Source organism: Onychomys torridus, chromosome 7 (assembly GCF_903995425.1).
Source record: "Onychomys torridus chromosome 7, mOncTor1.1, whole genome shotgun sequence".
NCBI classification, from domain to species: domain Eukaryota; kingdom Metazoa; phylum Chordata; class Mammalia; order Rodentia; family Cricetidae; genus Onychomys; species Onychomys torridus.
The window spans coordinates 99,636,855-99,708,943 of NC_050449.1; the positions used below are offsets into that span (position 1 = coordinate 99,636,855).

At 45.0% G+C, this 72,089-nt stretch overlaps 1 protein-coding gene across 1 annotated transcript; it reads right to left on the reverse strand.

Annotated features, from left to right (window-relative positions):
- Nucleotides 1-18,013: 18,013 nt before the first annotated feature.
- Rad54l2 (RAD54 like 2) lies at nucleotides 18,014-48,580 on the reverse strand. Its single transcript, XM_036193902.1, has 20 exons — nucleotides 48,387-48,580; nucleotides 45,393-45,532; nucleotides 44,630-44,746; nucleotides 43,938-44,164; nucleotides 42,844-43,026; nucleotides 42,419-42,552; nucleotides 40,461-40,657; nucleotides 37,750-38,092; nucleotides 36,879-37,056; nucleotides 35,253-35,504; nucleotides 34,952-35,070; nucleotides 33,235-33,353; nucleotides 30,913-31,012; nucleotides 29,735-29,940; nucleotides 29,181-29,353; nucleotides 28,090-28,286; nucleotides 26,299-26,498; nucleotides 24,589-24,678; nucleotides 21,771-21,863; nucleotides 18,014-19,542 (listed from the first exon to the last, which is right to left on the reverse strand). Exons 1-20 carry the CDS (start codon nucleotides 48,566-48,568, stop codon nucleotides 18,548-18,550), a joined length of 4,245 nt encoding a protein of 1,414 aa, XP_036049795.1. The 5' UTR covers nucleotides 48,569-48,580; the 3' UTR covers nucleotides 18,014-18,547.
- Nucleotides 48,581-72,089: the final 23,509 nt, after the last annotated feature.

Genomic DNA, 72,089 nt, shown 5'->3' on the forward strand with positions numbered 1-72,089 from the left:
GTCGGCTGAGCATGGTCTACCTTGGATGCTGGTGCCAGAGAGTCATGTCCTGAGAGCTCGGCCTTCGAGCTGGAAGTCCGGCTTCTGATCGTATCTTACTCCTTTTTCATGTGCGGTCTTAGGCATATCACAACTTTTCGGACCTAATGTTTTTTCCTCTGCAACATCCTGATAAAATACTTGCTTCATAGATAGGCTGTCAAGGATTCACTTAATGACATAAGGGAGGCATTCACCCCAGCACATGTTTCTCAACAGATGTTTAACAGAAGAGGGTGGTGAAACACTCATGATCATGAGCTGAGAGATCAGACTGACCTGGCAGTGGATGTCTGGTCAGCCTACAAGATGAATGAAGAGGCTAAAGTGACCACTCTGATTCTGCACTTCCCTAACTTGGAAACTTGGGTCACTCTGGAAAACACTCATGAGAGCAGAGTTACATCTTGGCATGCACTTAGGGTAGCACAGGGACAGTTGGGGCTCTGTCTGTGCACCTGAGCTAGACATTGTCTATCCAATGGTGATTGTAAAAGGTCTAGAGAATCATGAACTCCCAGGATTCAGGAGTTCACAGCCATCTGTCTAACCACTTGGTCTATACTCTGGCACTGTAATAGCAAGTATAGTAGGTGTGCAGTGGTATGGGGGGGGAGGAGACTAGGATGAAGATAGCCTGAATGAGGTACTAATCTTTTTTGTTTTAGTCAATACATAGTTGAGTCCTGGCTCTGTACCAGGCCTGTTCTTGACACTGGGGCACCATGGAGACAGTGAGATATAGTTTGCTGAGCACTTATGGTGCAGAGTCACATGGGCTGAGGGTTCAGGAACCTGAAGGTGCTGGAGATGAGACCCTGTTTCATTCCTTAGAAAAGCTGAGAACCCTAGTTTGCCACTTCCTAGTTGCCTCTGCCAGCAGTGGCCATCATGGATGTATATATAGGGAAAGAGGATATAGACCAGCCTCTGGGTGTCCCACCTCCAGTCTCCAGACACAGTACAGTAGGAGTCAGATGGACTTCTCTGTGATTGGCAGAAAGTGGCACTCTTTCAGACTCTAAGTAGAGCAGTGGGTAGCCAGCTTAGAGATTTGGCTTTAGTGATCGCCTACCTTGCTGTGGTATGAACCGACAGCTCTCTAGACATGACCATTCCTAGCCCAAGCTGTGCAAGAGGGAAGATGATTCCTGAGAAAGGCTTAGAGAAGCTCCACTCTTAGTGTGGGTCTAGAAAAATGGCAAAAGAAGAGACACCTCCCAGTCAGGACAGTAGCAATTGCTGTAAATTCTTTCATGTCGTGTGCTGCTGGAGTCCTGAGTGCTGGAGTCTTGGACGGGAGGAAACTAGGAGGTCTGAGCAGATGGTTTTTGTGAGGCAGGAAGAAGGATTACATTCTCTGACCCTGAAAGCCTTGACATAGTTGGGGTAAAGGGGTACAGGGAGGCTATGTGTGTCAGACAGTGGACAAGACCTGATATGGATTACAGGTGTTGTTCTCTCATCAATGGCCAACATTCATGAAGTACAGGCCATTTCCTCTTTAAGGTACCTCACGAGTAGGAGTGAGTTCCAGAGGTCACAGTCACAGACCTGCCCTACTTCACATATCTAATGGTTCATACTGCCTCTTGCTAGAGAAGGATCCTGGCTGGGGAAAAACTGTGCTGCTCTCAGCCCTCTTTCTACATTGGGTCCTGGAGAGATGAAAATTGACTTTAGCCTCTTCTGCTAGGATTAAAAATCCTCTAGGGATGCTTGGGGATTTAGCTCAGTGGTAGAGCGCTTGCCTAGCAAGCTCAAGGCCCTGGGTTCAATCCTCAGCTCAAAAAAAAAAAAAAAAAATCCTCTGGGGGCCTTCTGTGTTGGAAGGAAATTAACCGGGAGAACCCTGCATGCCTCACTTGGTCCTGACCACACTGGCCAGCAAATAGGCCCTTGTGGCTAGGTACTGTCACCATTCCTGTAGGTCTGCCCTGTCTACCACCTCCGTCATACCTTCCACATTTACTCCTCTGCTGTTTGGGGCTTATGCAACCTGCCTGTCTACCATTATGGTACCTGGGTGAGGCAAGAGGGTGTGGTAGCTAGTTGCATTTACCTGGCATAGGCAAATGGGATCTGCTGTTCACATCCACCGCCAAGCACTGTGCTTTTCCCAGGCATGGAATGGTAGAGGAACTGGTGGCATTCTGGACGTAAAGAATACTATGCCCCTCTCTTTCCATTAGTTCACTGAGAATCAAGGCCTAGAACACCAAGTCTGCATGACCTGAGAGTTTTAAGAGTTCTGACTTGGGTCTATACAGTGGGGTTTAGGGCTACCTTAAGGCATGTAGGTCAGATGGAGCCTGGGAAAGGATAAGGAGATAAAGTTTCCCAGGGCTGATCTCTTCAATGGGGTAGAAATATGGGCTGAGCTGCTGTTTCCTGAGGACCCAGGCTGTCCCTTCTCTGATTAACCTATGGATGTTTTCTGCCAGATGGAGCCAGACTATTGCTCTATAGTAAGTTAAGTGTAGGAAGAAAGGTCTCACAAAGTGAGCTCCTTGCTGCCCTTGGGAGGTTAAGTGAGAGGAGAGGACTCTGGATTCACCCTTCTAGTCTGAGTCAAGGCTTTAGTTGCTTCCTAGTGTGTGATTGTGTTGTGAGTCATTTGGCCTCCCAGTGAAGCTGTCTCATCTATCAAATGGAACGAAAGACTCCCTCCCGCCTCGGGTGATGAATATTGAACCCAGGGCCTTGTTCATGCTAAATGTATCCACCCCCATCCAAGGTTTTATTTTTGTGGCATCACATTGATGAGGCAAAGGCCCAGTGCCTGGCTCCTAATGGCACATTTGACACTATCCCTGGCTGTACGAGCCTTGTAGACCTTCAGGAACACCTGCTCCAAGTGTCCTGAATCTGAGGGGAGACAGTACAGGGGAAGGAAGGCTGTTGTATCTTCCTAGCTAGGGCTGAATTCTCAAATTCCCAGGTGACTGTGGGTTGCATGTTGCAGTTCCAGAGCTTGTCTGCTCAGGTTTGAACCTGACTCCCAACACTTGGTTGCTGTGTGACATTTGTTGAGTAACTTGGTATCCTGGGCCTCAGGAACAAGGTTGAGAATAGTAGTAACTGACCATGCAAGGCTATTTGGATTTGATGAACTTACTTGTGGAAAGCAGCAAGTGGTCAGGCCTTGTCAGGTGCCCGCTATCAGTGAGGTATGCTGGAGTAGGAGAGAAGGCTCCTAAGGAACTAAAGATAGCAATTCTCAGAAAGCTCCAGAACCTCTTTTAGAGTTAATATCCCAATGACTCCTTCCTTCCTTCCTTCTGAGCCTAAAGTATGGGTCCTGTCTCCTGGCCTAGTTGTTGGCATTGGCCCATATTCCAGCTGGTGACTACCCCATGTTCCTTCACATAACAGATAAGTTGATCACACATCTTGGTGTGTTGACTGTATTACCAGGTCTGGGTAAAGGAGGCCCAGTATACATCTGTAATTGGCAGATACTACTACATTTTAACTCTACAGAGCGAGATCCAGGACAGGCACCAAAACTACACAGAGAAACCCTGTCTGGGGGGAAAAATCCTATTTAAAATGTAAATGGGGGCTGGGGATTTAGCTCAGTGGTAGAGCGCTTGCCTAGCAAGCGCAAGGCCCTGGTTCGGCCCTCAGCTCCAAAAGGAAATGGTTTTAGAGCTGAGAAAGCAATGCCCTATAGAAAACTTAGCTACATGGGCTTGTTCCCCGAAAGTTCTAAGTGTAAGAAAAGCTAAAAATCTGTTTCTGGCATCAGTGAGCAGACAGAACTGGCCTTACATAGAAGCCAAGATTTCTGAACTCTGGTGCCAGGACCCTGAGGTGCCTCCCACTGGTCTCCTCATCCCTTCTGTACCCCTGCCTGTGAGCTTCATTATCTCTTCTGTTTGCACTCTCTGCCTTACTCATCCTGCCTCCAGCTTCATCCTTCTCTGATAATACGATAACAACTCTCGCACCCAGTACTTAATATATGCCAGACACCGACTCAATGTTGAAATCCAGCTACTTCACTAATCCTCCAAAGAATCCAATAAGGTGGGTGCACATCAGGAACCAAGTGGCTGGAGGTCAAGATGCCTGTCCAAGGTCACACAGGTATTACACAGAGCCACCTGGATCCAAACACAAATAGCCTGACTCCTGTCCATTGCCAGTTTTTCTCCCCTCTGGGTTCCAGAAAGGCTTTTCAACCATGTTGGACCTTGCTGATCCCAAGGCTTCTAGCTCTCAGCATCTAGGCCCCAACATCCTGCCTTGGGAGTGACAGACATTGCTACACACTTCTGTTGTAAGGGAACTTAGCTCCTAACCCTCTTCTTCCTCCCACTTCCCAAACTGCTCAGAATAGGGGGGATATATTTCTGCCCATGCCCACAGCTTTGGTCAGCCTAGGAAGGAGAAGCAAGGCAAATTTCCCCACACCCCATAGAGAAAGGGAAGGGCAGGGGATGAGGAGGAGGCTCACTCACCTAAAAAGCCAGGCTCACTTTTAGCAACTCATAGCATCCAGTACAGCAGGGCTCCAGTACTGCGGCTGGGGTTGCGGGGGGACGGGGAGAGAAAGGAATAGTCAACTCAGCCCTGGACACAGGCAGCGAGGAAAGCGGGACACCAGGCTCTGAGCAACCCCTTACCAGTGAAAGCCCACTGGACTGGACGTACACTCGCGAGCCGACCCCACCCTCCGACCCCGCGGGGAAATCAGGCCAAATCCAGCCTCACAACCTCAGATCTGGGATCTTCACCGGGCCCAACTACCACACTTGGAGTCAACGCAGTCCCTGCTGCTGACCTTGGGCAGTGCGTGCCCTCTCTTGGGCCTCAGTTTCCACTAACGTCAGAGTTCCGGGGCAGATGCCTTGCTTGGCCCCCAAGCGTCGGAGCTGTGGCTCGACGCAGGCTTCCCGAGGCCGCTCACGTGCGCTCTGCGGAGGGCCGGGCCCTTAAAGGGACCTGCGCCAGCAAACTTGGGTGCTAGGAGCCGGGGAGGGCGCCTCGGCTTCCAGCCCCGGCTCGCCTCGCGGCCTCGCGCACCTCTGCAACTTCTGAGACGCTATAAAGTTTGTAGTCGAGACGAGGCGCGCGGCCCCAGGAAGCGCAGCTGAAAGGTGAGCCCCGCCCGTTCCCCCCAGTGCCACGGACCCGGACCCGGAGCGTGCCCGCACCGGAGGCCGAGGCGGCGGGCCGCACCGAGAGGTCAGGACCGCCCCACCCTCGCTTTCAGGCCCAGGAACCAGGCCCTGCGGGCTGTGGGCCAGATGCGGTGCAGAGGGCGGCTCCGGCCGCGGGGCCCGGGCGGGAGGGGATGAAGGGAGCTTGGCCGACACCCCGACGGGAACGCCTCGATTCCGGCCCCGCCCTCACCTCAGCAGCGGCCCCGCGGACGCGGCCCCGCGCCGGAGCAGGCTAGGGTTCAGTCGCGGAGCTTGCGCGCGCTTGCCTCTCACGCTCGCTCCGCCCCTCCCGCGGCGGGACGTGGCCGTGGCTGTGGGCGCGTGCGCTCCAGACTCGGAGGGCGGAGGCCTGCCCCGCCCCGTCTCCTTGGTAACGTGCACGCCTCCTTTCCCACCCCTCCCTTACACACCTACCTGGCTGGGACAGCAGTGACCACAACGCACATTCCTACTTCCAATAAACCAGAACTCTTGAAGGTGACCAAGCAACAACCAGTACCCCAAGGTATCCGGGCTGACGGGGAAGGAGGGGAAGCGCAGCGGCGACCGCTGGCTCCAGGCACCGGCAAAAGTCAGCCAGTTTGCCTGCCCTAGAGGCCCAGGAAGCCGGGACAGGACCGGATAGTGTTTGTGCATTTTCGGGAGGATCAGCCCAGCAATGTCGGCCTCTTAGCAATTGTACCACTCTTCCCACCTTCTCTCACTGAGGCTTCATGAAAGGCCTGCGAACCCAGCAGGGTCGGGCCGGGCCGCTTGCTCAGGTTCTACATCTGAGGAAGCTGAATCCCAGCCTGACCTAAACAAAGAAGCTCTGCACAACCTCTGGAGAGTGCAAATATCAGTGTCTCCACTCACCTACCCATCAGCTCTTTGGTGAGCACATTTATTAAGTGCCATGTCCTATCAGGACCGCTTCGGGAGCTGAAAACAGCGAACCAAAGGAAAGCCCTGGCCTCCAGAAGTTCACTCCAGAGCTTCTACTTCAGTGGCCTGGATGTGGCAGTTGGGAGTGCAAGCTGCAGTGCAAGCTCCTTCAGGACAGGTTCAGTCTTGAGCTAGTATCTGATGACCTATAAACCTCAAAGCACTATGTGAAGGACTCCTCTTGAGATGCCCAGATTTATGGTGGAGGTGAGGAAGGTGACCACGCTTGTAAACATGGCTGGTCATAAATTTTGCTGCAAGTCAGGCTGGTCCAAGGACTATCCTGGTGCTTCTTACAAGGTTGTTATCTGGAAAGATGATCACCCCAAAGAGAAAGATGACTTTGGAAAAAGTCAGCAGCCACGTGGTAACATGTGAGCTTGAACCTCATCCACAAAGTCTGTCCCAGTGTGCTGGACAGTTTGGCAGAATGGGCAGCTGGCTACTGAAAAGTCTTCAGGGTAGGGCCAGCAAGAAGGTCCTTATTGCTGTTTTACCTGTAGACATCAAACATGGGTAACAACTGGCGGCTTTGGGCAGGTGGGCTATATACTAGATGTGGCTCTTGAGACACAAGAAGGACATACAGCCTTTGCCTTCTGGGCACGTGGTTAATTCTGTTTCTCGGAAGTTGATTAGGCTTTCAGGAAATCATTGTCAGGAGACACCCTTTCCTCATCTTGTTCTCTCTGCTCACTTCCTTTAGCCTGGTTGGGAGCTCCAGAACCTAGTGTGGGAGTTCCAGGTGTGCCTTAGGAGTCTCAGCACCATATTGTAGGAGAGTTGGCCTGCAACTGGGGATCTGCCCACCAGGCTTCTTCTCCTAGTGTTTCCAACACTGCGCAATATCCAGTGGCCACTGGGGGGCAGCAGACTCATTTGCAAGACCCTTTCTGCACTCCTAACAGGTCTGAGATCTACTCACCTTCTCCCAGTTGTCTCTCAATAGCACTTTTTCCATTATTGTAAGCCCAGGAATCACCAACTGAGGCTCTTTAGTTCTGTGTAAATTGCCAGAGAATGTCTCCCCAAGGATCCTTTTCTTAAAGTAATTAAACTTACGGGTTAGATGGAACTGTCCCTTTCCTCCCCACCTCTTCCATTCCAAAACCTGTTAGAGCCCCTCTAACTCGGCCAGAGGATATTCATGCAGTGTAAAATGCTTGCCACAACTGCCAACCCCACTGTCTGAGGGACAGAAGCTGGTTTAGTGCCCAGCCATTCAGCCTAGAAAGGGTTGCCTCTGCAGGATGTCCCCATAGCTGAGGACTAACTAGTTTCAGCAACTTCAAGTCAGCTTCATTGTTCTACCAAGAGCCAGGAAATGCAGCAAGAGCACTCAACCCTCTTTAGGTGTGTGTGTGTGTGGGGGGCCTACCCCCACCTTTTACAGGGTTTCTAAGAGGAGGAGAGAGGCAGAAGGAATTAGTAGGTAGAAAGATAGCAGAGATGAGACAGACAGAAACACGGGATGGCTTTGGGGGGACCCGGATCAAAATCCACCAGCCCCTTCTGTCTCTTCAAAAAGGCTTTTATAGGAATGCCAAGGGGCAGGGCAAAAGCTTTCCCCTTGCTAGATCAAAGCATGCCGCACATCCAAGTACAGACCCTTCCAAACACCTGGTAACCATGTACATGGTCAATCCATCCCCTTATGCAGCCCTGTTGGGTAAAGCAAGCTCAGATCTCACTAGGAAACCTCTGTGGGTTCCCACAGTTACCTCTTTTTAATATTTTAAAGAGCCCCTTAGGCCCCTCAGATAGACTGTGTCTGCCTTAGGTTGTCTTCTTCAGTTAGACAAACCTTACCCATCATGGAGATATACTTTCCATCAAGCATCCTCTTGTCTTAGGTTGGCAGCTAACAAGAACATTGCCTGTCCCCGACTACCAGCCTCTGGCAAGAGAGGATATAGAGTCTAACCCTGACTTAAGTCCCTACTAAGAGCTTGCAAGTAGTTTGCTGCATCCCCAGTAAAGGAGTAGAGGATGACCAAGATGGAATGTTCCTTTTTGAATGGGTCTAAAACAGCCTTAGCTGTGCCAAGCCCTTTTTAAAACCAATAAACACTTCATGCAAACCTCATCAAATAAACTGCCTCAAACTTAAAGATTCCCTTAGTTTCACCAAACCCTGGTTCATTAATATCAACATAATTCTAGTATGAACATTACATATTTACAACTAGCATAACTATTTACTATACATATTTACACTTCTTACAAACTTACATTCAAAAGCATACTCTATAGGATTACCTTGTAAACTTTAGCAAACATCTAAAACAGATCTTTTAACAGACTGTTTATATTTTCTTCCAAGACATGAATTGAGAATCACCACAGTTAAAAATTGCAGGTGAACTCAAAACTGCTTCATTTGTGAAGTTCGCAGTCAGTTTTGATAACATTCTTAAATGTGTGATGACTCATCCCTAGCAGGCTTCAGGCTCAGCCAAGTAAAAAAGATACTTTCTGAGAGCCAACCTAGGTCTGCCTAAGGGCCTTAGCAACAGCAGCTGAAACATGATCTGGAGATGACCTGGACCAATGAGAGACAGCCATGTCACACCAGCAGATGCATATTCATCAGACCTCCCCCCAGGGAAGGTTGGAGGGTCTATAAGGCTTGCCTCTAACTAAATAAACTGAGCTTGTTGTTTCAACATTCTCCTGGAGTTTGTGTCATTGACTCTGCACCTGCTTGGCCCTACTCCCCACAAAGGGAACAACAGCACAGGACCCTGATACATCTGGTGTTGAAATCCAGGAAATTTGGTACTTGAACAGGGTCTCTTTGTCTCCCTTTACTCATGTGCACTGGTTGAGCAGCCCCCTTGAGTGGTGTATTTTGGTGAGTAGGCCCCTCTATGTTATGTGAGTTTGGTCCCTTTAGCAGGTAAATGCTGGGACCCCCACTTTCTTTTTGTTTGTTTGTCTTGTCTGTGAGGCTGTACAGTAGGGTGGCACATGCTTTTGTTCAGGTTAGCCTGGTGTTTCCATATAAGGGCTGGACCCTCAGGAAACAGAGCTGCAGTCACTGTTGTTTATCCCACCTTCTAACACTATGGGAAATTTCCTCCCTCACCATAAAGAGGCCCCTACTGGAGCCCTTAGGTCCCTCCTAACCAGCCAGGGGCTCTGGGATACAACATCAGAACTAGAAAGGTTTTGGGTGGAAGCTGTGGAGCTTGCTCCATGGATCTCTTCAGAGAACATATGGGAACCTGATCTTTGGATGAGTGTTCTGTTCCTGGCCAGAAAACTAGGGAGTGGCCTCAGGAGTAACCCTCCAATTGTTTTTCATGCCCATTTTGGTGGCTGTAATCACTGGCTTAAAGTCCTCCTCTACTGAGGAGGTCATTAAGGCCCACAATAAGCACTGTCAGGAACAATGAAACACCAACTTATCTATTGCTTTCATTCCATCCATGACTGATATTTCCTCTGCCTCTGCTGACAAGGAGACGGATGGGAATAGGCATAAAGGAAAGGAAAAGGATGGAAAGAGAGAGGAAATTATTGCAGCAGCATCTAAGCCTATACTGGCAGCCACTCTCTCTGCTTCCCCCATGCCTCAAGCAGCTACCTACCCACCCCACTGCAGTATCCACAGAGTGATTTGCCTGGATGTCTGACTGCTGAGACAGCTGCTCCACATACCTCCCAGCTTATTCCACCTATGGTGCTGCACATGCCCACCATGGCATTTCCAGTTAATGTGGGCCCAGTGCAGCTAACCAGCCATGGATACCTACCCCTCTGGCAGACCTGTCTTTGGTCCATACGGCTGCTAATGAATCAGGTCCTGACTCACTATATTTTGAGCAAGTCCTACGGCAATGGGCAATGCATTTACAGACTTATTACGACTGGCACCATTTGATGAAGGCTGTGTTGGAGCCTGTCGTCTTCCTTAATTGGCAAGCTGCCTATGATGACCAGGCCAAAGCTCAGGCTCGTTTTTAATATATAGTGCAACATTGCTGTTTCTCTTGAGATGTTCACGGGCCAAGAACCATGTGTTAATCCTGTCACACAAGCCCACATTGGACAACACACTTATTTACTTGCCTTGGGAGACACCATTGCCCTTGGTGCATTGAAGGGATCCTATCACCCTTCAGTGGGAACACTCTGTTGCCCTATTAACCTGGGGGTGAGGGTATGCTTGCATTTTTCCCAAGAAAGAATACCACCACACTGATATAGATAACCTCCAGAGATGTGCATCTGGCAACAGACCAAGAGACTTTGGACAAAGAAGGAGCTTCAGAGGGGTAATGTATGATTTGCCCTGCTACTGTGGCATTAGTAAAGTTCATGTCATCACTGGCATGCAATCCTAGATATTAAACAATTGCCTCACCTCCTACAAGGTTAATTATGCATGACCAGAAGGACTTCGATTGGCACATTTCATATAAAAATGACTGGGGTCCCATCCATGTCACTGAGACTGAAATTTTTACTAATCCTTCTCTTGTTCAAATATCTTCTGCAATAGGTTCACCAACAGAAGGCAGCCACAAAGGTGACCCTGCAGGTTTTATTGGCTCTCAGACACCTAGATCAGAGTCCTCCTAGAGAGATAATGCACACAAGGCTCAATGAGATACAGAAGGCTACTGCCCAAAGCCCACCACCCAGACAGCTCTCCAGGACTGATGCTCTTCCAGGGCTGGTAGTCAATGACGGATACGAGCTTGTTTGACAAGCCAACCTAAAACAGGCACAGTCATTATGCTGAGCTCTCCTGAGGTGGGGTCAACAAGGTTAGGGCAATGGACCCTAGCTCTCACTGAGCATGTCCTATAAAATAATAAAAAGGGTGGATATGTGGGATGACTCATCCCTAGCAGGCTTCAGGCCCAGCCAAGTAAAAAAGATACTTTCTGAGAGCCAACCTGGGTCTGCCTAAGGGCCTTAGCAACAGCAGCTGAGACATGATCTGGAGATGACCTGGACCAATGAGAGACAGCCATGTCATACCAGCTGATGCATATTCATCAGACACCCCCCAGGGAAGGTTGGAGGGTATATAAGGCTTGCCTCTAACTAAATAAAATGAGCTTGTTGTTTCAACATTCGCCTGGAGTCTGTGTCATTGACTCTGCGCCTACTTGGCCCTACTCCCCACAAAGGGAACAACAGCTAGGACCCTGCTACACTTAAAGTTCCCCTGACAGTTGGAACAGAGCCTAATTTGTCAGTGGCTCTGGAGTCATTGTATCCAACTCCCTCGACCCTGGAATTTAGTGACTGTTGTTGCTAGTGGGCTGTAACACTTGGGGCGATGCCATTCCCCAAAGCCACCTTTCCAACAGCCCTTCCAGGTATTCCAGAACCAGCAGAAGTGCACACAGTGTGGACAGTTTCCAATTGGGAGCTACCCCTTTACCCAAACTCATTGCAGTTCTCCAGAGTGCCACAATTCAAACAAAGCACTGTTGAAACATCACTCCTAGCTACAGCAGCACTTTATGGCGGTCTTTCCTGAGAGCCTTGCCTCAGGGCCAGAGTGGAATTACCATGCTGAGCTGCCATACAGCTCTTAGAAAAAAATTCCTGCACAGCTATTAGGAACCATCTCTTAAAGGAGCCATGCATTCCTTTCAGCTTTTACTAAACATTGACAAAATCTTTGTCCCAAACTCATCAGCAGTCTGGGGGCCCCCTTAGTCTCCTGCTTTCCCCAGACTGCAGGATGGAACCTCAGTATCAGAAACACTGGTTCAGCTGCTCTCACTCCAGCTCCTCTGGAGAAGCGTCGTTGGAGCTGACATTCCTGTTTCCCACTCCTCACCAAACACTCAGACAGCCATCAAGCTTCTAAGGGTACAATTTCCCCCTTCTTAATTTTTTAAAGCTGCTTTAAAAAAAATACTAGTTTGAAGGGAAGACAGAACTAGCAGAGAAGGTTTGCCCTATTCCAAGAGGTTTTTTTGTTTTTTCTAGGGCAATTACAGGCAACTTTTCCAGTTGGATAGATTGCCCCCATCTGCTGGTGGGTCTAATTCTGCCCCTACAGAAGGAAGATGAGTACCCTTCTGGAAGGGAGAGACCTAAAAAGCTTTCAGGTTTTTAAAGAGAAATTACTAGATTTTTCCCAAGACTTCTGTTCCCTATTGGCTTTTGCCAAGAGGAAACTGAGTCCTATAGTACAATGTTATAAAAGTGTTCTCAGGCACTGCTGGCTGAGCGGAAGAGTTTGTCTCTTCTGTATCCGCCTCAGGGATGATGTTATAAAAGTGCTTTCAGGCACTTGGTGGAGCAGAGGGTTTTGTCTCTCCTGTATCCACCTCAGGGATGATGCTGTAAAAGTGTTCTCAGGCACTGCTGGTGGAGTGGAGGGTTTTGTCTCTCCTGCATCCATGTCAGGGAAAACTCGCCCCCTGCTTCTCAGGGCTTAGCTCTAAACTGTTCCAAATCAATGCTCACAGACCAAAGCTTCCACTGGAATCTTTCCTGGCCCGTATTCTTCATAGTGTTTTTGCATTTCAACCCTGACCCCCCCCCCCCCCCAATAAGTCTGCATTCAGAGTCCATAGTTGGAAAACCAAGGACACAGTTCTAAGAACTCCAAGAACCTCTGCACTTTCTGTAGTTCCACCTTAACCCCTCTTGTTTTTAAACTTTCCACCAGTGAATCTTCAAAGATCTGTTTACTATTTCCCTGCCCCATAGTGGCTCTACTTTCTCAGACTGCTAAATCCAGAGTGGCTGCTTGTTCCCGGCTGTTTTCTGGTCTGGCACTAGGGAAATTCTACTTTTATCCAAAGTTTCTTCTTAACCAATATTCCTATTCCTAATCCTATTTTTCCCCTAATTTTAATAGATAGAAATTGAGACAGAGAAACCTAAACTGAGAGAGGTACTCACTGCAGCCTAACTATTTCTATACTGCTTTATATTTAGTTATAGTTCTTAAAGAATAAAATGCCTCTGCCTTTATCCTTCACTACAAAACTAGACATGTCCAACTGCTTCCATGGGGTTCTTTCCTATTCTCACTTAACTTCCTTTGCACCCAAGTCCCTGTTTGGGCTCCATCTGTGGGGTGCCCACCCTCACCTTTTACATGGTTCCTAAGAGGAGAGGAGAAGCATAAGGAATTGGTAGATAGAAAGATAGCAGAGATGAGACAGAAACTCAGGATGGCTTGGGGGGTGGGGGGAGGGACCGGATCAAAATCCACCGGCCCCTTCTGTCTTTAAAAAGGCTTTTATAGGAATGCCAAGGGGCAGGGCAAAAGCTTTCCCCTTGCTAGATCAAAGCATGCCGCACATCCAAGTACAGACCCTTCCAAACACCTAGTAACCATGTACATGGTCAATCCATCCCCTTATGCAGCCCTGCTGGGTAAAGCTCAGATCTCACTAGGAAACCTCTGTGGGCCCCCATAGGTCCCCTCCACACTCCTCACCAACCGCTCAGGCAGCCATCAAGCTGCTGAGGGTACAAGTGCAAGAGCAGGAAAAGCCCAGTGACTGACACTGCCCACAGAACCTGCTAGCTTCCTAGTCTACTGCACGTGCTGTCCGAGTGCCTGTTACTCTGTTAGCGTCCTTTTGTTACCATCCAGATAAGCTGCTATCCAGACAACTTCTTGACCAAACAAGTCTTGAGTTTAAATTTTATTTTACAAAAAGAGAAATAAAGAAAACTGATAGGCAGTTATACTGACTTACAATTGTTCTGTTTGCTTTTTTAAAAAAGTGACATGAAACACAAGTAAAAATAAATACGTCATAGAAACAGCCAGTTGCCCAGTCTCTGGGGCAGAAGTGCCTGCCCAGCTGAGAGAGAGGGAAGCCCATGATCACACCAGCAGCTGGATCACCCAGCCACAGATGGTCCTCTAAGCCAGGCACAGGTCCCGGGCCTCAGGGGCGTCCTGAGGAAAGAAGACAGAAAACTAAAGCCAGGTACCAGGGCCTTGGGGCAACCTCATCTCCTCCCCCCTCCCCCAACTCCTCTGGCAGCAGTGTGGCCTTAGTGGTTATCCATTACAACCCCTTCAACCCACCTGGACCCTCTCTCTGATCCCTCTGAAAAGGGTACAAGGAAAAACACCTGTTTGGGGCAGGCTGGAGGGATTCTTCTGGTGAGTCCCCAGCCTACCCTGAGTTACACAACCAGATAACAGTCGTTTTACACCACAGTGCACATGAGCACACACATGCAAACGCATACACACACTCACTCAAACACAGCTGGGCTGAACTCTCTTCCAGGGAGGGTCCTGGGTCAGGTCACAGTATGAGGTCCCCTCTCATCTGAACATCTTCCTAGTAGTGGTAGCACAGGGTGCTCAAACCTCCCTCAGCCCTCGCCATTGCAGATTATGCAGCCTGCCTGGCTATCACTCCCCAGCACACCAGATGACTACAGCAAATAGACTTGTGGCAGAGGAAAGGCGCAGACTCGGGTCCCTGAAAAGCAAAGAAGGTGGACACTGCCTGCTTAGTTCATCATTATAGGACTCAGGTATTCATAAAAGGCCTAGAGCCAAGCCAGTGGCATGGAACAGACATTGAAGGATTACAGCAATTGAATACACAGGGGCAGAGGAGTCAGTGGGAAGGAACTGAGTCTGATGGTGAGCAATGGGCAGCACAGAATTTTCACATCGGCCTTGAGGTGCTGGTTTCCTGGGAATTAGACAGCAGAGGAGCCATAGTCATCTTTTGGGGGAAGGGAGACTTCTCAGCAGCTATGGTAGGGAGAGAGCAACCTCGTTGGATGCACAGAAAGCCATGGCTCAGGGCTCATCATGTAGAAACCAAAGGGAGGTGGGAAGAAAGAGTCTAGAAACAAGGAATGTAAAGCCTCCAGAAAACCTTCCCCCATGGGAGGAGGACTCAGTTCCAGAGCAATGAATGTCAGGCTTAAAGATACTGCTTGCTACCAGCAATCCCATCTATATGGCTGATGCTTTGTTTCAACTAATCAGCAAAACATTCCCCAGCTCTTTGCTTCATGCTCCCAGAGTGGGGAACTTCATTTTTAGTTGTAAGTCACAAATATATAATCTACACATTAATTCCTAGAAAAGAGTTCCAAGGGCCAGACAGAATTATCTTTAAGCCAGGAAACAATAGATACTTAAGTAGCATAACTCAAAGGGGCAAGGACTTCAGAGTTAAGCAAGCCATCAAGAAGGTTGACCCAAAGTAGTTCACTTCCTCCTTTTGCTGAATAGCTACTCCATCCCTACCTGAGGGAACAGACAGAAGAAAGGGAATCAAGTATCTCAAGTGTCATCTGGCAACGTTTAGTAGTGTTCCCTAGAATAAGTTTAGAATACACCAGAGTGACTGGACTCTGAAGGACTAATAGAAACAGTGAGAGAATCTGCATGAGCCGATCTTTGTCTGCCTTTCCCCAGGGCCTCACTGTGTATGGAGACCAAGCTGATCTTCCTGCCTCGGCTTCTTGAGGGCTAGGATTTCAAGTGTAAGCCAGCATGGCCATTTACCACCAAGGGCTTCCAATCTAAGTATAGTAAGATCTGTAAGTCTGCTACTCCCCTCATCACATGCTCGTGTTTGGTGTGCACACACATTTCCCCACTAGCCCACAGGAAAAGCCAGATATTTTCAGTTTGTTGGGTGGGAGGTATGGGTGCCAAAGCCCATGGAATTAATATGCTACTCACTCCCACCCCTATACAATAGAAGGTGCACGCTATCACAAAAAGCCTTCTTTAACCAGGAGCCTTGCCTAGAGTTATGGCCTCTGCTGAGCCTGAAGTGAGCTGAAGCCCTGGAATGACAGAATGTAGACCAGACACATGCTATCTCCCAGAAGACCCATTTACTTCCTTGCAGCTTAGAAACTGACTGGTTTCAGTTCCCTACTGAAATGATTTCTAGTGATTTCCTTTCTGAACATAGAAACACTCGTTTCCCTGGCTGGCAGGGTCTACACACAGACACACAAGTCTGGGAGCTCAGTGTTCCAAGGTCTGAGAGACATCCACGTAACACACAGACACACTTGACACAGACACACACAAGTCTGGGAGCTCAGTGTTCCAAGGTCTGAGAGGCATCCATGTAAGTTAACACACACAGAAACACAGACACACCTGACACAGACACACAAGTCTGGGAGCTCGGTGTTCCAAGGTCTGAGAGGCATCCATGTAACCCAAGTTCTGTGTGTGTTCTTCAAATTATAGAGATCTGGACTAGCTCACTCCCACTGCACCAGCTTCAACCTAAGAGCCCACTCAAATTAAAAAGCCTTGCCTATCTATCTTGGGCTACATTTCACAGAGAAAGCACTGGCTGGAAGTGCTATTTTTAAATTATTAAAATAATTTGCATAGCTAAACTGTAGATCTGAGGCTTCCAAGAGTAGAAGAGCTAAGTGTTTGACAGGGGCGGCACATGAAAACAGAAAGGTCCACTTTTGGTGTTACTGGACAGTACACACCCCATCAGCCATCTCCTTGTCTCTCTGAGAAGACCCATAGTGTGTGCCTTGAAGCTCCCTTGTTCCCCCCAGTAATGGGAAATTGCTAGTCAGGAGTCACAGGAGGTTAAGATACTTCTTGGACTAGGAGACAGATTTAGCAGTTGCCCAATCAAGTTGGAGCCAAGGGAAGGTGTGTTATTCACCACAAAGAACTGCCTGGAAATATGCAGGGGGCAGGGGGCTACAAGACACAGCACACACCAAGAAAAGGGCCAGTGCTCGTGTTTAAGCACTAGATCCCCTGCCCTTACATCTGGAACAAGGAAAGAGAGATCAGAATGACTCGTGTGTTTCTTTACAACAAAAGCCAGACTTATGCTTCCTACAGAGAAAATGCTTCCCCATGATCCTTCAGAGAAGATGGAGAGGACAGAAACCAGGCCCACACCTATCACCTGATATGCTGGGGAGGCCAAGACGATTCCCAACTGGAAATCAGCAGTCCATTACCTCAATCCAGCAGCTACCTATCCAGTTTCACTATTCAGCAGAGAGAGCTGGCCTGTAAAATCATAGAAGACGACAGTTCCAAATGTGGAGGTTATTTACTTCCCAGTAGCAAAGTCCATGATCCCAAGTTTCAATTTCTATGGAATGAATCTCAGCACCCCCAACTAGCCAGTCTCAGGGCTCCCTGGTTTTCCTGAGAGGCCACATCCCTACAACATAGTTGTTTAATCTAACGCTTGGTTAATTCTAATTCTCTTTCCCTGGTCAATTAATTCACCACCCATCTGGGACCCTTTTTACCAGTAGCTAGGGGGTCTGGGATATCTTAGAACTTCCTTTACTATCTCCTGTCTTCCTTATAACCTCCCCCTACCACCCCTGCCCCCAAATGAAAATAATAAATAATTGCCCATAAGAAATAAATTAACATGGAGCTCTCTAATAGGGAGGGAAAGAGGAAAGGCCACCAGCACAGGCAGCCTAAGGGGCTGAGTTGTCCTGGTGAAGCCTGTCTTTTCTAGCCACCACACAGAACTAACCTCACTGCAGCGCACTTCCTGCCAATGTAGAAAGAGACATCTGCTCAGACAGCCACTGTGGAAAGAGTCAGAGACTGGAAATGCTCTCACTCTCCTGATTTCCTCGCAAGTTAAACCAAGGTGGCTCTGAAAACTAGGGGCTCAGTTAGCTTGGCCTTCTCTTCACCTATCTGAAGGAAACTGATGCCCGTGGCTCTACTCCTGGACTCATTCTGATGTTCAATTTAGTAGCCATAAACCAGCACACTCTGATTTACACTCCAAAAAAGATAAATTCATTCCCTTCTAGTTTACCTTAGTTTCCCCTCCCTCCCTCCCACTTCACCCATTCTGCTACATACGTGTTCTCTCTCTCTGTCTCTCTCTGTCTCTCTCTGTCTCTGTCTCTCTCTCTCTCTCACACACACACACACACACACACACACACACACACACACACACACCCCTGGTCTGCAGCCTTCCAACCTCCTAAAAAGATACCACGTGATATGCAATCTTAGTCTGCTCCCCATGCCCGCCCTCATCTCCCTCCCTCTTCTCCCATCCCCAGGCCAAACTAGATCATCAGTAAGGCAGCTCTTGGGTGAGATGTTCCCAAAGGCAGAACAGGACATGAGCTCTTCTACACTCAGATGGGCAAATAAGCAGACAGCATAAGCAAGGCAGGAAGGAAGAGGCAGGCTGCACTACCCCACCATCCCTGTTTTCGGTCCCTGATTTCCCACTGTTGCGGCTCTGTTTGGGTTTCTGGGTTTTTTGTTGGTTTGTTTTTCTTTTTCTAATAAACAGCAATCAAACCCTGCCATTATGGCCAACCACTCTTCTTTGTCTTATTTCCCTCCTGCCAAGTACCCTATTTTCAGAAAGACCAGGCTCACTGCCTTCCAGTTGGGTGGGAGCCTGCTGGGGCCCCAAGTGAGGTGGGAAGGAGCACCCTAGCTATTTCCCAGTGACCTCTATCACATCATCATCTTTGTCCTCATCATCATTGGAGCTGAACCCCACCTCGGCAACCTCATGGGAGTCAAATGGAGGCACCTGGGACCGGAGGAGGCCACCAGCTGGGTAGCCTGCATGTGGGGACATATAGCCTGGGTAGACAGACATGCCCCGAGAAAGGTTGCTGGGCAAGACAGGGGAAGGAAAAGGCGCAAACATCCTCGGCTCGGACAGGAGTGGCTGTGAGAATGGGAGTGAGTAGCTGGGTAGTATCCCTGGCACAGAGGGGTTGAGCATGAAGGAGGGGTTGCTGGCAGTGACTGAGGTAGCCGTGGAAGAGGAACTGACAGGGCCTGTTGGTACCAGAGGGTCAGTAGTCACTGGAAACACCAGGCGGGCATCTGCCAGCAAATTGGACAGCTGGTAGTAGGAGGGGGTATTGCCCATAAACAGGGAATTCTCCCCAGCCTGGGAGGTGAAGGGGGGGGTGAGGTTATGATTTAAGGAGACGGGTGGCATGGCAAACCCGCCAGAGACTGGATACCCGTGTTCATAGGGCTGCACGGGGGCTGGCAAATGGCCCTTCCTGGACCGCCGACGGACTGACTCCTGGGTGGCAGATGCAGTGGCCAACTTTCGCTTGTGGCCCCTTAAGTCCAGCACTGGGTGCCTGCCACCACTGGGCTGGCCAGTCACCAAGAGGGAACTATTGAGGCAATGACCCCCAAGGTATGGCTCAGTTCCGAGAGCTGTCCCAGGAATGGTGCTACTGTCCATAAGCTGGGCCGGGGGGCCAGGCAGGGCGGTACTGATGCTTGGGGAGCTCTGGCGGGATTCCCGAGCAGCGGCCACATCTGCATACTGCTGGAGCTCACTGATGATTTCTGGGCTGTCAGGAGAGACGGGCCTGGCCAGCCCCTCAGGGTCGGGGGCTTTGGGTGATGAGGCACTGTGTCTGCCATTGCTTGTGGATGCAAGAGAAGGCCCCTGGGAACCTGGAGATAAAATATAGGTAACTGAAACCAGAATGAAAAGGGAAAAACAATTCTATTAAAAGAATAAATCTTGTACTGTAGTCCCAAATTCTCATTGTTTGGTACTTAAATATCATCCAGTCAACTTTCCCCAGTCTCAAAGACAGAAATCTTCCAGATTCCAGAAACAAGTTGTAATAGTTAAGACTATCAATTTGACCATGATCAAGAATACCCTGGGAGACAAATTCTGGGCATGTCTGTGAGGGAGTGTCTAGATTAAGTTAACTGAGGTGGGAAGACACCTTAACTGTGGGCAGCAGCATCATTCCATGACATAGGGTATGAGACAGAATAAAAAGGAGAAAGTGAGCTGAGCATTCCCATTGATTATTGTTTCCTGAGAGTGCACGTAGGTGACCAGCCACCTCAACTTCTGCTGCCATTACTTCCTTCTGAAGTGTATTCCCTTCAGCTGTAAGCCAAGATAACCCCTTCCTCCCTCAAGTCTCTTCTGGCCAGGTATTTTACGATAGCAACAAGAAAACTAATGCACAAGCCTGTGTGAAAGGACATGGGATTTCCTGCACCTTCCTCTGTCTGAACAATTCCTTAAAGTGAATGCTATGAAACATTGGATATGAAACACTGGAAATTTCTTCGCCTTTTTGGAGACCAGGTCTCATTATGTATATATAGCTGACTAGCCTGGAACTCACTATGCAGAGACTAAGCTGGCCTCAAACTCACAGAGATATGCCTGCCTCTGCCTCTGCCTCTGCTTTTGCTTTTGAATGCTGAATGCTGGGATTAAAGGTGTGCACCACTGTGCCTAGCTGGAAATTTTTCTTAAAACTAACTGGTCATATTTTTTTCTGGGGGCAACAGGTAGTGACCAAGGGATAAAAAGATACAAATGAGGGGTTGGGGATTTAGCTCAGTGGTAGAGAGCTTGCCTAGCAAGTGCAAGGCCCTGGGTTTGATACTCAGCTCAAAAAAAAAAAAAAAAAAAAAAAAAGGTACAAATGAAGTTCAAAGACAGCCTATCTAAGTTTAGGACAGAACAAAACCTAGCTATGAGAAACAATTTGGAAAACTAGGAAATCTGGATAAAAGTTGGACATTATGTAAGATTACAGAATTATTGTTAATTTTTCTTTTAGTATGATTATGATGTAGCTAGTACGTAAATGTCCTTATTTATTTATTTATTTGTTTATTTTTGAGCTGAGGACGGAACCCAAGGCCTGTGCTTACTAGGCAAGCATTCTATCATTGAGCTAAATCCCCAACCCAAATGTCTTTAATCTTAAGAGATGTATATTGAAGTGTTTATGGATAAAATGGTGTGGTGTCTTTAGCTTACCAACAATTGACATAACAGAAAGGCAAGGAAAGACAGGAGATTAACAGGAAATTAACAATCCTTGGGTGTAGGTGCAGGGAATAGAGACACGCAGTAGTTCCCTCTTCCTCACCCACAAGCGAAGGCTACAGAGGTGAAGCTAAGACAGCCCGGCTCTCCTGTCTTCAGTGGTAGAATGATAAACGAAACCACGTCTAGTGAGGAGAACCTGGCATTGTTCACGAGCCACAGATACACCCTTGACCAAAAATTCTACTTCTAGGAGTGTGTCCCAGAAACACCCCACAAGCCAGTACTAATAACCTAGATGTAAATCAATAGGAAACTTTCACCAAGGCATGTCTAGAACAAAGGATAAGAAATAAGCTATCCCTGGTGAGGGGTGGGGAAGGAAAAAAGTATAGTATACTAGCATTTGTTTTGAAAATGCAAAGAAAAACTAAATACTTAAAATGCATACACTTGGGCTGGAAAGATGGCTCAGAGGTTAAGAGCACTGACTACTCTTCCAGAGGACCTGAGTTCAATTCCCAGCAACCACATGGTGGCTCACAACCATCGGTAATGAGATCTGGCGCCCTCTTCTGTATACATAATAAATAAAAACAAACAAACAAACAAAAAATGCATACAGTTACATCTGTACGTGCACACACCCCTTTACCATGTATGGGATATCTTTAAAACAATAAAGCAGAGCAGAACCCAGGGAGACCCAAGGAGGATTGGGAGGAGGAAAGGAGAGCTTATTTTTCATTACCTGTCCCTTTTTCATGTTCTAATCATAAAACTTATACATGTTATTTATTCAGAAAGTACATTACTTATAAGTAGACCAAATAAATGTTGAGTAGGTCACTAGAAAGTAAAAAGAGTACCATACCTGAGGCAGCCATCAGACCATCTTCAGGGGCCTTTGGTTTGCCAGTAGCCCGGACAGCAAAGATCCGTCCATCACTGGTGCGGATGTATGTCCCTAAGAGATTAGACAGACTGTCAAGAGGCTGTAGGAAATGTAGCTAGCCCTGAGACACTCCGGGCCCCATGGGCTGGAAAGTGCCTATAAAAGTAGATCCAACCCCACCCCACAAGATACCTGCAATAAGGGCAGGAAAACTGAAGTCTAGATTCATAATGACTCATCTAGCCTGTAAATATTGATTGCTAACCTACCACACACCAGGCAGTTTATTATTATTATTATTATTATTATTATTATTATTATTATTATTATTATTATATTTGTGTTTTAATTTTATACATCAGCCATGGGTTCCCCGGTCCTTCCCCCCTCCTGCCCCCACCCCCACCTTTCCCCCAGTCTCTCCCCTCCATTCCCATCTCCTCCAGGGCCAAGACTCCCCTGGGGATTCATTTAAACCTGGTGGATTCAGTACAGACAGGTCCAGTCCCCTCCTTCCAGGCTAAGCAAAGTGTCCATATCAGGCAGTTTTAAAACTTGAACATTTAAGGCAGAAAGGGGCTTGTCTCATAGAGCTTAACCTCCGGAGAATACTTCAGAAAGTACCAAACAATGGAAGTAAACAGGACCCATGACAAGCTCTGTGTTCTCGGGCATGCTGGCCCAGATCCTCTCCTTGGTCTGGAAAATGGACTCTTATGCTTCCGGATCCTCTATTGCTTGGTTGGGTTAATTCAAGACCTGTAGTCTATTCCTACAAGGCACTAATCTGCCTTGTTTGTCTCCACTTCCAGGAGATCTGAGCATCTCTTCTGGTCCCACTGGCACCTGGCACACATGTGGCATACAGACATATATGCAAGCAAAGCACCTACACAAATAAAATCAAATTTTTTTAAAAATTAAAACAATCTCATTATTACATTTATTTATTGTGTGTATGCAGGTGTATGCCAGGGTGCAAATGTAAAGGTCAGAGAACAACTTGTGGAAGTCAAGTGGGACCCAGGAATGACACTCAGGTCACCAGGCTTGGTGGTGAGTGCTTTTACCGGCCCCGTCATCTCACTGGCCTTACCTCGCCTTTTAAACCTGTATTATCATTTCACTTCAAATAAAGTTATTTTGGAAAAGAAAATGTGAATTTCATGTAGTTTTCATGTTGCAAAATATTATTCTTGATTTTTTCCCTTGATTTTCTTCAGTTTTCCACTAATTAAAAATGTAAAATACAGCCTGGCAGTGATGGTGTGTGCCTTTAGTCACAGCACTCAGGAGGCAGAGGCACGCGGATCTCTGTGAGTCCAGCCTGGTCTACAGAGCAAGTTCTAAGACAGCCAGTGCTACAAAGAGAAACCTTGTCTTGAAAAGCCAAAGAGGGAGGGGAGGAAAAGTAAAATATAGCATAGACTTCAGGTATAGTACTAGAAGCAGGCTAGACACGACACACACAGTCCAGTCTGCTGATCCTTGCTCTAAGAAGAACACAGTTAAAAGGCTGGGTTCCATGCTAGGAAGAGCCGCCCTGTTCCCACTTTGGCCTTTCAAGACAAGGTTTCTCTTTGTAGCATTGGCTTTGTAGACCAGGCTGGACTCACAGAGATCCGCGTGCCTCTGCCTCCTGAGTGCTGTGACTATAGGCACACACCATCACTGCCAGGCTGGGGAGAGCTTTCTGTGCCTGTGTACTCTGTGGTCCTTTTCCCCTTGATCCAATGGAGACTAGAACAAAATCCTCCCAAACATAAAGCCTCCAGCAGCCTCATACAGGGATGGCACTCGGTGACAGACTATGGGAGCTGGGTGTGTATGGGAATGCACACACCACATGCACCAGAGGAGGACAGCTATGGAATCAAGTTGTTTGTGTCCTTACACTACTAAGCCCATGGTTTTCATTTCAGTGACATCATCTTCCTCTGTAAGAATGCCAGAAACATGTTGGGCTTTTTATTTATTTATTGGTTTTTAATTGTTGTTTGTTTAAAGTTTTTTGTTGTTGTTGTTGTTTTTCTTTTGGTTTTTTTTTTTTTTTTTCTTCGAGACAGAGTTTCTCTGTAGCTTTGCGCCTTTCCTGGAACTTGCTTTGTAGACCAGGCTGGCCTCGAACTCACAGAGATCCACTTGCCTCTGCCTCCCAAGTGCTGGGATTACAGGCATGTGCCACCACCACCCGGCCTTGTTTTAGTTTTTTGACATAGGGTCTCAATAAGCTCTGACTGTCCTTGAATTTACTACATAGACCAGGCTGGCCTCAAACTCACAGAGATCTGCCTTTCTCTGCCAGCCAAGTACTGGGATTAAAGGCATGCACCACTACGCCTAGCAAAATATTGGGCTTTGTAAAATTACCACACTAAAAATTCTGTTGTGCAACACATCTGCACTAATTCATGTACAGTATATATTTCCCAGCTTTGGACCACCACCCTGGCTCAAAGACATTGTCTATAAATGACACAACAGCACACACATTGGCTCACAACCCACCCTGTAACTCTTCCCCACAGTTTTGGTATTTCTACATCTATATATGTTCACCCCAAGATTTTCTATAAAAACAAAAGAATCAGAAACACGGGAACCCCAATTCCCTTCCTTTACGCCACTGACCGATATCCTCGTTCAATGTCAGCTCATAGAAATGCCACGTTCTCACTATTCTTCCAATAGTGAAGCTCTTAGGAGATGGTTCCTGTGTCCTCTCTAGATTAAACCATAAGTATTTATTCTGATTCTCAAACTTAGCACTCTCAAAGGCCCTTGGCTAGGCTCTTACCTTTCGTCCCCCGGATGATATGGATGCTCTCACCAGCATTGATTCTTGCCTGAACATCTGTGGAGCTGTTGAGTCCAGGAATAACAATATCTAGTGAAAAACAGACCTTGCATTTAGATGACATGGGGATTGACTGGAGAAAAGAAGGGAGTCTCACATCCATCCCAGGTCCTAACTAGTGTCCCACAGCCTTTCTGTAGAGCTAGACTCAGAGACGGTTCAACAGGTAGACCCTTCACAATCGTCTCATCAGAGACCACTCTGAAAACCAAAGCTGCTTGGACAGCTGGCCATGCTTCTCATCAACTTTCTTTGCTTTAATTAAAAGTCCATAGGGTTCTTAGTTTAGAAAAAAATTCATTTGAACGGTTGTTTCTATTTTTCTCCCACTCTGAACTATTTGTATTTGTTCCACATCATTTTAGGTCCAAAAGTGCTCTGATCTTTCTTGCTGGCACTACCCCACAACTGGAAAAGAGTATTATTTCAAGATTGCATTGAGAAATAAGATTAACAGAGATTTTGTTCAGTTTATTTCACAATTACTAATAAATGTCATATATTGCTTTCATTCTCAGAAAAATCAAGGTGTTTTCATCAAAATGTGTATAGCATGGATACTTCTAAATAGTAAGTGAAGAGGAAAATCATTCCCCCCAGTCACTCTTGAATCTCAGAACTAACATCAGGGTTGGCTGAAACACTCACCTCCCTCCATTTCTCCCTGGCCCAGCATGCCTAATCTACAGCAACCTGACACAGAAAAGGAGCATCCTAATGGTTCAGGTCTCCTAACTCTGTAAGCTGCCCCTTTTATACTCTGCTCACCCTGTGTTTAGGCAGGCTCAGCACATTCATATCTCTGAAAACCTTTGAAACCCAAACTGATATTTCCAGAGTCCCTGTGGTATTCACAGAATTCCACTTACCACCATTTTAAAACAATCAAGCAACAACCACAAAAACTCAAGCCATATATAATATTAAGATATTTCACCAGAATGCAAATTCGTCAAGATCAGGGAACCTCATATTTACCTACAGTGCCAAATATGGTCAGGTCTATACAAAGGGTGTTTAATAGACACTTACTGGATGAAAATTACAAAAGAACATTGGGCCTTAGCTCAGTGAATAAAGTGCTCCGTTGTCAAACCTGACAACCTGAGTTTGATCCCAGGGCCCACATGAGCACTGTGGCATACACATGAACACAAAATAAATGGTTATGAGAACCTGCTGCTATTGCAGAGGACCCAAATTTGGTTCCTAGCACCCACACAGCAGCTTATAATAGTCTGTCATCTCAGTTCCAGGGGATCCAACATACTCTTCTGACCTCTGCAGGCACTAGGTGTACATGGGGTACATTCACAAACATGCAGGCAAAATATCCATTCACATAAATAAACCTTTAAGATTAAAAAAAAAAAAAAAAAAAAAAAGGAGAAAGGGCTAATTTAAAGAGATAGATAAGATAGGTAGGTAGGTAGGTAGATAGATGATAGAATGAATATCCCCAGGCTGGGTGGTGGTGGTGCATGCTTTCAATTCCAGCACTCGGGAGGCAGAGCCAGGCAGATCTCTGTGAGTTTGAGACCAGCCTGGTCTATAGAACTAGTCCAGGACAGACTCCAAAACTATACAGAGAAACCCTACCTCGAAAAACAAACAAACAAACCCGCAGAAAAGAAAGCAGGAATTCCCAACCTGTTGTGGTGACCACTTTCTGCACAAGGACTCCTGCCCGCTGCAAGTAGTTGATGGGGAAGGTCATGGATGGATCTGTGCCGGAGGCAGCGCTCACACTGCCACTGAGTGGGACGTGCCGGGGCATCATGGGGATGGGGGTGGACTGTACAGGACGAACACTGGCCACAGGCTTCTCATCACCCTTCAGTGTTGGCTGCCTACAGGAAAAAAGCACATTTACAGAGGGGAACAGGACAGCCACTGAGCTACTATACGCCCTTGCCATGGGAAGACCACGCTGAGTCTGGTCAATTCTAAAGAAGCCTAGAGGCATGACTGAGATACCATAGCAGAGAAAGAAGGTCATTTCCAGAGATAAGCAGTCAGATGTTCGTGGAGTAATGTCCTTCAGAGATAGAAAACAGACCATCTACATCAGGAACTAGACTGAAAGGGAAGATTAGATGCTAAAAATATAAAAAGGAAGAGCAAGCTCTTGATACCACTGAAGTTGAAATCCAAAGGGCGGAAATGATCCTGACTCATCTATGTGATGCCACATGTTGAGATGATCATCAATCCCAACTTCAGGCATCATTTCTCGCTCTCTGATTCTCTCACATATGGTAAGTCACACAGATGCCCTCTGTACTCCAAACTACCTCATGGTGCTCCTCCTGCCCCTATCTGCTTAGTCTCCACAGTGCCTCTCTAGTCAGGACCACCGCACAAATGCGGGAGCGACCCAAGCCCCGCACAAAGCCAGACTTCTACAGGACAATACTACAACCACAGAGATCTGGCTGTGCATCTCTTTCTAATAAAATATCACCCATGGTCAGTGTTGTGTTCTTCCTGGTCCACCTTTCAATTAGATGGTACATGAAAAAGTTATTACTCCTGATTCAAGATCAAGATAGCCCCCCCCCCCCCCGCCTGCATGTATGTCTGTCTGTCATGTCTCCCCTACCACCACCCTCCAGTCTCTTCTTACCACCACCACCACTTAGGTACTCCTGGCTGGCCTCAAACTCACCAAGGATAACCTTAAATTTCTCCTCCTGCCCCTACATTCTGAGTGCTGGGATTACAGGCATGCACCACCACATTTGGTTTTCTGATAGCAGATTTAACTTCCTCTTGCTAAGCTTTTAACAACTTTTTATACTTGTTGGCATTTCCTACCTCAAGACATTTGTGTGTGCCTTTTCCTACACTTGATTTGGAATGGCTCTATTGATTCTTTGTACTTAAATGCACTCTGCCAGGTCATGTGTAAATGCTTTGCACATAGTAAATTTTCAATAAATAATGAAGGAAAAAAATTATTATTATTGTGCATGCATGCCATCTCTTTCCACTTACACTTAGGTTCTAGGAATTGAACTCAGGTCCTCAGGCTTGCATACAGAGCACTCTCTCCTGAGCATCTCACCAACCCTACCTGTCAATAAGCTTCCTGAGGTCTGTATCTTTGGTCTTGATTCATGAAGAAGATGCCCTCTCTGGTTGGCATATACATTCCCATGGGACTTAAAGTTTGCCCCATAAAACCACCATTTTATACCATTCTACCAGACGGGCTCCAGAGTGGCAAAGTCAGCAGCTCATTTCTCCAGTCAAGGTCATCAAAACTAGAGCCATTCAGAACACATGTGCTGCTGAGCCGCTCTGACACCTGACCCCAGAGCAGGACCTTCTTTTCATAGCAGCCAAAGAGCAGGTTGCACACTCTCCCTTTGGTTGAACAGGAACTGGATGAAAGGAATGTGATTCTAGACGAGCCACTCTCTTCCTTCAGCAACTCACCAGTTCCTCTGACTGAAGGCGGGGATGCTGGTCAGGCTCTGGTCACTGGCAGGGTAATACTGCGCATATGATGGGCGGGTGTAGGGGACTGACGTGCGCTTGTCCTCCTCATAGCTTTTCTTTGCTGCTTTCTTTTCAGCTTTGGTCAGCTTGTGATCCTTCCGGTTGAGGAGCAATGACTCATGCTCAAAAGGCTCCTGGAGACAGGACATCTGGGTTTAGTTACTAGTCTTTGTGCAAACACAACTGAGGTACAGTGAGTCCTACATGGAACCAAGACGAGGCTAGTTGTTTCCAACACTGGCAAAAAGCCTGCTGATAGACAAGCAGGTTCTGCAAAGAGTGTATGTAGTTCATGGGCTAGTAAGCTGTACCCTGGTGACCTGAGTTCAATTCCCAGAATATACATATAGGAAAAGAGAACTGACTCCACAAGGCTGTTCTCTTATCTCCACATGCATGCCATGGAGGATGCATGAGTGCACACATTTGTGAACTCTCTCTCTCTCTCTCTCTCTCTCTCTCTCTCTCTCTCTCTCTCAAAATTAAAAAGGGGCTGGAGAAATGACTCTGTGGTTAAGAGTTAAGAGCACATACTACTCTTGCAGAGCACCTAAGTTCAGTTTCCAGCACCCATGTTGGGTAGCTCACAGCTTCCTGTAACTATAGCTATGGGAGGATCCAACACCTCTGCGCCACATGAGTACCCGCACTCACATGCACATACCCACGACACACACATACACATAACTAAAAGTAAAAACAAATCTTAAAAATAAATAAGAGTTCACAACTAGTATCAGTTTCAAATGCCTAAGTTTATACTCCCTACCAAAAGAATAGAGAGTTCACAGAATTCAACTGCATTCAGAACTTACTTCCTCCTTCACAGTGGTCAGATTGATGGACAGGGCTCACTAAGCTCAACACTCCAAAGACTAGACAAGGGGTGGAGGTAGGTGAGGTTAGCAAAAGATCACTTCAGTCCCAGGCGTGTGCATGTACCACTTCAGAAGGAAGCAGATTTGCCAAACAAGCCTTCACTGATGAAGTCTGCCATACCAAGGATGTCATGTATATCAGGAATTTACCTTGGTGATAAGGTGAGGGTACTTCAGACAGGCAAGCTGCAAGACTGACTCTTTGATCCCCTTTATATCCAAAGATGTTTGGGGAGCTGGCTCCTTCTCAACAAAGTGCAGCAGGTTTTCCACTTCCTTCCGGGTAAAGTTCAGCATTGGGTTGAGATCATCCACTACCCGGTCTAGAGGAAAAAGATAAGAACAAAGTCAGCACCTGCCAGAGAAGACTGGAAACACAACTACACAGGTCAGCAGGGAGAAACTGGCTTAACTGACAATAAGGAAAAGTCTTCCACACACAAAAGTCAAAGGACAGGCCAAGGCCTGATAAAATGGAAACATCACAGAAAACTACTAACTCCTCTTATTAAACTTACTTTCCACAACATGAGGCCAATCTCGTTAATGACTTGAATTGGGATGATGTGGGAGAAACTTCTGGCATTCTAGGATTCAAAGCCTATCTGTGTTCCCATGCCCTGCTCCTCCCCTCGCACCCTTGACCCCTATAGGACAGCAGCTGGTATACAAGAATATCTGGAATAGCCTGGGAAGTGGCACACCTGACATGCCCTGCTTGGAAATCTGCCGGTCATAGATCTTCTTTTCAAGAGTATAATCAGCCACAAGGCGATAGATGTGACAGGGCTTTTTCTGGCCATAACGGTATACCCGACATACTGCCTGGGCATCATGGCAAGGGTTCCAGGAAGCATCAAATACCACCACTCGGTTGGCACCAATCAGATTCACACCCAAGCATCCGGCCCTTGAAGACATAAGCAACAGCCACAGAGCTCTTAGTCATAGAGATAGTTTTTTAGTAAGCTTTGCCCCTGTGACTCCTGTCCAACATCACTCTTGTCTCCAGCGGAGTAAACTCAAGAATTTTGTTGTCCTGATAAACACGATGCTTGCTCCTCAAACATTGAAACGTGTGCCCTGAAATCCAATACAACAGTCTCTATAGCTCTCCATACCCCTGGAAAAGGTAAACCCCTACATATAGCTCCAGAGTACTGTCCCTTAGTGAGTAGAAATGTCTGCATATAAAACGTTCCCAGTGTTTTTGCTTTCATACTAAGGGGGATGAAAGACTCCTATCTACTGGGAATGATGGCACAAGCCTACGGCCCCACTATGTAAGTAGTACAGGCAGAAAGATCAGGAGCTAAGGACCAGCATGGGCTACATGAGACCTCATTTCAGACAAAGAACAAAAAAAGAACCCATACACTGTTGAACACTATTGGTGGAAAGCAACAGAGCCTTTAAAGTACTTGTCATGAAACATAAAACACCAGCCTTTTATAGTTAAACTACACTTTCAACTTGTTTTTTGTACTGGTTTATTCTTGTGTTTTGAGGAAGTGCTCAGTGATAGAACTCAGGCTGGCCTTAAACCCAAATCCTCCTACCTCCTGATTGCTGAGATTGGGCACTCTTCACTTCCTAAAGCATTTTACTTACATTGATATCACATCATCTAATGTAATAAAGCACTCCTCGCCATAAAGCACCCCTGAGAGAAAATCTAATTATGACAATTATTAATGAAGGTCTCAGAGAACTTTATGACACTATGATGACTACCCTCATAACAACTTTTCCTGGGATCCCCTTTCTGACCTCAAAAAACGAATTACAAACCTGAGCAGATCTCTTCTCTGATTTAGATGAAACTCTGTGGTACCTGCCCAGGTGGCAAATTGCAGAACATCCCCTCACAGAGTCCACTCACCTTGTGGAAAGAAGGAACAACCAGGTGGTGAGGTTGCTGGGATCATTGAACTGATTAATGAGCCGCTCTCTCTCAAAGGCAGGGGTGCTACCATCTAGCCCTATGAAGAAAGAAAAACAAACCCAAATGAATAGATGAGGGCAAAGAAACTCAGCAAAGTCACTGCAAAAATATTTGGTCTTTTAAAAAAATATTTATTTTATTTTTAATTGTATATGTTACTATATCTGTGTGTAGGTATATACATATGAGTGCAGGTGCCTGCAGAGGCCACATGCATCAGATTCCCTAGGAGCTAGAGCTATAGGTATATAGTGACACAGACACTAGGATCTAAATTCTGGTCCTCTGCAAGAGCAAGCAGTATGAGCTCTTAACCACTGAGCCATCTCTCCAACCCTCCAAATGTTTTAAAAACAAAACAAAACGTCCACCCCCTGGGCAAACCATGGGTCTATGATGGGACATGGACATGAGCACTGTGAAAGCAGACTCAAGTAACTCTTACACATAACATAAAACTGTAAAGTACAGTCAGGCAGTGGTGGCGCACGCCTTTAATCCCAGCATCTGGGAGGCAGAAGCAGATGGACCTCTCTGAGTCTTGGGGCCATCCTGGTCTACACAGAGAAACCCTGTTTCAGGGGGGAACAAAGAAATCTATAAAACATATTTTTCTCCTCTAGTGACTTCTAAGGCTAGGGTTTCTAGACTAAAGAGTACCTAAGACTCATCTATGGAACTTAGAAAAGACTGACTCAAAATACCCACTCAGCTTTTTTTGGGATCCTAGTGAGCGCAGGAACACCAAGGATTTTGTGTTTTAATGAAGCCCATGTTCTTCCATCACTCCTTTTCCTTGAGATGGTTTTGGTTTTCTAAACAGTGCCACTGTATGGTCCAGGCTAGCTTTCACCTTACAATCACCCCAGCCACTAAATGCTGGGTTTATGGGTATGTGCCACCAGGCCCGGCAAGATACTGCTGCTTTTTTTTTTTTTTTTTTAAATATAAATAAAGCTCTTGATGTTAAGAACTTGCTATTTAAAAAAAAAAAAAAGACCCCAAAGGGTAAGGTGTGGTAATGCACAATGTAAATCCCAGCACTTGGGAAACAAAAGCAGAATGATCCCTAAGAGTTGGAGGCCGACCTAGTCTACATAGTGAGTGCCAGGCCAACCATGACTACATAGTGAGACTCTGTCTTTAAAAAAGAAAAAAACTTGAAGCAGTGTCATTCATAAAGAAAAAAGACCAAAGTTCACAGGTGGAAGAAATGACCACTTTTACTTACGAAGCAGCAGCGTAAGTTTGGGGAAAGGACAAGTCAAGGATATGAGATACCAGACAGGGAACTGAATTACTACTATTATAGCAAGCAGGCATTTTAGTTGTCTAGTAATAGTGTTTTCAATCAGGACCCCAACTTACTTTCTAACCTGAGTTTTGTAATACTGAAGCACAGCTCACCACTGTCTCATTGGACAACCCTATAGAAAACACAAGCTCTGAACCTCCACTTCTCTAAATCATTTCTTTAGGCCAGTGGTTCTCAAAGAGTTATTTCTCCACTCTCCGACCCCCAGGGAACAATCTGGCAATGACTGGAGGCATTTTTAGTTCTCAAAATTGAAGAGGCTAGTGACATCAAGTTGGAAAAAAATACAGATATTATTGAATATCCTACAACACACAGGTTAGACACGTATAGCCACAGTCTAGGCCAACTGTCAACAGGGTAGGGCCAACATTTCTCAACTTGTATTTTTTTTTATTACCGTTCACTTTTAGACACCTTTTCTCAACCACAACATATCTTCCATGAAATATTAATATTATGGATAGAATGTAGACATGGTTACACAGACTTATAAATTACATATCCCCCCACATCACACTCCCAAACCTGCCATCCCTTTGGGAGTAGTTAGTTCCCCAATTGAGAAAGTATGATCTAGGTTCATGCTTAATCTGACTCTGACAGTCATTAGGCCATAGTGGTTCTAAACTTCCATATTCTTTCCATCTCCTGCCTAAGGCTCCTCCAGGCACTCCCACACAGTGAGTCTGCCCTCTTTAGAAGCCAGCTTTGAGCCAGGAACGGCCACACGTGTCTTTAATCCTAGCACTTCAGCCGTCTCTCCGGCCCTAGTAATGGTTCTTTCTCAAAAGCTACCTTTCAGTAACTCCCTATTTCTTGACTAATCATGTATTTCTATATACTTGAAGAAGCATGGAGTTGGAAAAGAGAAAAAGAGAGAAAGAGGAAGCCCTTAAATAGATCTTGCTAAGACTCCAGAAACAATGCAGCAATAAACTCACGGAAGTAGCTGACATTTCGAACCCACTTCTGGGTTCCCTGCCCCTCGGCCCCAGGCAGACAGGGCACATCTCGTTTCCCTAGGAACTCCTCGATGAGAGCCAAGGTAGACAGACTCTGGCTGCAAGGGAAAAAGACATTCAGGTGGCTCCCAAACTTCAAAGGCCCTTTCTCTTCCACTCATGTGCAACCTTCAAGGGGGTCCCTCACCTACTCCCTGTAAGATGGAACTTCACCTAGAACAACCAAGGACATTCTCCCTCAGTCATAATGAGAGCCGTTACCCATATACTTATTACCACCAACCCATAGAAATAAAACAGAAAAACAACAAACCAATCAAACAAACAAAAGACTATTTCTCTGATTCCTTAATCTCTCCACTGAAAATTCTGGAGTCTAACTGAATGCTCAGTAGTATATGGTAGTGCAATCCAATACTACATGAGATACAAATGAGTCTAATCGGGCCATAGCCAATCTTCAGCATCTGACTATGGCGATGGATCCATTTGACTGTTTTCAAGACATTCAGAGAGCTGGGTTCTTGAAAAGCAGTATGTAAAATCGGGGACAAGTCTGAAATTGACTGTCACAGGTGGAAGACCTCATCTGAGGCTCCCAAACCAGGTCCTTGGGGCACAATGTGGTCAGAAACAATCCACTTCATGCCTGTTTCCTTGTATATATATAGAGAGAGAGTCAGGTCTCGGTGAGATTCAAAGCCCCAGCCAAACCTAGAGTGTGACTATGACGTAAGTAAATCATGTCACTTAGTTGGCCTTATGTGCAAAACCTTATTTTAAAGAAGGGGAAGGGACAGAAGGATCAGAAAATGTGCTCTATAAAGGGCAGAACAGCAAACGTTTTAGGTTTTGTAGACACATACAGTCTTTTCGCTTGTTTGTTCTTTGATTTGTTTTGTTTGTTGTGTCTCTACATAGCCCTGGTTGTCCTGGAACTCACAGAGATCCACATGCCTGTCTCCCAGGTGCAGGGATTAAAAGCCACCACATCTGACTAACCAAATGTACTCTTTAGTCTTTGTATTTTTTCTTACAGACTAAAGTGTAAAAACTAGTCAAGCTTGGCAATCTCACCTTCATGGGAGGCTGAAGCAAGAGAAACACAAATTCAAGGACAGACCAGCCCAGGGAACTTATAAGACTCTGTCTCGTTTTTAAAAGGACTGCGAGGGGTGGTGGAACGACCTATGATCCCACCACTCGGTAAAGAATCAGGCACTCAAACCAGTCTGGCTATATGAGCTCTGGCTCAAAAACTTCAAGAGAGGGACAAGACAGCTCGGCACATAAAGGCGCTTGCTGCCAAGCCTAATCTCAATGCTAGAGTGCTTGCCTAGTGTGCATGAGGTCCTAGGTTCAACTCCTAGCATCACAAATTTAAGGTAAATGAAAATTTTAAACATAAATAAATAAAGCAAATATACAAATAAATGTTTAAAAAAAAAAAAAAACCTAGCTGGTTTGGTCTGGGCCACAGTCTGAAGGACTAGGATATCTAGGCTATGATCTCCAATGTTAACAAAAAAACCTGGTTGGGTGTTGGGATGCCAGAAAGCCCTACCTCTAAGTGCTTTGGTCATAGAGCACTGGAAAAGGCCAGATGTGGGTATGAAGTTAGATGGTCTCACTGCAGAGGTGCTGCATTCATCCTTCCTATAGACACCAAGCCTCAACTGGGAATCTCTCTTCTTACCTAAACACAAGGATCTTGTCCCCAAGCTTCACACTTTCTTCAATCAGGTGGAAAAGAAGTACCATCTTGGGAGAATTTTCCAAGACTCCAGTCTGGTAATTAGTCAGGAGATCCTTGGCCTGCAAAAGAGAAGATTGGACCAGGTCCAAGGCTGGATGAGTAGAAATAAAATCCCCACTGACCACCTTCAGCTTCTTTGCACAGGCCCAGCAGTGAGCAGTGTCCTGTGTACACGATCCTTTCCCCAGGCTGTCAGCACCGCCCCTCCTCAGAAGTCGTTGATGGCTACAGCTTGACTCACCCATTCATACGTAACTATGTTATTGCCTCGCTCCTGGAAAGGGTTAAAGCCAACTCCCTGGAGGAACTTGCTATTGGTTGCTTCTCCCATTGAAGAAGCCAAGGTGTTATCTTCTCCCTTGACTTTTGTGCCCTGTGATGGGCAACGGGCACTGGTTCCTGCTGAGCCAAGCTCTTCCACATCTAGGTCCTGCTCATTGGCTAGGTTTTCCTTCTGAAGGGCTTCATACAGAACATCAGGATGGTTCCAGATCTAAAGTTAAACAAAGGAAAAGTATAGACTAGAGAACATTCCAAGGGTGTCCTGAGGAGTACGGAAACATGTTCAAAGAAACAGCTGCTACAGCTCACATTGCATACTCAAAATTCATGTACCCTCAAGTCCTTCAGAGTCAAAGAACTTGCAATTTCACTGCTGGCTCTGATGACCATGACATGTGAATGGGAAATGCCAGTGTGTTTGGTGTATAATCAAAACGTCTGTGTCACAGCATTTCATTCTTAACTCAAGCAGGGAAGAATGTTTTTTTTTTCTTTATATGACTATATTCAGCTACTATACAAAACAAGACTAATCCCTCCCTATGAAAAACAGATTATCTGACTAAGTAGATGACCAATCATGTGTGATTTCAGGAACAATTCCTAGGAAACGTTGAGAATTCCTGGCAAAGGAGAGAGAAGGAAGATTCCATAACCCTGAGCACCGTCCCAAAAGCCCTTCCACAAAAGCAGTACTCTGAAAGCTGTGTGTCATGACACTTGCTTATTATCCACACCCTTGCAAGGCTGAGGCAAGAGGATTGCCAAGAGTTTCAGGCCAATCAAGACAACACAGCAAGACCCTCTTTCAAAAGACAAAAGAAACATTTTGAAATCCTGTCCATTGCCAGGTATGGTGGCATGTATCAGTAATCCTACATTCAGGAGGCTGAGGCAGGAGGATGTGAGTTCCAAGACAAGCTGGACTATATAGTGAGACCCTAATATGATTGAAGAAACACCACCTGACCCCAGAGATATATCTTCAGCAGACTTACTAAAGTAAAGGAAATCAGAAACAATACCTAACAGATCTGTCAAGAATATAACCAGAGACACCAAGTCAAAGAAACTGGATCACTATCAGAGATGAGAAAGATCTCAACCTATTAAACACACATTAGTCAGAAGGTAATTTGTATAACTTCTTTTATGTTCTACTTTTTAGAGGCAGTGTCTCCCTGTGTAGCTCAAGCTGTCCCAAATCACTATGCCACCAGGGCCGGCCTCAGTCACATAGCAGTAAAAAACCTCCATCCCACAATAGTCATCCATCACCATTCTTTTCTAAGAGAAAAAGTCAGTAAGAAAAGATGGTTTGTGGAGTTCAGCACCACCAACCATGCAGCAGCTGTGCTCCTAAAGGAAACACTGGACATACTACATGAGCAGGACCCTCAGAAGTTTTGTAGCATACAATCAGCATGTCTCCCTTGGAGTCCCCAAAGAATACTCCAGTGTTGTGAACCGAGGCAGGCCTTCTCACTTTGTTCTTCTTTCACCAAGGATTCCTACTAGGAGAGCACCCTAGTGGAAATTACGTGTACCCTTAGTTCTGATCCATCTTCCCTGAGGCCCCACGCACCTTGCAGCATACACAGAAAGCCTTCAGAGGATTCAGCCCCAACCAGCCACTGCTACCACAGTCCCGGAAACGGTCCATGAATTGTGTGTACAAATCTCGCTGGATCTGAGAAAGCCGCACCAGGATCACATTCTCTTCTTTGGCAGGGAGGTGAATCTTCAACACAGTATGGCCTCTCCTACAGAGGCACAGAGATTAGAAGTGGCCTACAGGAAACATAGCCAGGAACTGTGGCCAAGATGGGTCAGTACAGGATAAAAACAAGGCCTTCACTTTTGCCACACCATCTTCTAGAAATCTCTCAACATGCAATGCATCCTTCTGTTAGAGCAGGGTGGTTCAAAGTAACCTGTCCCAAGTCATCACTAACTGAGTAATTAAGGCCAAAGGAACTCTAGGCACATGCCTCAATTCAGGGATGCCTCTTTGACCTTTTCCCACATCTGTCATCCTACAAGAAGAACTGAAGAACTGTTTTAGGCTAGCCTGCACTACATCAACTGGAATGCTGAAACTGGTAAAGCAATATCCTAAAATCATATTTATTTTTTTAATCAAACTCAGAATGCTGACTCTTTTTCTTATTTTTTTAAAACAAGTTAAGAGGTATTTTTAGTGACTTTAGATAACAATGGCTTGGGCTTGCTATGTAGCACATGCTGGCCTCAAACTCACCTACCTCATCCTCCTGAGTACTAGGAGACATGTGCCACCACGTTCAACAGCGCTTACAGGCCAAGCTTTCATCCACTTACTCAGTTTTACTGCTGCTTCACTAGGACAGGCCCTCCAGTGGTAACATTTCCCCTTTATAATAAATAGCTTTGGCATGCCCTCTACCCCTCTAAAGATCCAGAAAACAAGGCCTCACCTCTGCACAAAGCCCTCCAGGAGGCTGTGCAAAACATGGCTCCGGTAGCGCATGAGGCGGACATCCTGAGGTGTGCTGTCAATACACTGCCCGTTCAGGATAGGGCGTTCAAACATGTTGCTGAACTCCTGACGAGTACCAAGGAAATCTGGGCGCACAAAGTCCACCATGCACCAGTACTCAATGAGGTTGTTCTGTAGAGGGTACCCAGTCAGCACTACCCGCCGACGAGAACGGATGTTCTTCAGAGCCTGTGAGGTGCTGGCTTGGCAATTTTTGATGCGGTGTCCCTCGTCACAAATCACCACATCAGGACCCGGGCGGCATAAGGCCTTCTCAAACTCTAAGGAGGGAAGAGGATCCGGAGTCAGAGGGTGAGAGGGCCTGCGCTTAGTCAGTAATATGAGAAGTAGGGAGAACCCTGGAAGAGACAGAAGAAATGAAGGAAGCAGGGAAGCAAGAGTCAGCCCCCATTGGTAAAAGCAGCTAGACAAGCTCCTATGTGGTTAGTGTGATGCTAACTAACCTGGACACTGACTCTTGAATGTATATCTTCTTATCCCCATCTTTTCATTATTTCACTTATTCACTTTAAATTTGTCTTTTTCAAGCTAAAAGAAAAAATTCCTTGCAATCCTAAGGCTTAAATCAATTGGAGAACAGAGAAGGGGTCCCCACAAATGGTGAGGCTAGGATTAAAACTACGTCTGCATGAAATCCATGGGAAGAAGTCAGATAGCGCAGAGGACTCTGTTTGAGTCCTGCTGCAGGCTGGGTGATTGATAGGAGCTAGTCAAAGACAGCCTTCTCACAATTATCTCCAGTCACTGCTAAATGGCAGATTCATCCCAGCTCTACCTACCGCAGAAGCACAACTGAACAGTCTCACAGAATGAAGACTTACACAAGAAATGGCTTCGAAATCCTTAAAATTTGTCAATGGACAAAGGCTCCTTAAAAAATAGAATGGGCCGGGCGGTGGTGGCGCACACCTTTAATCCCAGCACTCGGGAGGCAGAGCCAGGCGGATCTCTGTGAGTTCGAGGCCAACCTGGTCTACAGAGCGAGATCCAGGACAGGCACCAAAGCGACACAGAGAAACCCTGTCTCAAAACCAACAACAACAACAAATAAAATGGATATCCATAGCTCATCATACATCTCTCATCCTCATCAAAGAAGCTTCTCCTTATAGAGAGCAATTAACATGGAGACCCACAACAGGTCAACATGCAGAGAAAAAGAAACTGTAGTGTGCTTATCCATAAATAGAATGTACACATCACATGTGCACATGGACACACCAGAGATCTTTGTGGAAGAGAGGGTAGAAAGATTGTAAGAGGCAAAGGTAGTGGGTAACTTCAAAGAATCATTTTCTGGACACAACAGGGCAGCTGGACATAGGGGCTCACAGTTATTTTGACAGCATGCATGCATAAAGCCTGAGCAAGTTCAAGCCAGGCAAAAACCCCAGCATAGAGGAGGAAAGTAGGGTGGGAATCCCAACACTAGCTGAGGAGCTATTGGTATTTGGTAGCTGCTGGGTCAGGGAGAGTAGGTTTTCTTTAATGATAGCATCCCTGGAGGGTCGACTACACTTACTCCCAAGAGCAACATAAACTGAATTTGAGTTGCCAGGATAGAAATTCAGTTGATGGGTAGGGAGATGAGAGTGGAGAGGGCAGGTCTGGGAAGAGTTGAAGGAGGGTAAATATGATCAAAATACATTGTATGAAATTCTCAAACAATTAGCAAAATAGCATTTTTTTAAAAAGATTTATTTATTATGTATACAATGTTCTGCCTGCATGTACGTCTATAAGCCAGAAGAGGGCACCAGATCTCATTACAGATGGTTGTGAACCACCATGTGGTTGCTGGGAATTGAACTCAAGACCTCTGGAAGAACAGCCAGCGCTATTAACCTCTGAGCCATCTCTCCAGCCCCTATTTGTAAGTTTTAATTTTACTAGGTATATTAGTTTTATTTATGTGTGAGTGTTTGTATGTATGCCTATCTGTGTACTATGTGCATACTTGGTGCCTATAGAGGTCAGAAGAGGGCATCTGATCCCCTGGAACAGGAGTTAAAGAGGGCTGTGAACCCACCATATTGGTGCTGGGAACATCCTGGGTCCTCTGGAAGAACAAGTGCTCTTAACCACTGAAACATCTCAACAGCCCAAATCATCATCATCATCATCATCATCATCATCATCATCATCACCTTTATATTAGCTTTAGAGAATTTTTTGTTTGTTTTGAGACAGGGTCTCACTATGTAGTTCTGGCTAGTCTGGAACTCACTATGTAGAAAGGATGGCCTCAAACTCACGGAGATCTGTCTGCCTCTCCCTCTCAAGTCTTGGGATTTAAAAATGTACATCATCATGTCCTGCCCTTATACGAACAATATAAACCATTTGTGTTCTCTTAATACTTTCTTATAACATCTCTATGAAGTGGTAATGGCAGTGGTTACTTTCTCAGCTATCTTGTAAGTCAAACAGAGACACAAAGACAGGGGAGGGTCCTCTGAGGCCAGGTGTGTCTTGCAGAAAACACAGCACTTTCTGAAGGGCACTGAAGGTGGTCCCACCAGCTTCCTGGTTTATGGTAACAATTCACTTCACACCTAACTGGCACTGCTGGCCCCTTTTGCCCCGGCATAGCAGAGGGCGTCCTCAGGATCACCGCCCACCACCCACCTCTCCGGAACTCCTGCTGTCGATCTTCTTCGTCCAGATCGATGATGACTGGGTGAGAGCGTTTCTTGGATTTCTTCGGTCTACCTGTGGCAAAGGACTTCTTCAGAGTGAGCAGTCTGTACATTTCATAGCCCATCAGCAGCACTCCACCCTCTGACACCCAGTCAGCCGTCACTTTAGCACGAGACGCCACCGTCCTGTGGGAGTTAGGAGAGAGAACTGTGAGCTACCAACTGTCCCATAAAGTGGGCTTTCAGTTTAAAAAAAAAAAAAAAAAAAAAAAAAAAAAAACCAGCAGAAAAATTGCATTGCTGCTCCTGCTGCCGCTCAGGAAGAATTCTTTTTTTCTTTTTTAGAATTTTATGTCAACAATTACATAAAACATATTGGCGATTTAGCCATTTCTAAATGAGCTGTGTAGTTTAGTCACATAAATATGCAGTATGTGGAGGCCCACAAGTGAAAAAGTCTCTTTTTCAATGCAGGTAACTTCAGGAGAAATATGCATACAGGAATAAATACTACATCTTCAACTCTGACTCATGCAAAATACAATAAAGTGATCTTTGTACCAAAGTGTATATGAAGACAATGAGGTGGTTTTTGGTTTTGGTTTATTTTAGCTGAGGACTGAACCCAGGGCCTTGCGCTTGCTAGGCGAGTGTGCTCTACCACTGAGCTAAATCCCCAACCCTAGAATTCTTTAATTATAGCGCCACTGACTTAACACTTGGAATGCTTTATTGCCAAAGATTTCATTTGCAGCAAGCACAAGTTGGACTAGCTACTCGGGGACTTTCCTAGTATCCCAGAAATACTAATTTATACTGGACTGGATCAATGATGGCGGCTAGACAGTGAGAATCAATAATTCAATGGCAGAAGGCAAAAGAACATGCTAAGCCCCTGCGTGTATACCTACAATTGCCGGGAACATTCTAGAGAGCATTTTAAGGAATTCCCATGGTAAGCAGAAGTCATGGGAAGAAGGGCAACACTGCACACATCACCTAGCCAGGCTCCATGATGAAAACAAAAGCAAAGAGTAGAGGCAAAGGCAATGGAGGCCAGAGACCCTTGGCAGGGCTCCACTGGCATACCCGAGTCCTCTCAGTGGTGCACTAACTACAGGTGACCAGTAGTTCTGAAATCCAAGAGAGCAGAGCAGGTGACCAACCACCTGCTGGGTCACCTGGAGCCTCTTCATTTTCATGGGTATGACCAAATCACAAAAAAACAGCCTCTTTAAACCATCTGTGCCAAGGAGACAAAAGGAAAGCATGGATAGCTGGCTTAAAGAAGTCACTTTAGATTTTTGGAAATCAAGTTAACTTCAGAAAATAGCAACAGTAATTCTATTTAAATATAAAACAAAACCAAAGTATGCACTTTTCAAAGTTTTGGAAGTTGTACTATTAAAAAAGGTCAACTATCAACCTGTGCTTCAGAGTCTGAAGTTCATTATGTCATGGTGAAAGGTACAATAAACACCAGAAATGTGACTAGGCTGCAGATACTTTATGTCAGAAAAGCATTCTAGAGCAAAACAAAGAAACTTCAAACTTCCCAGGCTATAGAACTCTGACTTCACTGTGTGTGTGTGTGTGTGTGTGTGTGTGTGTGTGTGTGTGTGTGTGTGTGTATGGAAGTAAGCAAGAACAGAAAAGTGAAATATCAAGAATCAAAAAGAATGTGGGGCCAGGGGATAGTGTCATACACCTTTAATCCAGCACTCGGGAGGCAAAGGCAGGTGGATCTCTGTGAGTTCAAGGCCAGCCTGGTCTATAGAGCAAGATCCAGGACAGCTAGGGCTACACAGAGAAACCCTGTCTCAAAACAAACAAACAAACAAGCAAGCAAACAAACAAGAGGACATGGGAAGACAGAGAGACATACTGTACTAGTCTCAGAAAAGTCTAAAAAGGAATGAGGCAGAGAAGACAGGGCAGGCCACCTACTTGTGCTCATCATTCAAGATATGAACTTTGAAGAACCGCGGCTGGACTTCTTCTGGCTTGCTGTCAGCTGGGAGGGCTTCAGGAGCCGGGAGCCACATGTTGAACTCTGCCAGCCAATTCTGGAGAGTATTAACCTACAACAAGCCCCAAAGAGTTGGCTTTTTTCTTTTTTTTTAACATTTTATTTATTTTGTGTATGTACATGAGGAGGTCAGAGGGCAACCTGCCGGAGCCAATCCTCTCTTGACACTACGTAGATCCCTAGAATTAAACTCAGGTCATCGTCACTTTTACCCACTAAACAAAGATGCCCCCTCACCCCCCACACTCCCCCCCAACATGCGCACCCAAGTTTTAAGGAATGAGCTCAGAGCTGAACTCAACAAGCATTTTAGTAGTTCAGAGGGGCGAGTTCGAGCTCTTACCGGCACAATGGCAAGGACTGTTTTGGCTGGCGTGTGGCGGAAGAGGACATCGATGAAGGAGATCACTTGCAGAGTTTTCCCCAGGCCCATGCTATGGGCCAGTATACAACCAAAGCCACTACTGGTCTTAAACCTTTCTAAAGACTCTACTAGGTTATCATAGAGGAACCGGATCCCACCAATCTGACAAGAGACAAACCAAATAAATGTCAGAAACACCACCAGAGACCAGGGCTATACAGTTTTCCTCACTTGGGAAGGGTCACTAAAGAAACACAATGCCTGGTATGAGTAGACGTGGAAGTTTTCCTGTACCCTGACTGGTCTACAGAAGTTTCTCTGTCACCTTAGCAGATGACAGTCATCTTGAAGAATACACAAAATAGCATTGACCTTGTCCAATGTCCCATATGAGTTAAAGAGTCTTCAATATCAAACTCCTGACAAGAGCTGGCTGCTCTGTGCTTGAGGGGGTGCCTCCTCTAGGCAACCCGATAGTTCTTGCTGTGGGAAGCCCTGAAACTGAATCAATTTCTTACTTACTTGTACTAGTTCCAGACACTAGAGCAATACAAACTATAATGCTCTCAATCATGATGTCTGGCTTTCACATGTCTTCTGAATCTATACCTCCTAAGCTTCTTCTTGCTGATCCAACAGAAGCAAGATGGTGGTCAAGTGACTTTTTTAGTATTTACACCCATTTTATGTGTGTGTGCCTGGGTACATATATGTGCACCATGTGCATACAGAACCCCATGGATGTCAAGAGGCATCAGATCCCTTAGAACAGGAGTTACAGAACTGCTATGCCAGTGTTGGGAATCAAACCAGAGTCCTCCGCTAGAGCAGCATGTGCTCTTAACAGCTGAGCCATCCTTCCAGTGCCTACAGTGATTTCTACATGACAGGGCAAACCTGAGGCATATCTCTTCTCTCTCCCCACTATATTCTTATTCAAAGGAATCTTCAAATATCAAGGCTTTCCAACAGCTACTCTTGGGATCCACAACTACTCTCCAGGGTAGAATACTAATAACCAACAGCAGCAACGTGTGCTGCAAGAAAGAGAGTAGGTTCAAGACTGGTTGTACCTGATGAGGTTTCACAGCCCGTGCCAACTGTGGGGCCAGGAAGACATTCTCCTCCTCTGGAGGGTGATTCAGGTTGACAAGGACCCGCCCAAGAGCATCATGCTGGTTTAAGGCATCATTAACATGGGTGCCACCCTTCTCCTCTTCCTCATCCTCCTCGCTGACAGACTCACTGCTGTCCACAATGTGCAGAGCATCCTCCTCTCCAGAACTCAGTTCAATCACCTCTGAGACAGAAAAAAGGAAACAAAATCCCAATAGGTGCCGCTGGTTGTCAGACCGAAAGGGCCTGAGCTAAAACGTGTTACACTCATAAACATTTTTACAACTTCTTTCTCTTAGGACAAGTTAGGTGAAGTGACCCAGGTAAGTGTGCTAAAGGTAGGCCCGAACCAAATTAATAAGACTGAGTTTTAGAAAGCATACCCAATCGGGTATGGTGGGACATATAATCCCAGTACTTGAGAGACAGGAGGATTACTATGAGTTCCAGGCCAGGCTACAGTGTAGGACCTGGAGTGTAAAACCTGTCTCACACCCCTCACCAAAAAAAAGGGGGATGGACAGAAAGGAAGGAAGGGAGAGAAGGAGAGAGGGAGGGAGGGAGGGAGGGAGGGAGACAGATGTAAAGATGAACACTGGCCCGAAGGAAGTAGATGGGATGCCCCTTTGCCCCTCTGGCCTGATCTTACCATCGCGACTGCTGTTTTCATCTTCACTGCCACTGCTACTGTCCAAACAAATGACTTCCTGAGTCAAGACCCGAGGAGGGAGTTGGGGGCCGTCACTTGCTCGTAAAACAATTTCCTCTAGAAAAAGAAAGACGGAAGGAAACACATTTAGGGCCACTGAGGTGGTTCAGCAGGTAAAGAAGGTGCTTGCTGCTCAGCCTGTAGACTTGTAATCACCAGGACCCACACAACACAGGGAGAGAACCAATTTTTTCCAAGTTGTCCTCTGGCTTCTACACATGTGCCATGATTCACAAATGTGCCTCTATGTGAACATGCATGTGCAAAGATAAAACGCCCCATATTTAGCTCCACTTATTTTCCTAAGTGATCACCAGTGATCCTCCTTTGCTGCTCTAATGGGGAATGGTCATTGAGAACAGAAGCAGAGGAAAGCTTAAAAAAAAAAAAAATCCCAGCCTTCTTTCCAAGTTCCCTTCTCTGCTGGGTTTCACAATGTGCCATTTATCCATGTGACAACTAGTCCTCAATCTCTTGGCATGCTGAAAATCTAAAGATATCGTGAAAACAAGAAGCCTCCATAAAATTATTCAAGTATATTTTAATCTATTTCTACTTGCTAAATGACAGCTCTTCTGACTGTGTACTCTCAACAGGCCTTCAGAATTCCTGAGAGACCACAATCCAGATCTGTCTGGCCACTCTGCAAGTGAGGCCTTTTCTCCTAGAACACTAGGTCATTTCTAACACGAAGCTTGCTTACCAGGCAGGAACTCCAAAGGGACAGTAGGAATGGGGGCTGCATACTCTTTCCTCTGCTGCTCCAGACGCTTTCTTCTTTCCAACTCCTCCTGCTGTGCTGCTTTGGTAACGGGCTCCAACTGATCCTCTCGGAGTAGCTTTCTAAACATTCAAAAGAGACAACCTTGGGTTACCTTAAGATTTGGGCAGTGTAACAGCAAACTAAAAACGTGCGTGCACTTGAATGTGTGGAGGCCACAGCAGGGCATCAGAGGCTTTTCCTCTGTTGCTTTCCACCTTATTGTCCTGAGACAGGCTTTTTCACTGTATTGGAAGTTCATTTTGTCCAGAAGCTCTTGGATTATCCTGAATCAGCAATTATTCACCATTGCTGAAATCACCATTGTGATTTCCCTTCAAGTCAGAGAACCGGGAAAAAGGGAAGAAAAGCCTCACCTATGCAACTTACACAGGTGTAAGGTTAGGGTCTTTTTAAAGATGGGGGTAGGTAGGATGGGTGCCAGAGGGAGTTTGTGCAAATGGTCTGTGCTACCGTACATTACTGTAGGGAGTCACCATTCTAAGATGGCACCGACTTCCTGACAGCTTTGCTGTAAACAACTCCATATTTGGCTATGCTTGCTGGGCTGTGAGCCTCGAGGTTTGCGCATGTGCGTATATGGTAATTTGGCCTTATGTCCTCAGCCTATCCCGTGGCTCCCCGTGCTTGCATTCTGGTGGGATCCAATCACAGATTGACCCGTTCGCTTGGTTCCCTATATAAGCAGCTGCCTTTTGGTTCTTGGGGCCCCTCACCTCCCGCTCTCCCTCAATCAAGAAGCGCTCCAATAAAGTGTGATCTGAGAAGAATACTCGAATGGTGGTCATTCTTCCTCGCTGGTCGAGGAGCTCGCCGCACATTACTTGTTATTTGACTTCCTGACAGACACCTGCCAGTCAGACTCTTCATGTAAAGACAAGAGTAAAGGACTGGGGAGATGTCTCAACGGTAAGAGCACTCACTATGCAAACATGAGGGCCTGAGTTAGGATTCCCAGCACCAACTGAACAGCAGGCTTTGGCCATGTATACAGAAGGCACAGACCATACAAGAAGCTGGGACAGGACAAAGACAGGACTGCTTGGGCTCGCTGGGCAACAACTGCCTGGTTTTTCTCCTGTGCTGCTTGGAAAACATCGAGCTCCAGGTTCAGTGAGAGACTCTGTCTCAAGGGTATAATGCAGAGAGTAACAGAGGAAGATACTGAGCATCCTCCTCTGGCCTCCATACACACCCTCACACACAGGTGCACACACAAATAAATGAAAAATGAAAGACCTTGGTTTACAAAGTTGAACCAGTATTAAAAATAAAGTGTGCTAGCGATGGTGGCACATGCCTTTAATTCCAGCACTCAGGAGGCAGATGTAAGCAGATCTCTGTGAGGTGCCAATCTGGCCCACATCAGGGTTACATATTGAAGAGTGTGTGTGTGTGTGTGTGTGTGTGTGTGTGTGTGTGTGTGTGCGCACGCTGTTGGAGGAGGAAGAGACAGCCCAGTAGTTAGGAGAGCTTGCTCTACAAGCATAAAGGCTGGGCAGTAATAGCACATGCCTTTAATCCCAGCATTCGGGAGGCAGAGGCACGTAGGTGGATCTCTGTGAGTCAGCCTGGTCTATAAGGTGAGTTCCAGAACAGCCAGGGCTGTTACACAGGGAAACCCTGTCTCAAAAAACAAAACAAAACAAATATACTAACAAACAAAGACTTGGGTTCAAATTTTCAGCACTCATGTAAAAACCTGGTACGGTTAAGATGGTTTTCATTCTACAGGATAATCCCAGAGCTTCTGGACAAAATGAACTTCCAATACAGTGAAAAAGCCTGTCTCAATAAGGTGGAAAGCAACAGAGGAAAAGCCTCTAATGTCCTGCTGCAGCCTCCACACATTCAAGTGCATGCACTGTGCCATAAACACACAACACATGGGTATGAGTGCACACACATAAACACACACACACACAAACAAATTTAAAGTTGTTAGGTGAACAAATAGGTTAATGGGGATTCTGTATCATTATTTTCTGAGCTTAATGTAATACTTTCCAGTTTCCATTATGTGTTTTGAAAACTGTGGGGCAATACCAGGCATGATGGCTCACACTTGTAATTCTAGCACTTGACAGGCTGCTGTACAAAGATTACCAAAGTTCAAAGCTAAGGCTACACAGTCAGGGCAGCCTGAGCTACTGGGTTAGAACCTGTCTCAAACAAACAAATGAACAACAAAAAACTGTAACAAAGACAGGGGGATGTTATTTATCTCCTTTAGCAGAACAAGTTGTTATTTAGCAACAACTTGTTGTTGAGGAAAGGTTGTTGAGGATTTGGATAGTTAAGGAAGTTCATGTTTGGTTATCTTTTAGGTCAAGGAAGAAGTCTTATTCTCGGTCAGTCCCTACCACCTGAAATTGAATTCTAAGAAGACAATGGCTCACTTTTGCTGAGAGTTTTATGTTGTTGCTGTCTGTTTATTGATCTGTTTTAAACTTCATGTTTTGAGACATAGGAAACATAAAGAAAGAAAAGTCCAGTCAGATGATCCTACTATCAATGAGCTGCGCCCCCAAGTCCTCTCAATGGTCAAAGCCCCTCCGTATCTTCCCTACATTCTGTGCAGTTCAACACAGTGGGTCCAAACTTCACCTTCATTACCGGGTTTTGGTGGTGGTGCTGGTGGTGCTGGTGGTGCTGGTGGTGCTGGTGGTGCTGGTTGTTTGGAGACAGTGTCCCCTTATGTAACCTATGCTGGTCTGGAATTCATGTTCTCTTAGCTCAGCCTTCTGAGTACCGGTATTATAGGCAAGTGTCGCCACATATGCCATCTTTACTATTAATGAGGGTTCATAGTTGGACACTTTTCTCTACTGCAAAGAGGACATTCTTGCCCAAATTAGTTTTTCTGCTATTTCTGGTCTACTCCCTCCGATTCCCCTTACCCAGAGCACAGCTCACCGTATGTTCCTTCTCATATGAGAGGGCTTCTGAGCTCTCTTCTTTTTGGGGTCTTCGGATGCTAGGATCTTGCCTTGGTGCCTAAGCTGCTCTGAAGGCTCAGACTGAGATGAGGTAGTTGAAGTGCACCGCGGCGGCCGCTGCCCATCTTCCCCCAACTGGGCATGCTCAGTGCCACACATGCCTTCCAGGGATGGGTCTGGAAAAAAATCAGGGGAAAGAAATGATTTACTGGAGGTGAAGGTGGAGGGAGAGCGGGTAGATTTTGATGCCAGACATTCCCAGGTGCAAATTTCAACCCAGCAACGTATTAGAAGATAACCCAAGGCAGTATCTCTCTGAATGTCTATAGATATACGTATAATAAGAAGACAGTGATACTCATACTCAGGGCTGTACGAGGATTAGATACTGTGTGCACCAGATCTAATCCTGACCAGGGCACAGAACAAATGAAAACAATCCACTGAACAATGTAATAGGAGTTAGGAGACTTCCTGGCCTGAGAACACTCGAGTGCGGTGAGAGTGCCTGCCTGTAACCCAGGGCGTGAGTCTGAGGCAGCTCATATTCTCTCAGCGCTTGCTCAGCTTGTCAGCCACTTAGTGAGGACTTACAAAGGGCAAGCTCTGCACTAGATATGGGAAGATAGTTAAGATATCCTTCAAAGGATACTGTGTTCTATTAAGAGATGGCTCGTGTATACAACACAGCAATATATACGGAATATTAAAGAAGGGATAAGTCACCATGGGAGTGCTAAGAACTGAACTAGGTCCAATGTAAGAACAGCAAGTGTTCTCTCCAGCCCTAAAATAAGTTTTGTTTTGTCTTAAAAGACTCTTATGTGGGTGGTTTCTCAGACTGATTCTTGACCTCCTGCTGATAGTAATGAAACAGAATGGAAATAGTTTACAGAGGAGAACTGTGTCAATCTGCCCTGTTGTTCTACATAGAACAATTTAGGAAGCTTGATTTATGTGATTTATGTGGATACATGTGTCCCTTCATGCTTGGAACTGTGTCCTTGGATCTATGACACTGGATCTCAAAGTAAACCAGTTTACCACCTTAAGTCTTAGCAATAAACAGGATTATCTCAGAGGAAGAATGCAGTCAAAGTAGAACACCAAGCCGTTAGCTGCTCTCCCAAATCTGTCCTCTATTTCAAAGAGCACAGGAGAGAAAGTCCAGGCAGTTGTTTGCCACTAAAAGAACTATCTTTTAGATGGGCATAGTGGTGCACACCTTTAATCCCAACACTCATGAGGCAGAGGCAGGCAGATCTCTGAGTTCGAAGCCAGGCTGGTCTACATTGTGAATTCCTGGACAGCCAGAGCTACATAGAGAGACACTGTCTCCAAAAAAAGAAAAAAACAAACTAACAAACAAAAGAACTTTCAGCACCCTTCCTCTCAGACAGATGCACAGCATTTTCACATCTGTCCAACTTGCAGCCCTAAATTCTTATCTCCTAAAAGAGAAAGCCATCAATCCTGCCTCTCCTCCACCCCCCCAAATAAACAGCTGCTTAGATAGCAGCTCCCCTAGGAGAAGTAACCACTGCCAAGAGAGCACCTACAGAGGCGGCTTATTGGGGGTAGAACAGATGGAAACAGCCTGGCCTACTATACTTGCAGCTGAGCTGGGACACTTCAACTTTGTGTTTTTGCTAGTTCTCTGGCCTCCTTGTACAATGGCCTTGTTGTTTTCTGGCTGAGCTATACCCCAAGTCTGGTTAATGACCTTTGGTGTGCTTCAAATCTTACTATGTTTTGTTTCTATTTCACAAGCAAATTTATTGAGTAACTACTTGGAGGAACAGTTGGAAGCAAGGTTAAAAAGTAGGCGGACAGGACAGAGTCAGCACAGAGGGCAGGTCTGCAAGGCCAAGCCCAGGGGCTGAAATTGATCTGCTTGCTGGGCAGTGAGAACTTGCTGCCAACTGTTGTTATTTCCTTGATCTAGCCGTCATACTTCTTCTGGGGTGGACTGTTCTGGGGAGGAGAGAGCACAAACTGCTAGTCTTCTGAATTACAAACAAATTTACTATCAAATATCCATTCCAAGTTATGAGGCCTATTACTACTTTCCAGCATGGGGCTGAGTGTAATAGCAATTTTGAAAAGATCAGTCAGTTGTGGGAGACCTATAGTCAAACAAGAAGGTAAAGAGCCCCATGTTCTGTCATATAACAAATGTACATGCATAGCTTAAAAGTCAATGGCTATTACCACCCTGGCAAATCATAGGTTCAGACCTAGGCACAAATACCCCTGAACTTTCTCCTTCACCTGAATGCCCTTGAACTTTCTATGAGTAGCAATCACAAGTTATATAAACAAAGAACACTTGCATAAGCTTCTTGGGAATGAGTTATAAATACCACCACCACAAATTTAACTGGCAAACCTATGCAGAACAGGACATACCACATTTCATTCGGTGAGTGCACAAATCCATATACTTCCAGGGCCCACCCTTCAGCTAACCTGCTTCTTCTTCTGCACTAGAGAGGTCAGTGGCCTCTAAGTGGCAGCATGTTTCTGCTAATGTCCCATGGTAAAATGCATATACCAGGGCCTGGTATGGGAGCACACACTATGTAATCCCAGCACCTGAAAAGCTGAGGCAAGATGATGACAGAGAGAAAGTAAAGACACCCTGGGCTACACAGATCCTTCCTTAAGAAACAAACAAAAATTATGCATACACCACAATCTATGAGCTATGTGCACCAAACATTTTATACCCTAATCTCAACACAACTTAGATTTCATTCAGTGTTTACAAAGATCACAAAAGACAAAGAACTAAGTTAAACAAGACCACATGGGTACAACAATGAAATCTAGAATATATAAAACTATAGAGTCAGCAAATCTTTTCATCTAGAAATAAACTGTGAGGAAAAGTATTTAAAGGGAGGTAAAATCAATAAAGAGATGTAAAAGGTACGTCAACCATATGTAGTCCTTGTAGAAATATGAATAAATTAACATTAAAATAAATTTTAAAGATAATTGGGGATTATATAAATATTTCATAATATAAGGAACTACAACTTTTACTTTGAACTATTGTACATGTGTACATCTGTATGAGGGTATGCTACATTCGTGTGGATGCCTGCAGAAGCTAAGTGTCAGTTCCCCTAGTGCAGGAAGTGCAGGCAGTTGTGAGTCACCTCATGTGGGTGCTGGGAACAAACCCAGGTCCTCTACAAGAGAGTTAGTGCTCCCAACTACTCAGGCATCTCCTGAGCCCCAGAAACTACAATTTAAAAAAAAAAAAGATCTGAAAGCTAGGAACAGTGGTTCATGTTTGTCACCCTAGCAGTGGAAGGCAGAAGCAGGAGGCTTGCATGGCACCAATCTGAGGCCACTCTGGTCCACATGATGAATTCTATAGACAGCCCTTGTCAAAGGGGGGAAAAGTTATGATGTTAAGGATGGAAGATTTGAAGATATGTGCCGGAGTGGCTGGCTACTCAAAGAGATGGAGGCAGAGTTCTTATCATTGTGTTTACTGTTGATCCTTCCAAATTCCATAATTTAAAAAATAAATTATTTTTTAAATTTTATCTATTTCATTTAACTTTTGCAGTGCCAGGAGTTGAGCCTACGACTTCAGGCATGCCAGACAAGTGCTCTGTTGCTTACCTATAAGCAGGTGTCAATTACAAAGTTTTAAGAAAAAATAAAATTAAATGATCACTAAACTTCAAACAGCTTATGTGCCATTTTCCCTACAATTGCTAATACATTTGCATATTTCATATAGTAATTAATGAGTATACACCCTTTTTGTGTTGGGTTGGTTGCCTAATGCACATAAATATTTCTTGTTTTGCTTTGTTTTGTTTATCGAGACAGGGTTAACAGCCTTGGCTGACCTAGAACTCGCTCTGTAGACCAGGCTGGCCTCAAACTCACAGAGATCTGCCTGCCTCTGCCTCCTGAGTACTGGAATTAAAGGTGTTCACCACCACACCTAGTAATATTTCTTTTTACATTTTTAGGTGTGTGTCTGTCTGTCTGTCTGTCTGTGCGCGCGCAAACATGCATGCATGTATTTGTGGAGGTCAGAGGACAACTTGTGGGAGTTGGCTCTCTTCTTCCAATACATGGGATCTGGGGATCAAACTTGGCTGTCAAGTTTGACAGTAAGCACACTTGTACACTGAGCCATCTCACTGGACCTATAGATAAATATTTCATTGACAGAGAGCACACGGTTGCCATTTGCATGGCATGCTGTAAGCAAATCACAGAATGGCATTTTCCTGCTGCTGGGCATGTTCTAACTTTCCACTTGCATCTACAGTAGTCTGAGTGTCTTTATATACTTTCCCTTCTCCATCTGTTTATTTCTATCACAGTCCGTCATCACCGAGTAATCAGCAGTGCTTTAATGTTCAGTGATCTGCAAATATTTCAGTAGTTAATCAGACAGTGAAGATTTCAGGTTCTGTGAGTAATAAGGTCTCTATCACAGATACTTAACTTTATCATCGCATCTCAAAAAAAACCTCCCACATAAACAAGTAAGGGAAAATATTCCAATAAAACTTTACTTTAAAAATTAAGCAAAAACATTTGTAAAAGGGGCAAAGTTGGAGACTCATGCTTTCTGATTTCAAAACTTAGTACAAAGAAGCAGTAGCCAAACCATGAGGTACTAGCATAAAGCATACATGTAGACTAATGAAATAAAAAGTGGAATAACCTAGCATAAGACACAACCAGGTTGTTTTACAAAGGTTTCAAGACTATTCAATGAGGAGATGGCAGTCATTCAATTATTAATGCTGAGAAATCCACACACAGGAGAAAGAAGCTGAATGTTTAACGAAGAAAGACCTCAATAAAAGCTGAGTCAATCTATGGAAAAACAAAAAAACAAAAACAAAAAAACTGAGTCAAACTGGGCAGTGGTGGTGCACGCCTTTAATCCCAGCACTCGGGAGGCAGAGACAAGTGGACCTCTGTGAGTTCAAGGCCAGCCTGGTCTACAGAGTGAGTTCCAGGATAAACAGAGCTATACAAAGAAACTCTGGTCTCCAAAAAAAAAAAAAAAAAGAGAGAGAGAGAGAGAGAGAGAGAGAGAGAGAAACTTGGAGGGTTAAAATAAAAAAGGACACAAAGTTAGGAGATCACAGGGGTATGGTGTAGATCTGGGAGGAATTAGAGGGAGGAGCAGGGGTGAATATGATCAAAATACATTGTATCCATGTATGAAATTTTAAAGAATAGAAATAATTTTCAGAACACTAAAAAATAAATTCCCATTTTCTTTAAATTCCATCAAACCTACTCCTCCTAAGCCTTACCAGGTGGCCTCAACCTTTTGTAAATTCTATAACAAGTTTAAAGATAAATGATTCATTACATTTTTTTTAAAAATCTCATTTTGTAACATGGGTTGATGTTGAACTCCGGATTCTCCTGTCTCTGCCTCCTAAACGCTAGGATTACAGGTGTGCACCTCCACACTTACCTCATTCAACCATATTTTTTATGGCACTCAAGTCAGCAACTAAATCAGCAATTTTTAAATTAAGCTTTCTAACACACTACTATCCAAAGATATATTAAATTTTTATTAATAAATAATGCCTCAAATCTGAACTGAGGTATTGTAAAAACACATTTAAAATGGTTGAGAATAAAGTTTATGCGGTATGTAATTTATCAGAAGAAAAATGGAACGGAGGGGGTGGAGAACTACACATGATGACATACAGGTCACCCACCAAGCCTGATGAGCTGAGTTCAGTCCTCAGATTCACACAATGGAAGGACAAAAGCACGTCCTACAACTTGTCCCCAGACCTCTACACAGGTGGCACACACCTCCCACATACAAACACCAAATACACAGACTTACACCGTTATAGAGCCCAGTCAAGCCTCAGGAAGCTCACAGGGAGCTGGACTGCCCACCACTAGGGGACAGTTTCCTACTGCAGCACAGAAAGCTAGGAGTCCAAGTCAAGGAGCCCATGAGCAGACAGGTGCATCAAGACTTGCGTCTGTACCTGCCTGCACACAGCACCTTGGACTTAGCAGACAGGAGCAACAGGAAGCAGAAGAAACACACATCTTAACAGGGTTGGGAGGGGGAGCAGTGGAATTTGGGAGCTCCAGATCTGCCAGATCTCATTAACACCTGTCCCACCAGCTGAGACAACAGGAAAGCAGTGGGAATAACTAGCCTAGAGTAAATCCTAGACTAGTCCCACCCTAATGAAACTTTTAAAGTCTAAACTCAAAGGTTTTCAAACTACGGTGATCAATTAGTGACTGAACTGCTTGCTCAAATTAGAATGAACAATCAATCTTCTGAAGAAAATAACAGAACTGTGTGCTACTGTTACACAAAGGCCTTTTTGTTGTTATTTGAGAGTGAGCCTCTCTCTGTAGACCAGGCTGGCTCTGAATGGAGGTATCCTCTTGCTTCTGCTTCCAAATTCTGGGATTTTAGAGTAAACCACTAAACCTAGTCAAAGCTTTAATCAAAACTCACAAGGAGACAGGAGAGTCATCTCAGCCTAGAAATTCAAGGCTATCTTGGAAAATAATAAAATAGCATCACAAAAAATTGGGGTTAGTGCACAGTGACAAATGCCTGTAATCCAACACTGGAGATGGAAACAGAAGATTGACAGCCCCAGATGCAAAGTGAGCTTTAATATTCTAGAATGTTAGCCAACCAGCCAGGCCCTTCCTGAAACCTCAGAAACCAAGAGAAATGTTTTAAAACACTTGACTTTGGGGGTGATTTCAGTTTAAGGCCAGCTTCAGCTACATAGGAGTGTAAAGTCATACACACAAATAAATAAGAGAAATTTTTAAAAAGAATAAAAGAAGGCAGGCTGTGATGGCACATGCATTTAAGCCCAGTATTCGGGAGGCAGAGGCATGTGGGTCTCTGGCCAGCTTGGTCTACAGAGTGAGTTCAGGACAGCCAAGGCTACACAGAGAAATGCTGTGTAGAAAGGGAAGAAGGGAGGGAGGGAGGGAAAGAAAGAAAGAAAAGAACAGAATAGAATAAAAGAGGTTTGATGTGATGGCACACACCTTCAATCCGGTACCCAAGAGGTGGAGGCAGGAGGAACAGTTCAAGGTCACCCTTGTTACAAAGAGGAGACAGAGGTAGAAGGATCTCTGTGAGTTCAAGACCCTGTCTTTAAAACAAAACAAAAAAATTAGGGTGAGAACTGAGTACCTGCCTATAATCTCTACTTAGGAAGCAGGAAGATCACTGAAAGTTCAAAGCCAATCTAGTCTACATATGGAGTTCCAGACCAGCAGGTTTATAGTGATACTTGTCTCCTCAAAGTTAAAAAAAAAAAAAAAAAAAGATGGAGGTGGAGTTGGCACTCAGTTGGTAAAGTGCTTACTTGGGATACATGAAGCCCTGGGTTCAATTTCTAGGATTCCACAAATCATGTGTAGTAGCTCACACCAGTAATCCCACACTCAGGAGATGGAGGCAGGAGGATCAGAAGTTCAAAGGTCATCCTAGACTACATACTAAGTTCAAGCCAGCCTGAGCTACATGAAACTCTGATGAAGTGGGGGAGGGGAAGGAGAAGGGGGAGGGAGGAAACAAAAAGATAAAGAATGAAAATACAAATTTACTTTAAAAATTAAAACAAGTGTTGGGGATTTAGCTCAATGGTAGAATGCTTGCCTAGCAAGTGCAAGGCCCTGGGTTCGGTCCTCAGCTCCGAATAAACAAAAGCAAAAACAAAAAAAAATTAAAACAAGTATAGAAGGCATGGCAGTACAGGCCTGCACTCCCAGCACCCAGGTGAAAGCAAGGGATCAGAAGTTCAAGGTCACTCTTGGTTACAAAGAGAGTCTGATGAGACTGCCTTGGGCTATATAACACCCTATCTCAAAAAACAAAATAAAGTAGTAGGGGGAAAAAACAGAGTGAAATACAATTTTAAGAGCAAAACCCAAACTAAGAGTTGATTCTACAAACACTGCCTGCCTTCTCCAAGGCTCCCCAAACAACCCTGGCAAAATGGGCCACTCTTCCCACTGCTGTGGTTCAGTCCTATCCATTATTGTCTACATGATTCTTATTAGGATATGGAAGGATTTTGTACATTCATTTATTGGGGGGTATCATTGCATGTGGAAGTCAGAGGGCAATTGGTGGGAGTCAGTTTTCTCTGTCCACCATGAGTTCCTAGGATCAAATTGAGGTAGTTAGGTTTAGTAGTGAGCCCCTTAACCTAGTCTCCTAGACAAATTCAGCTGTCAACACACCTCAAAATTATCTGAGGCAGTCTCGATTGGGGGACTGCCTAGATCAGATAGGCCTTTTCTCGACCAATGATTGCTATGGGTGGTACCATCTCTGGGCAAGACTGCCTGAGTTGTAGCTGAGGCCAGCCAGTGAGCAGTGTTCCTCCAGCTTCTGCTTTAGTTCTTGACTCTAGATTCTGGCCTGGAGGTCCTGCCCTGACTGCTCTCACTGATAGATTTGAGGTCAGGAAGTGTAAGATAAATACTTCTCCTCTCAAGTTGGTTTTGGTCAATGTTCTATCACCACAACAGAAAGCAAACTAAGTCACCTGGTGAGCCGTCTTGACAGCCCATGAAGCTACTTTAGTAATGTAATTGAACACTTGTCATCTATCATCTCTTCCAGAATATTCCTTCAAATCAGAGACTCTTCACAGCTCGTTCTCCATTATACATATAATACCCAAAACAAATGCCTGCCACAGAGCAGAAACCTGACTGGTCTGAGGGCAAGCCAATATATCTGCAAATAGGCCTAAGTAAGTTAGGTCTTGCATGAATTTTTATTCATATAAACCAAAATATGGTTCACTTTCAAAATAGGTTAAAAAAGACCGAAACTCTGCCACGGTTATTCTCCAGGAAGAAAAAGAAATCTTTATGACATTTATATTACATAGCATTAGCAGATTCTGAATTAAACATATCTCCAAAAACAAGATCTGAGATGGGGTTGGAGAGATGGCTCGCTGTTGAAGAGTGCATTCTGCTTTTCCAGAGGCTATGAGTCTGCTTGCCAGCACCCTCTAAAGCACTCATAACCACTTTAACTCCTCTGGCCTCCAAGGGCACCTGTACATGTGTAGCATATACCCACACAGACACAAATGAACATAAAATGAGCTTTAATTGAGGAGGGGTGAGGAAGGGCAACAGAGAAGGAGAAGGAGCATGATAAGATAAGTAAGACTAAAGATGTTTGAAAAGACATCAGGAATAATGTTTTAAGTCTATATGTATATATACATATGTATGTATGTATGTATGTATGTATGTATGTACATAGATATGCAGTTTAAAGAAGTCATAATACACGGAGTGGTAATTTTCACCCAAGAGCCACAGACTGTCTAATAAAAGTCCCAGTACTACACATGAGAAAACTCCTCTCAACTTGTTGTCAGACCCTTGGAGGGCTCCCAGAATTTGAAGGTAAGGCTCTACTGCTGAAGAGACCACATACTTTAGAGGAGTTGAGCTGGAAATAACCTGGAAGCTTCCTCCCTGAGAAGCTGCCAAGGCAAAGGGTCAGTCTATCATCTTGCCCAGCTGCAGAAGCCTACAACCCCCAACAATGACGACTAGCATGACAGCCACAATAGTGGCACTTGTATCTTAGGGGTAACCAACAGCTAATTGGACTTAAGGCCCATTCAACAGGAAGGAATTCATGCTAGGTACTATAAACCTAGGTACTACTCGGGGCTACAGCAGCCATGGGAAAGTCACAGACACAAAAGGAGAACCTAGCACAGTCACTTTCGTAAACTAATAGACCATCTGTTTTCTACGTCTTCTATCCTCATACCCACAGACAAGAGTAGCTCTCATGGCCAAGTAGTGGCAGCATGCACCGTTAGTCCCAGTCTCGGGAGGCAGAGGCACGTGGATCTCTGAGTTCTAGGCCACTCTGGTCTACAGAGAGAATTCCTGGACAGCCTGGGTTAGATAGAGAAATCCTGTCTCAAAACAAAACAAAATTTGGGGCTGGAGAGATGGCTCAGAGGTTAAGAGCACTGGCTGCTCTTCCAGAGATCCTGAGTTCAATTCCCAGCAACCACATGGTGGCTCATAACCATCTGTAATGAGATCTGGAGCCCTCTTCTGGCATGCAGAACACTGTATATATACATACATACATACATACATACATACATACATACATACATACATACATACATACATCTTTAGGGTTGGGGATTTAGCTCAGTGGTAGAGCGCTTGCTAAGCGCAAGGCCCTGGGTTCAATCCTCAGCTCCAAAAAAAAGAAAGAAAGGAAGGAAGGAAGGAAGGAAGGAAGGAGGGAGGGAAGGAAGGAAGGAAGGAAGGAGGGAGGGAGGGAGGGAGGGAGGGAGGGAGGGAGGAAGGAAGGAAGGAAGGGAGGGAGGGAGGGAGGAAGGAAGGAAGGAAGGAGAGAGGGAGGGAGGGAGGGAGGGAGGGAGGAAGGAGAGAGGGAGGGAGGGAGGGAGGGAGGGAGGAAGGAAGGAAGGAAGGAAGGGAGGGAGGAAGAGCAAAACCAAAATTTAAATAACAAACAAAAACAATGCTTTAGCCAGGTGGTGGTGGCACGCCTTTAATCCCAGCACTGGGAGGCAGAGGCAGGTGGATCTCTGTGAGTTCGAGGCCAGCCTGGTTTCCAAAGCGAGTTCCAGGAAAGGCGCAAAGCTACACAGAGAAACCCTGTCTCAAAAAAACAAAAACAAACAAAAAACAAACAAACAAACAAAAACCAAAATTATCCCAGTGGTAGAGGCACACGCCTTTATTCCCAAGAGCTAGATGAAGGTGGATCTCTGAGTTTGAGGCCAGCCTGGTCTACAGAACAAGTTTCAGGGCAGCCAGGGCTACACAGAAAAACCCTGTCTCGAATCTCATTTATCATCAAAAAAGCATCTATTTGTAATCCATGGAGATCATTTATCATCAAAAAAGCATCTATTTGTAATCCATGGAGACTATTATGGAGATCCACAACTGGTTAAGATACAGAGTATGGAGCTCAATCCCAACTAACACATCTGCAATGCAGTCTCTAGCCCTACGACTCAGGGAAACATGGGGAAGGAGGCAGAAAGAATGTACGAGCCAGAGGCCCAGGGGGTGCTGATATGTGTGGTATCTCCTAGACATGACAGGGAGAACGACAACACCAACTGACATGCCAATGCAGGCAGGAAAATTTCACATGGTTCTAACCCTGCAAGAGAAGAGCTACAAGTATTTATTAGATACTGAGACGGGGAAAATCAGATGCCTCCAGGGCCAAACTCCCACACAGGAAGTCCAGTCCTGAGTGGTCAACCTTGGATACATGCATATACAAGCAAAGCTAAATAGACTAAATAGGTTATACATGCAACAATAATTAAAGAAGAGATCATGATTTCAGGAGAGGGCACTGCAGGAGCTCAAGGGGGAAAGGGAAGAAGGTAGAGTGATGTAGATAAGTGCCCATATATGAAACTCTCAAACAAACAAACAAAAATTAAAAACTTTCAAGATGTAAAAAAGTAAATTCACCATGTAATAACTAATATGCTAATCTACTGTAATGTTGAACTCCATGTTTTCCAGAAGTTAGAGCAATGTTCATAATCATGATACATACATTTAGCTCTTTTGTAGACATTTGTTGCCACTCTTTAAATAATATTAGGAGTTATTTGAAAAAAAAATAGTAAAATATTTGATGCTGCAATTAAATATAGAGAGAAATTCTTCCCAGCCAAATCTTACAACGAAAGCAGAAAGACAACTTTATTTGTGTCATAACAAGAATAATTGAAGCCGGACGGTGGCGGCGCATGCCTGTAATCCCAGCACTCTGGAGGCAGAGGCAGGTGGATCTCTGTGAGTTCGAGGCTAGCCTGGTCTACAGAGCTAGTCCAGGACAGGCTCCAGAGCTACAGAGAAACCCTGTCTCGAAGGAAAACAACAACAACAACAACAACAACAACAAAAAAGAATAACTGAAATAAATAACTGAAATAGTTATTGATGAACTAAATATAAAAATTTAAAAACAAATAAGTAAAAATTAGTTTAGCAGCAGCCACAGTGATACACCTAATTCCCACACTCAAGAAGCAAAGGCAAGTAGGTCTTTGTGAGTTCAAGGTCAGTCTGGTCTACATAGACAGTTCCAGACTGGCCAGGGCTACATAACTAAGACCCTGTCTCAAAAAATTTTTTGTTTTTAATTTTTGTTTTTCGAGACAGAGTTTCTCTGTGTGTCCCTGGCTATCTTGGAACTCCCTTTGCTGGTCTTGAACTCAGAGATCTGACTGCCTCTGCCTCCCAGGTGCTGGGATTAAAGGAGTGAGCCACCATCACCCAGCTTGTTCTTCTAGCAGAAGAACTAGGTTCAGTTTCCAGCACCCACATGGTGGCTCACAACCATCCATATAACTCCAGTTCCAGAAGATGGGATGCTCTCTTCTGACCTCTGTAGACCCCAGCCACGCTTATGGCATACACACATGCATCCAGGTAAAACATTCACGCACATAAAATTAATAAATATTGAAAAAAATTTAAAAGAGAAAGACAGGGGAGGGAAGGAGATCACAACATGGTGGTGAACACATATCAATAAGCCCAGTATTTGAGGGGTGAACTCATTAAGATCAGGAGTTCAAGACCAATATCAGGTACATTGTGAGTTGGGAACCGACCTGAGCTATGAGACCCTGTCTCAAGTGCCTTACCCATTCCACATCCTCCACAAAAGAAATAGAAAAGACCTACTAATTTTCACTCCTTAACCAAAAGTCCACTACAAGATCATATACTCTCCCTGATGCCTTCCTTTCCACCTACAAACCCACATCTAATCCTCATCACACATGGAAAAAAGGAAACTCCACAGCCCGGAGAACAGTGCAGTGCCAGGTCATCCCTAAAAGGGGCACCCACTCATTCAGAGAGAGGCACTTGCTGACATAGTGACAGCAGGGTGGTTACTCTGTCCTCAAGAGCACAGCACCACCTCAGCAATTTCACCCCTAAGGGTCCTTTGTCTTTGTCTCTCTGGTAAAGATTTGTAGAAAGGAATGGACTAGGGATCCGAAGAGGAAGACAAGGCAGTGGAATATTTTCTTGATTACTTCCACAAGTATGAACAATCTAACCATTGAGGGGAAAAAATGGAAGATGTGGAGTATGAGTAAGAATGGCCCCCATAGACACATGTATTTAAATGCTTAGTCAGCAGAGAGTGGAACTCTTTGAAAGGATTAAAAGATGCAGCCTTGCTGGAGGAGGTGTGGCCTGGTTGGAAGAGGTGTTATCACTGGGTAGGGCTTTGAGGTTTCAAAAGCCCTTGTCAGCTCCAGTCTTTTTCTCTATGTGTGTCTGCTCTCAACTACTTCACTAAAGCCATGCTTGCCAGCATCCTCCCTGCCACAATGATGATGAACTAAGTTCTGGAACTGTGAGCAAGCCCCAAGTCATGCTTTCTTTTCTAAGAGTTGCCTTGGTTTTGGTGTCTCTTCACAGCAATAGAACACTGACTCAGACAGAAGACTTACATACATTATTCCTAGAGACTTCAGAATCACTAAAGAGTCAATATCTACATACCTACCATTATATACTATAGTTAATAAAATAGTCCCCACCCCTGTAGTTGCCTGTTGTTCTAGAACCAGAGAAAAGTGTCAGAGCTCCAAATGGCAGCCTGGGCTGGAGCGGGAAATAAACGACACACCATGACTAGACACGACCTCCTGGCATCTCATGTGAACCTGGGAGCTAAGCACGAGAGGGGCAAATATGACCAGGGGTACAGAGGGTACAAATCTTTGCATAATACAAACTCCACTAGAGTCCCATGCAAGGGTGGCCACAACACATCAGAAGAAACTGCTGCCCTTTCAAGAGAGAAGGGACAAGGAGAAATCCAACAGCTCACCTGTTTCCTTTAAAAGAAGACTCAGGAACACACAACTGAAGCGTTAAACTTCTAAATCTGTTCTGTGTGTGCAGCACAGCAAAAGAGTGTCTTAGTCAGGGTTTCTATTGTTGTGAACAGACACCATGACTACAGCAACTCTTATAAAGGAAAATATTTAATTGAGGGAGCTTGCTTACAGTTTCAGAGGTTCACTCCATTATGACGGAGAGCATGGCAGCATGCCCGCAGACATGGTGCTGCAGGAGTAGCTGAGAGTCCTATGTCTTGCAGGCAACAAGAAGTCGACTGAGACACTGGTGGTCTGTCGTTTCCTATCCTGAGCATAGGAAACCTCAAAGCCTGTCACCACAGTGACAAACTTCCTCCAACAAGGTCACACGCTTTGAGATTATGAGGGCCAGTCACATTCCAACTACCACAACCAGTAACCTGAAGGGAAGGTGAAAGAGCCAACAGAGGTCACTCTTACTTCCCTCCTGCTGGTGACCACATTGAAGCACAAAGCTACAAACTACACAACAACGCTCACAAAACTCCCAGAAGAATTTGTAGTACCGAAAAGGCAGTAGACAAAGACTGGGGTTCCATGAGCATATGACCTGGTAGAGCAGACATTATGCTGGGAAAGCAAAGAAGGCCAGTGAGAGGAAAATAACTCTGTAAAAATCCCAGATTACAGTACTAGTATACAGTACTAGGTGCAAGTTCTTCTATTAAAAATATTCAGATGTAATTAAAAAGTTTAAATGCGTCTTTCACATCCCTAATCATGCTAAGAATTTCTGATTTAGGAACAGAAAATAAGGCAGATTGAAAAGGAGATGCCATGTAAAGCAAAAATAAAGAATTAGCCTCTATACCCTAGCCTAAGACAGCAACATTTGAAGTTAGGGCTTGACAAAACGATAAATTCATTATTATCATGAGCTTTTTCAACTATTCCATTTCATTAAATGCCTAAATGTTGACTCTGTTAATCCAAAGAGTTACAGAGTTAAATTTTAATCAGAGAAAGACAGGAGAAGCACTTTCAGACTGGCCATATTAAAAAGAAAGTAAGACTTAGGTACACACCTGTTACCCCAGCATTTGGGAAGTGGCTGAAGGATTAGGAGAGTTCAAGGCCATTTTGGTGATTTGAATGAGAATAGACCCTATAGGCTCATGTGTTGGAATACTTGGTTCCCAGTTAGTGGAACTGTTTGGGAAGGATTAGGAGGTGTGGCCTTTTTAAGTCAGCATGACTTGTTTTTGAGGAAGTGTTATCACTAGAGGTAGGCTTTGAGGCTTCAAAAGCCCACACCAGGCCCAGTCTCTCTCTGCTTGCCTGCCCGAGGATCAGGCTATAAACTCTTTGAACCATGCCTGCTAGGCCTGCTGCCATGCTTCCTGAACCTCTGAAACTCTAAGCAAGCCCCATTGAAATGCTTCCTTTTTGAAAAGTTGCCTTGCCCATGGCATCTCTTCACAACTCTTCACAATAGAAGAATAACAAAGGCAATCATCTTCTGCTAGTTCAAGGCCAGCCTCAGTTACACGGAACACTATTTAAAGAGGAGAAGGAGAAGCCAGGTGGCGGTGGCACAGGCCTGAAATCCAGCACTCGGGAGGCAAAGCCAGGTGGATCTCTGTGAGTTCGAGGCTAGCCTGGTCTACAGAGCTAGTCCAGGATAGGCTCCAAAGCTACAGAGAAACCCTGTCTTTAAAAAAAAAAAAAAAAAAGGAGGAAGAGAAAAAGGGCAGGGAGGGGGAGAGGAACAGCAGCAGCTGCTACCTTGGGCTACACAGCAAGGCTGTCTCAAAAAAATTTAAAAACAAGGGTTGGGGATTTAGCTTAGTGGTAGAGCACTTGCCTAGCAAGCGCAAGGCCCTGAGTTCAGTCCTCAGCTCTGGCAAAAAAATAAAATAAAATAAATTAAAAAAAATTTTAAAAATTAAAAAACAGCCGGGCAGTGGTGGCGCACGCCTTTAATCCCAGCGTTCAGGAGGCAGAGCCAAGCAGATCTCTGTGAGAGGCCAGCCTGGTCTCCAAATCGAGTTCCAGGAAAGGCGCAAAGCTACACAGAGAAACCCTGTCTCGGAAAACCAAAAAAAAATTAAATAAATAATAAAAAATAATTTTTTTTTTAAAAAACAGATGCCAGGACTGGTAGCACATGCCTGGAGTCCCAGCACTTGGGGGGGACAGCAGGCACAGGAGGGTCAGGAGATCAAGGCCAACATCTCTGTTCCATATTGAGTTTTAGGCCAGCCTGGGTCAATGAGACCCTACCTTTAAAAAGAAGAAAGAAGGAAAGAAAGAGAGAGAGAGAGAGAGAGAGAGAGAGAGAGAGAGAGAGAGAAAGAAAGAAAGAAAAAGAAAGAAAGAAAGAAAGAAAGAAAGAAAGAAAGAAAGAAAGAAAGAAAGAAAAACAGGGGAAAAAAGCTGGAGGTAGGGAGAGAAGATGGGGGGATTAAGTGGTAGAGAATATCTACAGTATGTATAAAGAAAAGACTTGTACTTACATATAAAGAATTTCTACAAATCAATAGGAAATTCGAAGAAAAGTTCTCAAAAGTCAAAATGGTCACAGAATAAAGAGCTCAACATCTTACACAATTTGAGAAATGCCAATACAACGCACAATCTAAAGCTTCCCTCCCTCATTATTGGGAAAGAGTGTTAAAGGTCCTACCAAGTCATGCTAAACAATGGGGTCAATGTCTGGCATGCTTTTCTGATGCAACTTTGGAAAACAATCTTTTGCCCCTAACATGCCCAAACACTCTGCCACTTTGTGTCTCCAGCCTGGCAGAGAAAGGGAGGACAGGAATTGGTATCTAAATTGGCACTGCTTCATCTCAAACAGGGAGGCTGCCATGAATTCTGACTTTTGTTATTTGACATTTGATCTTAGCCAAAAGGCTGAGAAGTTATGACTAATGCTATTCTGAAAAATCAGTCCAACAATAAATAGTCAGGCATTCCCAAGAAAAAAGTGGTATAGCTTCCTAGTATGGGGGAAGAAGGGTAACCAATAAACTCAGGAGAAACCTGGTCTGAAACTGTAATTTATCGGAGAGTGGTTATGCATGCCTTTAACTCCAACACTCCTGAGGCACTCTAGGTTCAAGGCCAGCCTGATCTTCATAGATAGTTCCAGACCAGCCAGAGCTACACAGAGATCCTACTACAAACAAACAAAAAATAGACGCTATAATTTAAGGAATGCCACCCCAGGGACACCAATGTGCTGAAACTCACCTGGCTGAAATACAATAAGGAAGCTGATGACACTTCCATTTGGTCACCAGGCCTGACTGCTTCCCCATAGTCATCGACATGGCCTTTTTTGTTCTTTTCTTCCTAAAACAATGTCCATCCTTCCCTTGCACACAAGAACAGAATAAAAGACCTGGAGTTTGGGTTCCAGAGTTTTCATTTTGTGGTCTGAAACTAAAAGGTTCATCAAGGACTTGCCCAAATCACAGAGTTTAGAACATGACTGTCTTGCCCTGAGGCATGTTCCTGTCTACTATTCAGCATCTGCATTCTACAGTGAAGGTAATTCAAGGCCACAGGCACAGCCTGGATCAAGGCAGCACAGACTGTCCCAGTCTTTCCTGATCATCAGTTTCTCTCCCTCCCTGATCATTTCTATTGTCATAATGCTAAAGGAAACAACTCAACTAACTGAGAAAGATAAAAACAAAGTCAAACTGCCCTTCTTTGTTGGGAATGGTGGCTCATACACTTTCCTAGCACTACAGAGGCAGGGAGTTTCAGGCCAATTTAAGCACTAATGATAATGTAAGTAAATAAAACGTCAAACCAGAAAAAAAATCTGCTGATCATAACTCTCCCTTCACTATTGACTTGTTTATTTGTGCCTTTATCTAGCAAAAGTTCCCAGCTATCTATTCTTAGTTGGGACTTGTAGCATAGGCCTGTAATCCTAGTTATTCAAAGGAGCTAAGGCAGGAGTATTCAAAGGTTAAGGCCAGCCTGGGCAACTTAAGTGAGATCTTGCCTTGTGGGGGAGGAGAGGAGGAGGAGGAGGAGGAGGAGGAGGAGGAGGAGGAGGAGGAGGAGGAGGAGGAGAAGAAGAAGAAGAAGAAGAAGAAGAAGAAGAAGAAGAAGAAGAAGAAGAAGAAGAAAGAAAGAAAGAAAGAAAGAAAGAAAGAAAGAAAGAAAGAAAGAAAGAAAGAAAGAAAGAAAGAAAGAAAGAAAAAAATTAGTTACTTTTTCAAAAGTAAGAAAAATGCTAGGGATGTAGTTCAGTGGCAGAGCTCTTGCTTAGCATCAGAGATGCCCTAGATTTAGCCCTCAATAACACACAGAGACACAGACACAGAGACTTGTTTAGAGGGGCTCCAATTCCTATCCACCTGTTATTTAAGCACCTGTCACTGCCCTGAAACTGTTTATTATTTATTAAGGATAATCTCAGCATTTGGGAAATCAAAGCAAGAGGACTGACTGTTCAAGGCCAGCTTAGGCTAGCTACGTAGTGTGAGACCCTAACTTTAAAAAGAGGGAAGGGAAGCTGGAGAGATGACTTGGTGGTTAAGAGAACTGGCTGCTCTTCCACAGGACTGAGGTTCAATTCCCAGCACTCACACAGTGGCTTATAACTGTGTGTAACTCCAGCTCTAGGGTACCGATGCTGGCTACAGACTCTCTTCTTTGAAATGCTTTGTTGTCTGGCTTCCCCAGCACTGTTCCTCTGCATCCCTTTCCTTAGTAGTCATTTCTTCCTACTGTTTTTTCTCTCACCTCCTCCAAACATTGATGTGCCAAAGCTAGGTTTTTCACTGTTTCTCCTATTCTTCAGATGAACTCATCTTGACTTGCAACTTAAACCCAGCTTTAATTCATGCTTTAACTCTAGAGTCCCCTCAACTTCAACCATCTGCTTCCCAGACATCTCAACTCGGAGGTACAAGCCTTAAAATTGAATTTTTATAAAACTAAACTCCTTTGTGTCCTCATTTGTTTCTGCCCCCACCCCCACCACAAACTTTCCAAAGACCACACACATGCAATCTTCCAGCAGTTTTTCAAAATTTTGAAATTCATCTTAATTTCTTGCACAAAATCTACAACCATTGGAGGGGTGGGGGTGAGGCTCAGAGATTAAGAACCCTGGCTGCTCTTAATCCTGTGTCTGAATCCCAGCATTCTTGTGGCTGCTGCTCACAGTAGTCTGGCTCTGGTGCTGGGGGATCTGATGCCCTCTTCTGGCCTCCTAGAGCACCAGGCATGCATATGGTGCATAGATATAATACGTATAAAATAAATACAGATTAACAAATCTTGAAAAAAAATCATTTGCTCTCTCTTAAAAGCATACTAAAATCGAACTACTTTTACCACTTCCACCACACCACCATCATCACCTTCTGCCTGGATTTTTGTGACATCTTTGTAACTGGTCCCTCGGCTTTGGTCCCTCCTTGGAGCTAATTCTCTACTTATAATCCAGAGGATCTTTTAAAACTGAAGTCAGATCTTGTTGCTGCTCTGCAGAAACTCTCCCGTGTCTCTTGCCATCTGACTGGATTGCTCTTTCCACTGGGCAATGTCCTAGCAAACCTCTAACTGTTCAGATCTCACACTCACATTTCACTCAGACTTTATCTAGTCTCTGTTTCTTTATAGCACTTAAAATGTTTTGACATACCATTTATAAACCAGGTATGGTGATGCACACTATAACCTCAGAACTTTGGAGGCTGAGACAAGAGCATTACCGTGAGTTGAGGCCAGCCTGGGCTATACAGTAAGTACCAAGCCAGACAGAGCTACATGTCTCAACAAACAAATAATTAAAAAACCAGACATATTACTTATGTGTTTATTATAAATGTCTGCCTTACTAGAATGAGAATCCCATGGGAAGGGGGTATTTTTGTCTTCTATATTCCTAAATCCCATGTTAATGGGTAGCAAAGAACAGAGGCTCCGCAAATATTACTGAATGACTAAAAAAATGTTCCCTTTTCCCTGCTGTTGTTAAAACCATATTGCTTTCCTGATGGCCTTTGTTCCCTTTCAGATCTGTCATCACTTTAGGAATTGATAGTCCCTGGGGTTTTTAAGCAACTCTGAATCTTCACAGACTCCAAATATTAGGTATCTGTCTTAATAGAACTTAATATCAACTATTATAGTTGACAAAGTCTATAGTGATTTGTAGACTAGGCAGGAGCCAATTAGATACATGGCAGAGGAATAACCTTATTCTGAATGGTAATGCTTCATCTTTTGTGTCTATGTGTGTGTGGTTTCTCGAGACAGTGTTTCTCTGTGTGACAGTCCTGGCATCTGCTTTGTAGCCTAGGCTGGCCTTGAACTCACAGAGATCCACCTGCCTCAGTCTCCCAAGTGCTGGGATTAAAGGCATATACCACCCAGCCCAGCCAGTAATGCTTTGTCTTAAAGAAAGTCTAGATGTAAGAGGTTCGACAGATTTAAGTTTAAATGAAATTTTCCAATTTAGACTGGTAATGCTTCCCACAAGAGCCATAGTTAACAAAATCCCCAACATAAGGCATGAGAAGTTCCCTATTGAGTTGTTGGTCAGGATAATCCAAGAGACTACCAAAACACAGGCTATTGCTGTTCCCCTTGGTTGCCTCCCAGAAACTGAAAGCAAGTCCTTATTGCTGAAGACATCATGGACTTCAGACACAGGCCTAGAGGATCCTAGTTTAGTCCCTCCTCCCTGGGGACTACCTTCTATGACACCTGAAGGCACCATGCAAGCCTCCAGGGGAGAGAAGCAACCAATGGTCCTACCCAGCAATAGTCCGTCCGACCCACTTATCAATCTTTGAACTAAAACAAAGATCAGCATGCATTATATCCCTAAGGTACAAGAGCAGGAACTGTCCATTCCAACTGTACTAGAAACCTAGCCAACTACCCAGGGTGTATAAGGTCATGGATCTTAGAGGGAGCCTACAATAGTCACTTTACAAAACCAACAAAAAACTTAACTACAGTCTAAATATTTATCCTTATACCCACAGATAAGTATAAATCTCAGCCCTCAAAGAAATGTCTCCCTGTAACAGATAGAAATCATTACAAAAAACCACAACCAATAAAAATGCAGAGAATAAATGAATGTGTGGTGCCCGACTCCAACTAATACATCTAAAAACACTATTCTTACACCTGAAGCTCAGAATTCATAGAGGAGGAGGAGCAGAAACATTATTAGAAGAGCTAGAAGAACAAGAAGTTTGCTTGAGACTTCATCTCCTAGAAATCTCAGAAAAGCTAAACCTCTGAAGTTTCATCAAGATGGCTGCCTAATCGAGACCTGAACTAGGCCACACCGAAAGAGTGCACACAGGAACCAGGAAGATTTCAGCCCTAGACACAGAACTAATGCTGAGTGAGAAGACAGCTTTCCTTGGGGAAGAACACACAGACTGGTTATCAAATACCAATGTCAGCCCTAAAAACACACAAGTAACATTATACAGACTGAGCCAGTTATATTTATATATTTGGGAATATATATTCATATATGCATACATTAATACACACACACATATAACAACGAAGAAACAGAGGCTTGGCCGGGTGGTGGTGGCGGCGGTGGTGAAACACAAATTTAATCCCAGCACTTGGGAGGCAGAAGCAGATGGATCTCAGTGAGTTGAAGGCCAGCCTGGTCTATAGAGTGAGTTCCAGGACAGGCTCCAAAGCTACACAGAGAAACCTGTCTCAGGAAAAAAAAAAAAAAAGAAAAAAAAAGAAAAAAAGAAAGAAAACCCAAGTTCACATAGAAGCTTGCCACAGCAGCTTTATTGGGGGGGGGGGGGCAGGAGGACAGGGGCAGGTGAGCCAGATGTGGTAGCACAGGTCTATAATCGTAGCACTAGAGAAGCTTAGGCAGAAGGATCAAGAGTTCAGGAGTTCAAGGGCAACCTTAACTCCACAGTCACTTAGAGGCCTACCTGGGCTACAGAAAATCTGTCTTTTAAAAAATATTCTGGGGTTGGGGGTTTAGCTCACTGGTAGAGCACTTGCCTAGCAAGCTCAAGGCCCTGGGTTCGGTCCTAAGCTCTGGAAAAAAAAAAAAATAGAAAAATATTCTGGGGGTGGGGCAGGGAGGAGAGGAGGGAGGGGAAACTTCAGTCAGGATATAAAATAAATAAATTAAATTTAAAAGAAAAACATTCCCTTTGGGATGGGATAACCAAGCGTATAGACAAATTGAAGTACATCCATATAGCAGGTTAACTGCTCAACAATCAAGAAAGATCTGGTTTGAATATGTAATTTAAGAGAGAAAGCCTGATCTGAACTAGTCTGGTGATCAGATGGCTAAACACCCTACCAGTTGAGCTGGAACTCTCATCCAATAACAGATGGAAGTGGATGCAGAGATCCTCAGCCAGGCCCCAGGTGGAGCTCCAGGAGTCCAATTGTTGAGAAAGAGGAGGGACTGCAAGAGTGTGAATTGTTGAATCCAAGACTGGAAAAAGCACAGGGACAAATAGCCAAACAAATGGAAGCACATGAATTATGAACCAAAGGCTGTGGAGCCACCAGCTGGATCAGGCCCTCTGGATAAGTGAGACAATTGAATACTTGAACTGTTTGGGAGGCACCCAGGCTGTGGGACCGGGACCTGTCCTTAGTGCATGAGCTGGCTGTTTGGAACCTTGGGCTTACACAGGGACACTTTGCTCAGCCTGGAAGGAGGGGACTGGACCTGCCTGTACTGAATCCACCAGGTTTAAATGAATCCCCAGGGGAGTCTTGGCCCTGGAGGAGATGGGAATGGGGGGGGAGGGGATAGGGGGAAGGTGGGGGTGGGGGTGGGAGGGGGGAGGACAGGGGAACCCATGGCTGATGTATAAAATTAAAACACAAATATAATAAATTAAAAAAAAGAAAGAAAGAAAGAAGTGCTACTACTGCTAGCCAGGTATTGGCACACACCTTTAATCCCAGTGCTCGGGAGGCAGAGGCATGCGGACCCTGTGAGTCCCAGGACAGCCCTGGGTACACAGTGAAACAAGAAAGAAGAGAAAAGGAAGGAGGGAGGGAGGGAGGGAGGGTGGGCAGGCAGGCTACTGCTTACCTCAATAGAGGACAACATGCTGAAACTAACTGAATGAAATGTCACAGAGGGACATTAACACTTGCCTGACTACCCTCCAAGGCTCTTCCCAGTCAATTTGTCTGCAGTTGTTTGTTTTGAGACAAGTTCTCTCTATGTAGCCCTGACTGGCCTGGAACTCACTAAATATGTCAGGTTGGCCTTGAACTCAGAGGTCTGCCTGCCTCCTGGAGTGTTGGGATTAAAAGTGTGCATCACAATGCCAGGTCCAACTGATAACTCCTTTTGTTACTAAAAAACATGCCACTTTCATCTAGAACCAGAAAAATAATGAATCTACTACATGATTCTATTTATAGAAAAATTCTAGAAAACAGGGCTCAGTGGGTAAAGGAGCAGCTGTGAAAGCGTGGGCCTGAGTTTGGATCCTGGCACTTGTGTAAAAAGCTGGACACAGAGGAGCATGCCTGCTACTTGTGTTAGGTACAGGTGAACCCTGGGAGCTTGCTGGCCAGCCAATCTAGCCATGAGGAAGGAGCCCCAGGATACAGTGAGAGACCTTCAAAACTTAAGGTAGAGAACAGTAGAGGAAGACACCCAATACACAGATATCACACACACACACACACACACACACACACACACACACACACACACAAATTAATCATTAGTGACAAAA

Bases quoted from the DNA above. Each gene is read 5' to 3' on its own strand.
- Rad54l2 (XM_036193902.1), bottom strand. From the start codon at position 48,568: ATGTGTGGCACTGAGCATGCCCAGTTGGGGGAAGATGGGCAGCGGCCG. The intron at 45,533-48,386 runs GTGAGCTGTGCT...TTGAATGTTTAG, and splicing joins CATATGAGAAGGAACATACG to AAAGCTACTCCGAGAGGATC. The intron at 29,941-30,912 runs GTGAGTGGACTC...TATGTCTTCAAG, and splicing joins TTGTTCCTTCTTTCCACAAG to GGCCGGATGCTTGGGTGTGA.